At 31.0% G+C, this 54396-nt stretch overlaps 5 protein-coding genes and 1 long non-coding RNA gene across 8 annotated transcripts in view; 4 read left to right on the top strand and 2 right to left on the bottom strand.

Annotated features, from left to right (window-relative positions):
• Positions 1 to 3724, top strand: part of LOC114405747 — a 4762-nt gene extending 1038 nt beyond the window's left edge. The window contains exons 1-5 of the mRNA XM_028368229.1: positions 1 to 407; positions 1165 to 1223; positions 2109 to 2237; positions 2777 to 2912; positions 3346 to 3724. The exon at positions 1 to 407 is cut by the window's left edge and continues 1038 nt beyond it. Of these exons, the coding sequence (XP_028224030.1) occupies positions 1 to 407; positions 1165 to 1223; positions 2109 to 2237; positions 2777 to 2912; positions 3346 to 3666 (1052 nt within the window). The 3' untranslated portion in view covers positions 3667 to 3724. The remainder of the gene's footprint in view (positions 408 to 1164; positions 1224 to 2108; positions 2238 to 2776; positions 2913 to 3345) is intronic.
• A 4104-nt stretch (positions 3725 to 7828) lies between these two features.
• On the top strand, positions 7829 to 9466 carry LOC114405746 (gibberellin 20-oxidase-like protein). Its single transcript, XM_028368228.1, has 2 exons — positions 7829 to 8277; positions 8708 to 9466. The coding sequence occupies exons 1-2, from the start codon at positions 7922 to 7924 to the stop codon at positions 9309 to 9311; spliced, it is 960 nt and encodes a 319-aa protein (XP_028224029.1). The 5' UTR covers positions 7829 to 7921; the 3' UTR covers positions 9312 to 9466.
• A 3353-nt stretch (positions 9467 to 12819) lies between these two features.
• Positions 12820 to 18546, bottom strand: LOC114405745 (transcription factor EGL1-like). Its single transcript, XM_028368227.1, has 8 exons — positions 18249 to 18546; positions 17532 to 17795; positions 17232 to 17328; positions 16019 to 16033; positions 15456 to 15512; positions 14321 to 15187; positions 13566 to 14009; positions 12820 to 13115 (listed from the first exon to the last, which is right to left on the bottom strand). Exons 1-8 carry the CDS (start codon positions 18374 to 18376, stop codon positions 13044 to 13046), a joined length of 1944 nt encoding a protein of 647 aa, XP_028224028.1. The 5' UTR covers positions 18377 to 18546; the 3' UTR covers positions 12820 to 13043.
• A 12196-nt stretch (positions 18547 to 30742) lies between these two features.
• LOC114405608 (elicitor-responsive protein 3) lies at positions 30743 to 32312 on the top strand. Its single transcript, XM_028368064.1, has 5 exons — positions 30743 to 30809; positions 30941 to 31006; positions 31403 to 31541; positions 31940 to 32075; positions 32154 to 32312. The coding sequence occupies exons 1-5, from the start codon at positions 30743 to 30745 to the stop codon at positions 32310 to 32312; spliced, it is 567 nt and encodes a 188-aa protein (XP_028223865.1).
• Positions 32313 to 34489: 2177 nt separating this feature from the next.
• LOC114405354 lies at positions 34490 to 35981 on the top strand. Its single transcript, XR_003665183.1, has 2 exons — positions 34490 to 34644; positions 35539 to 35981. It is a non-coding gene; the product is annotated as an uncharacterized LOC114405354 (long non-coding RNA).
• An 811-nt stretch (positions 35982 to 36792) lies between these two features.
• Positions 36793 to 53971, bottom strand: LOC114405743 (mediator of RNA polymerase II transcription subunit 12-like). Of its 3 annotated transcripts, none has more exons than XM_028368225.1 (14): positions 53540 to 53971; positions 53167 to 53259; positions 52263 to 52451; positions 47840 to 47899; positions 47376 to 47481; positions 46756 to 46824; positions 46549 to 46602; positions 46284 to 46391; positions 45693 to 45842; positions 45256 to 45603; positions 42799 to 45128; positions 39659 to 42217; positions 38889 to 39219; positions 36793 to 37917 (listed from the first exon to the last, which is right to left on the bottom strand). In XM_028368225.1, exons 3-14 carry the CDS (start codon positions 52388 to 52390, stop codon positions 37477 to 37479), a joined length of 6684 nt encoding a protein of 2227 aa, XP_028224026.1. In that variant the 5' UTR covers positions 52391 to 52451; positions 53167 to 53259; positions 53540 to 53971; the 3' UTR covers positions 36793 to 37476. The 3 variants fall into 3 exon arrangements, with proteins under 3 accessions (XP_028224026.1, XP_028224027.1, XP_028224025.1); XM_028368226.1 differs by lacking the exon at positions 53540 to 53971 and adding an exon at positions 53368 to 53529; XM_028368224.1 differs by lacking the exon at positions 53167 to 53259.
• Positions 53972 to 54396: the final 425 nt, after the last annotated feature.

Below are 54396 nucleotides of genomic sequence, written 5' to 3'. Positions count from 1 at the left end.
TATACCTTGATCATGATCATGCTGAAATCATACTGGCTGTTAGTGGACTCAATTTGGGGAAGGAAAGTGATTATATAGTTTTGCTTGATAACAAGCTGGGACAGGCAGAATTTCACGGTGGTTATGTTCATAACGGGTTGTTGAAGGCAGCGGGATGGGTTTTTGATGCAGAATATGAGGTTCTCAGGGAGCTAGCTGCAGAAAATCCAACTTATATGTTAATATTTACTGGGCATTCTCTAGGGGCTGGGGTGGTGGCATTGTTGACAATGCTAGCAGTCCATAATCGAGACAAATTGGGGATATCGAGAAACAAGATAAGGTGCTTTGCGATAGCTTCTCCTCGGTGTGCGTCTCTCAACTTGGCTGTAAGATATGCAGATGTGATCAATTCTGTTGTACTACAGGTTGAATAATCTCCTTTTTCTATGAACTTAGTACTGTATTTTACTTGACTGATTTATTTATCATAATCATGTTTAAAAGACAAGATTGTTTGTCAAATTTTATCAAGATGTGCGCAAAATCTTTATTCTTCTATTGATCTATGCCTTCATTTAGGTGCTGAAAAATTCTTATTTGTACATAATATATAGAAGGTAGGACCCACTAGAAGAAAAAAAAAGGTGATTTGACAACTCTAATAGTGGTTGAAGCTAGAATGCTTCTCTTGGTGATGTAAGAACATGAAGGTCTATGTAAGAACTTGGATTGCTGGTTTGAAGTGTTGATGGATTTTATATTTGTATATCTAGCAAATGTCTTGTCTTGAATTGCCGTTGAGAATTTGTTTCACATTTGGAAGCTATATTTATGTAACTAGATCCTGGAACTTGTATTAAATGTCAGGATGAATATACTCTGTCAATTTGATATGCTGATTCTGAACGATCAAAGCAGTAATAACTTACACTGTTGAAAGGTTTGAGAATGAAGACTGATACAATGTGTTATGCAGAACTTGTTTGTGAGAAATGAAAAGAAAATTGACATGCATCCAGAATATATCAGAATATGACGAATGTTTGATGAAAGGAATGCTTTGAGAAATTTCAACAATAAGATGAATGCATTCTCTAGGGATATTTATTATTATTATTATTATTATTTATCAATTTACTAGTTTTGTGCACTGATTTTCTATACTTTATTCTGACAAAACAGGATGATTTTTTACCTCGAACAACTGCTGCTCTAGAAGACGTCTTCAAATCACTTTTATGGTAACAAAATTTGCCTATTTTCCTCATCCCCCTCCCCCTTGGGGTTCTTAGATTGTCATGATGTTTAAGTAATCAAAGACTAATTTTACAAAGCTGGTAGGGCTAACAGTGTGAAGAGATTCAAATGCTCTTGCATTGTTGTGTAATAATTAAAAGTTAAAACTATTAATTCAAATAAGAGAATTGAACACTTGATCACTTCTACACCTTTGGGTTTCCGTTATTTAAAAGTTTGATAGAGGAAAAATGTTTCCATAGGATGAGTTAGAGCAATGCCTTTTGTAAGAGATATGAAACCATTCATAGACCTACACCTAAAAGCTTAAACTCTTGGGAAAAGTTGAGGTGGTATCAAAGCCAAGAATGCATAATTAAACTGAATTTCAGCAGAAGATATAATGGCCCTATGCTTCGTCTCTGGTTCAAGCTGAAAGGGCATGTGTGTACTGTGTATAAGGGGGCATGTTAGAGATAGAGATAGAAGTCATTCTTGGGCTGCTTTAAGCTCTTCGGAAGCTAGTCCTTAACATGTCTCAACCTCTACTAGTTACCTGCTTTTTCAACATTTTCACTTGTTGACTATTTTTTTAGTTACCTACTAATCATCAGCTGAACACATCTCTTGCAGAAAAATCAGTTTTTTGTTCCTGATTTGTGTCTGATACCAACCAGTTAGGATATTTATCTTCTTGGTGAATTCTCTGCTCCTGTAAAGTATTTATTCGGAGCTTTTGAGACTTGTTGAGTGAAGCATGATTTAATAAATTCATAACTCTGACCACAGCAATATAAGTTTTTCAATTTTTCATGCATATGCATTGGATTAGTGCAATTCAGTTTTTGGCATTATAATGAGCTACACTGGATGTTATCCTTTCTTGGCAGTTGGCCCTGTTTATTGTGTATAATGTGCTTAAAGGATACTTGCACACTGGAGGAGAAGAAGCTTAGAGATCCAAGGCGACTGTATGCACCTGGTCGGCTCTATCACATTGTGGAACGAAAGCCCTTTAGGTAAAGTATGATAATTAAATTTCACTGAACATTTATTGATCTCATAGTTCATAGCTATGAATCTTATTGAACTTCCTCTAATTAAAGGAAGACTTCTCACTGTCCTTATTGTAGTAACTATGTAAAGCAAAATCATGCGTTTTAACAAAAATATATCACATACTCTCATTTAGAAATGGTCCAACATAGTAGTGAGTTAGCTAATTGTGGAAGACAACAACAGTTGCATAGTTTGCATCAAGAGATAGTTTTTCAATAGAATGTTGTAAATACCCTGTCAATAGTCAATACAGTTATTCTGTGTGCAAATGTGTACCCGTTGACACTAATATCTAACACGTTTCTGGAATATGAATTATTTAGAATTACTTTTAAGTCTTCCTTACTATAACTTATGGTTTGATTCATGCATTTATGTTGAAAAAGTGTTCCTTTAATCCACAATTATGTATGCTTAAATTATGAAGTTATCAAATTAGATGAGCGGAATATTATCTGTATGTAGCAATAATTTGGATTATAGTCTCTTCTGATTGTAGGATAGGAAGGCTTCCACCTGTCGTTAGAACAGCAGTACCTGTTGATGGGAGGTTTGAGCATTTAGTTCTTTCTTGCAATGCAACTTCTGACCATGCCATCATTTGGATAGAGAGAGAATCCCGACGGGCTCTCGATGTAAGCAATAAGATTTTTTTTCAGTATTAGCAGAGCTGTTTACCAAAACAGTATATATAAAGCGTTCAGCGTATAAATATTAAATTCTTTTTTTTATACATTTTCCTTTGTTAGTATTTATTAATTTTAATTTTTTTTTATGTATACATAAAGGGCCCTAAGGGCTGCTTGCCCCCTTGGATCCATCCCTGACTAAGTGTATGTTTAGTTCATCTTATTTAGGAGAAATAATCATTTATTTTGTCAGTTCTCTAAGAGGATTTTTGAAGAATTAGTGATTATGTTCCTAGAATTAATCCCAACCAAACATGAACCAAACCTTTTGTTGTTGTTATTTGATGCATGGTATTTTGTGTGTATTCCTGTGCATACTCATGTATCTACATTGACACAGTAACGCCTGTCATTTAAACCATTATATTTTTTGCATCAGATAATGCGAGATAACGATGAGCATATGGAGATTCCAGCAGAGCAAAGGATGGAGAGGCATGAATCTATCGCTCGAGAACACAGTGAAGAGTACCATGCAGCCCTTCAGAGAGCAGTTGCTTTGGATATTCCTCAAGCATACTCACCTTCATCATATGGAACATTTCATCAAATTGATGTTGGGGAGGATTCTGGAAGATCAAGTGCCCTTGGTTCCTCCTTGTTTCACAAGAAACGAACACAAAGTTGGAATGAATTTATTGGACGCCTGTTTGATGTGGATGACGCTGGTCATATGGTGTTCAAAAAGACATCTCCATGAAATATTTCTTTTTAGCAAAGCTTAGTAAAGCAATATTTGCTTGTTCTTCTTCTTCTTCTTTGCTCCTTACTAATTGCTTTATTCTTTCTCTCTTCCTTTTATGGTTCTATTTATTTGTGCCAAAACCCAAAAGCCTAAATCTAAGAATTTTTTGTCTAGGGAATTACTTTGCGCACCCATGTTTTTCTTGTACACCCAACAATTTTTCTTTTTTCCAAAATTATCCCTTTTTAAAAACATATAGATTACAAATCCATATGAAGGATTCACAAGAATTGGAAATCCGTAATGACGAATCCATAAGGCCATTACCTTTCCCACCTCCTCCTCACCAACTCCATTACACCACCTTTGCCACACCGCAACACTGTCACTTCCTTCATGGCTATCGCCCTCCTTTTGGTTTTGCCTAGCGGCATTGTCGTGTCGGAGTCGCGCGAGGTTGTTGAGATCAAAAGGAGGACGATAACCATGAAGGAGGTGGTAGTGCTACGATGCGATCCTCGTGACAGTGTTGGCCAAGGAGGGGGAGGGAGTGGATGTGGCATGTGTGAGGTCATCACTAGCTCCTCACCATCACCCTTCGCTCCAACCTCGCCGCAGAGCGCCTCCCTTCGCACCAACCTTACCACGGAGTGCCTCCCTCTGCTCCAACCTTGACGTGGAGCACCTCCCCCTCATGTTGCCCGCATACTTTGTCGTCGCCAACCTTGCTGCGGAGGTCGATGGCCTTACGATTTCGTAATAGTCTTACGGATTGCGAATCCATAATAGTCTTACAGATTGGCAATTCGTATAGGTTATACATAAGGGCGTTTTTGGTTTTTACCCTTAATGCTGGGTGTAGGAAGAAAAAGCCTTTTGTCTATAGTAATAGCCCATTTGATGATGATGATGCTCCCATCTTTCAAAAAAGAAGAGTGTTTCTTTTATTAGTTAATCTCTTATATGTCAAATGTAAGGTGTTAGTTTCAATGATTCTTTCTTATTTTTGGTAATAAGTTTCAATAAAAAATAAGTTAAAAAATAAATTATTTTTTAATAAAAACTGATGTAATTAAATGTGGTTAATTAATTTTCTTAGTTAATGTGTCATTTTTTTCCCTTTATATTTGAGACTACAAGGAGTAATATTCATTGAAAACTTAAAATCATGAGTGAGAAAAGAAGTGAGAGTGAGACTTGTAATTTTTTAGATTATTAATAAATGTAAATTAACAATAAAGACTGCATTACTAGCATTTCTCATAAAAGGAAGTTTATTATGATGTTCTGCTATGATTCTAACTTTTAATGTAGGTTCTGCTTAGTCACCATTTGATGTTGAGAACAACCGAACATTCTAATTTAATTTCTGTGGAGTGAGTGGGCTCTGGTGTTCCATCGTTTTAATGCTTTCTCACCATGACGTGTAATGGTATAACCTTCAGAAACTTTTCTTCCTTCCTACTCCATCCGGTCTAGTATACAAACAAAACAAAAATATCACACTTGTTAAAAAAACATTTTTTTTATTATTCAAAAATGTTATCTAAAATATTTTAAGAATAAAAAACAAATAAAAAATATTTTACAAGAATAAAAATAAAAAACAAATTAAATTTCAACAAACAAAAATATACTTAAACCTTGATTATATTTACGGTCAATAATACATAAACTCATGACATTTTATTTCTTATATTTGAAATTGGAGAAAACATTTAGGGTACGAAGATAAATACGAATAAAATTAAAACAAATTAAGGGTATAAAAGAAAATTAGTAATTAATAGTACACTGAAAGTGATATTATGTTTATTATAATTAAGAAGAAAAAAATCTTAATGACTAAAGATTTTTATTATTATTTTTTTAAGAAGAAATTGATAACATAGTAATATTTTATTGATGGTGTATGCTTCTTAACATTAACTGTGAACAAATTAAAATTAAATCTTCATTAAAAGTTTTGTGAACTTTTTTTCCACCGGAATGATTTCCCACTTTGTTGTTATAACATTAATTAATAGACACAATCCTTTGTCCCAATGGAAATTGTTTTAGCCACGAGCGGCTGCTGGAAGCATTTAATTGGAGCCAAAAGTGACTAATAGAAAGGAAACACGTTAGTGATAAGAACAAATCAAAAAGTACCTTTTTGGATATGAATGATGCGGTGAAATCAAAATAAATCCACTGCAATCTAATGCCAAGATTCTGTCTATCTTACACCTTGTTTGAATACCATAATAATTCAACGACCTATGTTTCTTCCTAAGTCAATCCTATCAAGTCCTATAAATCACTGTCTCATTCAGAATTTTTAACTTTTGATTGCTATTGCATTGCTGTGAGTCACAAAATTTTTATACTGTGAGTTGTTGCCAAGAGTTAAAATATTTTAAAGTTACAGTCACAATTATAATTACATATCACTATTTAAAATTAACTGCTATTCAAAATCATGGTCTCATTGTTTGCTGGTTTTAGAAGTCATACAATGTCTTTTTGCACCAATCTTGGGGTAACCAAAAGCTGGTTGTGATCATCTACATTTTGGAAGCACAAATTAATGTTGAAAGAAAAAAAAATCCATCTACAGACATTCAGACAAGCTATAAGTATAATATGATTCTTCAAAAAAAATGTATGAGCACTTCATACTTTATTATGTCACAACATATATGTAATTGTAAATATCGTGCATCATTTTGTTAGTGTCTATGCTTTCAATCGACAATTTTGGAAGCACAAGTATTAAAACAACAAAAAAGTCATCTCTGGACACATAAAACTATAGTTGATTCTTTAAAAAAAGTGAAAAAAACTTCAAAACTTATGCATCATTTTATTAGTGTCTATGCTTCCATGTATATAGAATATGGGCTTGGAATCAATGAATTAAACATTAATTAAAACCTCATGCAATGCATGAATATTTTGATACATTAATTCCCTCAGTACACACTTCACGGATGTTTTGGCACAAATATTTTTCATTTTGCACAATACCAAAATAATTGTTAATTAATAGTCCCTCAGGCCATGACATGTGCATGATGATCTTGTGAACACATTATTTTGTATTCATATATCTGAATTTGACAAATGGGGAGCCGCTAAAAGTGTCTATATGGTTTGTCCTTTGTTAATATGTTTTTCTTTTGCTCAAAGCATCTAGATGCATATTTTGACCAAGTATTAAGTCAAATCTTTTCACGGAAGAAAAAGAGTGTTCCATCCATGCATAACGGAATATACAAACTCATCGTGGTTCAGATGCTTGCTTACCAGCCTGTCTTTCTGACTCTGGAAGCATATTATAATTAGGAAGTGGGAACAAAAAAATATTGAAAAAGTATTTTCAACATCTTCATTTTATGTTAGTGTTTACTACCAACATTGGTTGACATAAATAATAATAGTTTGTATTTTTTGTCAAATGATTCAAGATTTAAATTTTGACCTAAAATACGAAATAAATCATATTAAAAAAATACTTATTTTTAGTGAGTATTTATAATTTGGATGTAGATTAATAATTGTTTTTTACAATGAATATTTCACACAAATATCTGATAAAAAAAAAACTCTCTCATCACTTTCTCCCTCTTATTTATATCAGAATTATACCCATCTTGTGTTAACTAATGAAGTAACTCTTTCATAAGAGGGTGAGAAAAAGTGTATCCACTTTTAGCGACAGAATTGGTAGCTTTGTACATAGCCTTTTATTGATAGCCTTTTCAATAAGTCATGGTCATAGACACATGTTAGCCGATTACAATTCAGTTTAGGCCAATCATTAATTTCCCACAATCATTTTTTTTTATAAGATTTAATTTCTATGTATTGTGGGTGTAAAAACTTTTACACAGTTGACTAATCAGAAATTATAATAAAATACAACTTTTAACGTGGTTATTAAAAAAAATTAATAAATTTAACATACGTCACAATTTGTAATTAAATAATAATATAAAAGCCTTGTACTATCACTCTGCATAAACTATTTACTATTTTCTATATCCTAATTCTTAATGACTCTACGCAAAGCACCAACAAGTTAGTTTTGCTTTAGCTTTATCCTCCATATCTTTGTTGGCACTTCTCCACTTGATTGATAAAAAATAATAGACTTGTCTTATCTATACTCTGTCTTATACCTGTCTTCTGATTTAAAGCTTCTTACCAAACTTTTTGTATATTAAATATCCCAAGACTTTGGTAGCAGCATACCATAACCATATCTCTTCTTCACATCTTAGACATAATGTCTATGTCTGAATATGTTGTTGAGCTTCCTATTTTGGACATTTCTCAGCCATTACAGCCATCTTCTCTAACCTCTCTCTCTAAAGCCTGCAAAGATTGGGGATTTTTCCACATAATCAATCATGGAATCTCCAAAGATCTTTGCAGCCAGATCCACTACTTATCCAAATACCTTTTCAGCCTCCCTTCTGAGGCTAAACTTAAACTTGGTCCTTTCTCCTCTATAAAGTCTTACACCCCTCACTTCATTGCTTCTCCATTCTTTGAGAGCCTCAGAATTAATGGACCAAACTTCTATGCTTCTGCTAAGAGTTCTGAAGACATCCTCTTTGACAAACAGACTTCCAAATTCAGGTAGTGTATAATAATCTATGGAGCACATACACCTCTCTTGTTCGAAGTGCCGCCGTGTTGGACACATTTCCAACACTTCTTATTAGGTATTTGATCCAAAAATTATTATTTTGTTGGCTTGAACACTTAAGCCGACACCTTTACACAATTAATACACTTAAAAACCATAGAAGGTTGGTTTAAAAAGATTAATATACCATCAATTTAGATATTTTGTTATATGTTATTTATATTTCATTTAATTAGGATCTCTCTATTTGTGTGTGTATGCAGTGTCTCTGTGTCCTATATTTTAGACATTAACTATATCGAAGTGTTCGTATTTCAGAGTCCGTGCTTCGTAGATAATGATCACATTGCTATGTTATTCTATGATGCCTATTATATCCTTCTGCAAGAATAATCTTAGTTCTTTCTATGTTTTGAATAGTGAGACACTGCAAGAATATTGTAGTAAGATGGTTGATTTGTCAGAGAGGATTCTAAAGCTTGTATTGATGAGCTTAGAGGATGGATTTGAGAAGCTGTTCTATGATTCTGAATTCAACAAGTGCCATGGTTACTTGAGGATAAACAACTATTCTGCTCCAGAAAGTTTTGAGGACCAAGTTGAGGGGCTTGGAATGCACACTGACATGAGTTGTATCACTATCTTATATCAAGATGAAATAGGAGGGCTTCAAGTGAGATCACATGAAGGAAAGTGGATAGACATAAGCCCTTCTGAGGGTACCCTAGTGGTGAACATAGGGGACATGATGCAAGCTTGGAGCAATGATAAATTAAGGTCTTCTGAACATAGAGTTGTTTTGAAGCAGTCTGTGAGCAGGTTCTCCTTGGCTTTCTTTTGGTGCTTTGAGGATGAGAAGGTGGTGTTGGCACCTGATGAAGTTGTTGGAGATGGAAACAAGAGGCTGTACAATCCATTTGTGTGCTCAGAATACTTGAAATTCAGAGAGAACAATCAAAGAGGAAGGTTTGAAAAAGTGGGGTACACAGTTAAGGATTTTGCTGGGATTAAGTCTAATCTGTAAATGGTTACAAAAGTGAAAAACTGAAAATAAAATCATTACATAATAATTTATGGTTCCTGTGACCTAACAATATTTATGGTGCTCTTGAAACTGGTATATAAAATAAACAGACAGAAAGACTTTGCTGGTTTTCAAATAATGTGTTCTGTTCTTAATTCTTATTGTTCTTTTGTTTGTTGTGCATAGCATTTATTGAGCAAACAATAAGAATGGTTGGTACTTGGTAGGATTTTAAAATCGCCTCGATTTTATAGAAAACTGGTACTAATTAGAAATAAGGGACCCTATTTACCTGTCTATCTAGATTTTAATTTTAAGTTAGTTTCCACTAGCAAATAGTACGTCTACTAGTGTTAGTTTTTAGACGCATGAAATGAACAAAATACCCTTCCTTTGCATGCATAGATAATTTTTCTTGAGTTTCACCAATGTCCAATGAAGCTCCAAGAATATTAGAAGAATCACACTATAAAAACTAATTAGTATTTGAAGAGTTCAAAATTTTATAAATCTCATTCAAATTTCATATTTTCAATATGAGACTCAAGTCTCTACCTTATAATTGAATCTTATCAGATAATTATAACGTCTCATATTGGACAAATAAAGACAAATCAAAGTGTACGTGAATATAGAGTGATTGAGTTTGATTCATTTGATTTTTTTTAGATAGTATAATTCTATTTTTTTAAATACAAATTTAGTTTAATCCATGCTAATTCCATATTGAAAACACTTATGATTTAATATAAATTTTAATGTATTTAATTTTTCATTTTACAATAGCCTTAAATATGCAATGAAAATATTTCAAAGTCTCCCTATTAGATCTTAATGGATTTTAGTATACAATGAAGTCACATAATCCCTTTTTATCCTTCACTTTATCTATTTAGTTCAGATAAATTGTACTTTTGTTTCTTTATCTTGTTTCTAAAATAAATTTTATCTTTTCTTCAAAAAAAAAATGACATTTATCTTTCAAAAAAATGCCTTATATCGTTTAAATTTGAATCAATTTGTTCCTTATGAAATTTTATTTTAATATTTTGAAACACGATTTGGAATCTTTTTTTTATTGATTCGAAATGTTGAAATTCATCTCATAGATTCACCTATATGAAAAGGATGGAACTCAAGATATGTTTGAACCAAAAAAGAAAATTAGTATGATAAAATTGCATGAAAGACAAATTTAATGAGCAACAAAAAAATTGAAAATTCAATATAAGATTTTTTAATTGTTCATTAGACCTTTTTTTCACCATATTTATGATCATTTTTTGTTCAAACATTAATGAATTTCATAGTTTTCATGTAATTATATTTAATGGGTCAAGTTTTATATATTAAATTAATAAAAATGATTCAAATTCATATCTCAAAAACAATAAAAAAAAATGATCACGGTTTTAAAAAGATCAAATTGAATCAAATTTAAAAAATAAATTAATAAATTAATTTTTTTAATGAAGGATAAATGACGAAAATAATCACTATTTTTAGATGTATTTTTTTATATTTATCTTTTTTGTTTTTTTATCAATATGGGTTGTTACCTTCTTTTGAATTTTAATATTATGTCGAAATTTCTACATAAAATCTTAATGTGGAATGAGTGTGTATATATACAAAATTAAATTAAACACATATTTTAATAATCTTAACATCAGAATGAATTTTTATATAAAATATTTAAATTTATGAGAGTATAAGACTCATAAAATTAAAATAAATAAATAATTTAACAAGTCATGCTTTATAGATCTTTTAAGACTAAGTTAAATGATAAGAAGAGACCTAATTTAAATGACCAAGTCAAACAAAATATCTGTTTTTAATAAACAGTAAACTAATTTCTTTTAACAAAATCTTAAATAAAAATATTAACTTTTGATATGCTTAGATAACTTGTCCTTTTCCTGATAATTTTTTTTTTCTCGTGATGGGATGCTTACAAGACTAGGATTACATTAATTTTGATTTGTATGGGCATTACCTGCTAGCTAGTCATATCACATGCTTCACCTCCCTGATTAATCATACATTTGATATAATTATCTCAGTCTCTTCCCTTGAGCATCACACAATATTATGATGGAACCTACAGTGTTTAATTTATTTGCTTCTTTTCAACAATTGTTCTTTTTAAAATTTTCTCCATTAGTTTGTGTCTTCACGGGAAGTGTCATCACAATGATTAATTCATTATTTTGGCAGTTGGTCACATTACGCTATTCTAAATAAATAATTTCAGATTTTTTTTAGGGAAAAAATACTTGTTTATTTATGATATAGTCAACTGTGCAAATAAAACAAATACATAATTGATAATCAATAATTTTATCATAAACAGAAATCTTAGTTGTGAATTTATGATTAGCCAATCCACTTCAATTCCCAAAAGGTTGGCCCTCGTTGAGATATGCCTTCGCTACCTACATTTTTTGTGGTTGAAAAAATAGAAAAATATATATATGGTTATAAAAGGATCCAGAAAGTATGCATAGGATGAGACCAAAGAGTAGACCAAAGTATAAGTATATAATCAATGGTTTAGATACAAACATTTTTTAAAAAAAAAAACTATAGCATTAAAAGTAGAGGTGGCACGCAAATTAAATTGGTTGAGCAAGGCTTTTATCTTCATTGATTAGGAAGTTTCAAAAAAAATATATAAACATAATTTGCACGTTAAATAATACTTAAAGATTGCATCCCAGGAATAGAGCAATATCTTATAAATAAACAAATTGGTGCCACTATAAAGAATTATTAAGTAATAATTCACAATGAGAAAGCAAACCCGCACCAAATGGATCAAATAAACGATAATTTTGTTTATCTTCTTTAAATTAATGTGCATCTCTCTACTAAGATGTTTGTATAGTATTTTTTTTATTAATATTATAAACAAATATTTATACGGTAGACAGACACATTCCTCGGGCAAACTAGGAAAGTGTTCCAAATTGGAAATCTAAACTTTCTTCTTTTTTTCCTAAAAACATCACAAGGATGTAATTAAAATCTATAGAAAGATTTTCAATCACCATCTTGATCACATGGAAACCTTACATTGACACTTCACTTTCTTAAATGCAACGTGTTAAGAGTAGTTTTTTTTATTTATTAATCTCAAATAAGTTGTTCAGAGAGAGCATTTACATGTTATTGTTTTCCCTCAAATAAGCTGTTGAGAGAGAGAATCTCAAATATAAGGAAAAAAAATATTCACGCTAATTAAAAATGTTAATTAATCATATTTAATTGTATCAATTTAAATTAAAAAATATTTTTGAGATAATAACATTAAATAAAATAAAAATAATTAAAAAAATTATATTTGAGATGGAAAAATTATCTTCCATCATTTTAATATGGAACATTTCCGTTGTAGTTCTCATTCTTTGAACTCTACCACATTTGACCTCATCAATTAGGTGTGATTTGCATCTATTTTCAAAATTCTGGTAGAAACAGGGTTCAATACCGCTGGCAGTAACAACAAACAGAATCATGCAAATGCATGCTAACATATTGATTGAAGTGATTTACAATAGCACGAAATTAAATTACAGAATGGAGCTCTGGTAACTCTAACAAGTCAATACTTAAGCACAATAGCCAAAATCTAGGTTCATACAATAAGACATACATATTTTGTTAAAGTTGTTTAATCATAAGTATTTACTATTACTACTACTATCCTGTGAAATCCATATAGCCATGTCAAATATTTCCAGATACTTTCCACAGCGCTTCTTTGATCATCCTCATTGGTGCTGTTGCTGCTCCTCGAAACTGAGAAAAAGAAAAAAGTTCTTTTAGAGTTCAAACTTTTCTAATGATTAAAAGAAATCGATTAGTATTATAAAAAGTGACTTCCAAGTAAGACTCTCTATAATTACTCCAAATAGCTCACTGCTATGGGCTAGAATATTTTAAAATTAAATAGTACATACATCGATAATGGAAAGAATTTTATTGATTTTTATTATAATTACTTCAAAAATCATCCCTAACATAATTCTTGATTGATTGAGAGTATAAATTTTTTTTATACTGTAGATGCCTAAGAAATAATCTAATATTTGAATAATGTTCTAGCCCAAAATTAACTTTCTCTTCTCATCAGCTAGGCTTATGTAACAAATGATTTCAATGCCCCCATCAAAACTGGTTTGTCTATGATATATAGAAGGTCATAAATCAAAAACATCATTACAATGATGAAAAATTAGAATGACAAACCTTAGATTTAAGTGTCAATGTGAGAACACCATCACTTGTTGAAGATTCAACTGTCTGAGCATCTAAATGTAGGTTGTTAATGGTATCCATGATATCATACAGTATGTATTTCCTGTAAGGACATTTCATCTCAATCAGAACCTCCTGATCCTTCACATTGACTTTCACATCCAAAGCTTTTGCTTCTTCAGAAGTAATTCTTTCTAGCTCTGTGTCTATCTCATCAATACCACAAGCCTTCCTCTTGTTCATCCAAGGCTTCATTCCCATGCAAATCTTTCTGGTGCCATAGTTATCTGACATCTGCTCTAGAACATCAGGGCATTTACTCCTCTTTCTTGCTTCAGGACCTGTAACTTCCATGTATGATTCTAGCTCTTCCACTCTTGTCTCAAGCTTTTTCAAGTACTTAATTGTGTCCCCAAGAATTGAAATCTTCTCCACCTGCATGGCAACATTTATAAAGTGTCAGTTTCTTTAAACTTAAAGTATGTAATTTTAAAGTAAACGTCTTTTAAAAAAACACTTATTTAATAAACAAATAGGATTTACTTTTTAAAATAATCAGAAAATCATTTTTTTAAGCAGAAGTAATTTAAATAAATACATCAGAAAAACATAAAACTGATTTTTTTATTAAAATAAATATTTTTTTTTGAAAAAATAAGTTTAAACCAACTCACCAAAGTGAACTCATTGAAATAATATTCACTATCTAATGATAACATCAGTTTTAGCACATGACAAGTAAATACCTCACTTATAGAAGATGGAACCATCGATTTGACAACTTGAAAGTTTTTAATTTCTCTTTTCTTATCAGAGAATGCTTTCCCTATTAAACCATGATCATCATTTTCCAATTTACTAGTCCACTCCATTCTGTCATTCCCTTTTTGTGACTTGAGAGAAGAGTAACTTCTGTGCATAAAGGGGACCTTAAACAAAGTCTTCTTTAACATGCTTTGGTGCAATTTTGGCCTCTTCCTTTCAGAAACTCTCCCTTTCTTCCATTTTGCAAAACTAGATTTGCAATTTGAGTTACCAGCATAAGGGTTTGGCTTAAAAGTTGATGAGTTCCCCAAAATAGCACAAAGTGTTCTTATGTAGCACAAGTCCTCATCAGCTCCCACATCCAAGGAGCTTCTCTTTGGTTTATGGCAATCTTGAAGTTCCATAAGTTGAGTTTGGCCTACATTCTTGGAATCCTTGCCTTGATTCTCAGAAGCTTCAGACATACAATCACAAGAACTAAGGGAATCAGGAGCACCAATGACCAAGGCATCATCATTCACAAAATGCACTTGAGATGGCACACCATTGATACCTTCAATCATGGATCCATCCATGGGGAAATGGTGCTCACAACCATTAGAACCTTCATTGTTATCATCTTGTAATTCATTGATGGGTTCATGATCAAATTTGATTTTTTCTTCAAGAGAACATGGGTTCTCTAAAGCCATTGTATCTAACACCCTTTGGTCACCCTTGGTGCATGTTGGATATTTGTCATCATGTGGCTTATCAAGGATAGAGGAAGATTTATCAGAGCATGTAGGCTTTGAGATTTCTAAGAAGCAAGCCTTGACATGTTGAATGAGACTAGGATCCTCAGCAACCTATGAATAACAATGAGTATTGATGTTTACTAATATTACAGTTTTTTTTAATGGTCAATCTTAGTTTATTAGTTTTGTTAAGAATATCACTGGGAGGAAACTTCATTCCATGACTTCTTTCCCTCCTTTCTCAATTCATGTTTTTTCAATCATTAAGTCAACCTTATATCTCCTATTATCACAAAGTAAGTGTTGCGTAGCTTCATATAGATTGAACATTGAAATGATAATGAAACTATAGCTTTTGGAAGAAGAACATAAATTTTACCAGTTCAGTTGTGCCTATCTCAATAACGCCTTTCTGATAGGGAAAACACACCACGGTCTGGAAAACAGGTTTGACACACAATATCAATGTTAATATCTATGTTGGAGTCACATGAGATTCTAACGAAGTAGCATTATAATTAATTTGGTGTTGACATTACATAGTCCTTGCATTCAAGAACTTAGTTTTGAGAATTTATTTTTACAAATAACTAATTTGAAATAAATAATATATTCATAAGCGTCTTTCACATTATTATTCAATCATAAGCAATTATATATAATAGGTTGATTGAGTTTTATAATAATTATGTTGCAAGACATATTAAAGATGATTTTAAATTAATTGATTATGTAAAAAATTTACACCGATAGTGATGGTCTATGTGTAACTCATTAGTTTATTATTTTAGCGTATTTTCATTTTAGAAAATAGTAATGTAAGGTTTCATTTTACAATTAAAACCATGGTTTGCATATTATATCTAGGGATCAATAAAGTATAGCCTTAACATACAAAAGGGTTGTACAACAAATTTTTAATCTCTACGGAGAATGCCATACCTGAATTGTCGCACTCTGGGTACAGCAATTGACGTCCATGTCCAGATGAAAAAGTTGTTAAAGTCAAAGATATATAAAAAAAAAAAAAAAATAGTTTTCCGTAAGTAGCTCTTAACAAAATCATGCAACTACATCATGTTATATATATGATGCATGGGTAATCGATATGGGCTGATTATTATTATCATACCAAGCATAGATAAAATATATTTTTTTCAAAAAAAAATAGCAAGGATGTAGTAATATAAATTAAATAAAACAAAAGAGTGAGATTTTACGAAAGTCATAAATGCCCGGTATGGTAATTAAGAGTGAGATTAAATCCACGTCGGAAAGTCATAAATGTGATTTTACAAAAGAAAGAAAAGAAAACATTTTTTATTGCAACAAATTAAAATTAATTTTGTTTTTAATGTACGTTTGGTTAATGGTCCATTTGATTAAGTTTTTTTTCATCAAAGAATAAATTCTTCTTAAAAAATAATAACTTTTTTTGGTTTGTTATGTGCTTGTCATCGCAGTTTTTTAAAATAAATAGAAGTTAAAAAGAATTATAAATCTAATTTAATAAGAATCTATTTAAAGTAATTTCTCATAAAATCAATTAATTATTTCTTAAAAAAAGTGGTTTTTCCAATTGTAAATAAACATGAATTAACTTATGCTGTTTTTAGAATCTCTAAAAACAACCACTAATTAAATTATTTTATACCAGAATCACTTCTTTTTTAATCTTAAGTAAAATGGTCCTAAATGTGAAAAAAAAAAATATGACTTTTAAATGGAGTTAGAAATTTAATAGTAAGTTTTATTAAATTTATTTCGAGTTAAAATAAACAAATAAAAATCATTTTACTTTAAATTCAATTTCAATTAAATTAATTTATAATATTAAATTTGCATGTTTATCCAAAAATAGTATGTTTTGAGTGAACTAATTAATTGATGAAAATCTGTCACCCCTAATTTTTAAACCAAATACTCTCTGCTCTTATGTATTTAATAAAGTGACACTTTTTTATATGATATAGAGGAGGTGAGTATTTTTTAAAAAACCTAGAGGAGCATGAGTGTCATCTAGAAAGACCTAAGGGAATATAAGTGAAATTTTGCCTAAAATAATTATACAGATACACCAAAAATACAGCTGTTGTGAGATCCATTTTCAGATACAGGTGGGACACATTACTAATGTTTATGGGTAAAATCTAACCTTTGCTAGCAAAGAACGAGAGAAAACTTTACTATCCGCATGTTGAGCATTGCATAACCAGACTGTGTCACCAATTTCTAGTGCTCTTCCAGGCAAACTACATAGAAAAATCTTCCATGGTGAAACAAACAAAACAAAATCTAAAAAGAAAAAAAAAAAAGCCACAAAAAGTATTAACTTTTTTTTTAAAAAAAAAAACTAACAATTATCATTTGCCTATAAAAAAACTTTAACAAAGAACTCCCTTAAAAGAAATTAACCAGATGAGACTTGAGAGTGTGGTATATAACTATATGGTACCTTTGGTTGTGATTGAAAACAAAGGACATGCAAACCAAGTAATACCACTCCAAATCTGAGAGGTCCTCTGGAGCTAATGCAACAGAAGGCCTTTTAGTTTGTGGATGATCAGCTTCACCTGCAAGAAGAAACTTGTACAGTTCCTTCAGTTGCTCACTCCTCTGCAGGCCTATTTTATCAGCCTTTATTTCCAATTCCGTGGCTTGCACTGTCTTTCTTGTTTTAATGTCTCCATTGTAGTAGCCTTCCCTCCATTCCAATACCCTGTCACACATAAACATAACATATGGTATCTTAAGTAGCAATGCCCTATGTTTTGGAGAGTATAGAATCTTTTAGAGACAATTTTGTTCGAGTCAGGTAGATAGATTCTACTTGAATCAGGTAGGATTATTACAGATGATAAAACTCCTTTCTTCAAGGACTTAATGTAGTTATATATACTCGACTCGTGTTTGAGACTACTAATTAAGCTGGAACAATGTGACATACATGTGCTTGACACTTGTTCCTCATCCACATATTGACATAAAACCTTCATACCATTCACATCTTTCTCTTGCTTAGCTCCATTTTAATTTTTCAATTATCCAAACTTGGCAGTCAAGAGTTAACCAAGAAGAAGTGAAGCTTAGAGAAAAGAGATATGTTGGTAGCAATTTCTTGGAAAACAAAACAAAACACCAAGATTTGTTAGTGTGTGTCTTTAATTTGTACCTTTCTTCAGTGGTTGAAGGTGACCAGAAAATACCATAGCTCCATTGAATGCTTCTCACTGCAACAGCTAGCTGTGTGCATAGGTTCTTTTGCATCTTCTCATGCTTTGGACTCCCGTTGTTAGCCATTTCTAGTAGCTTTGAAATGTCATATATCAAAAGTGCATAGGACTGTCACTCAGATAACTTTCATTTGGTCACAAAAGAAAAGAAGACACGTTTTGTTTGTTGTTTGATTTCAAACGTCCACACACAGTGAATGGCTCTTCACACAACAAAATCTAATTTACTTTGGTTAGATTCGGAGAGAGATGGGGTGTTCATCAGTTATCACCCATCCTCCCCATATATCAAAAAAATAAATTATATTTTTAAATTTAGATTTCATTGGTTTTAAAGTATATTTAAAGTGGTCAAAGTTACTTTCATTAATTGTCCTATATTAATAATAATAAAAATAATGTTAATGGATAACATTTTACATAACAAATTTTATGTTTATAAAATTTCATTAGAATATTTATATTATTATTTAATCAGAAATCATTATGATTATAATTATTATAAAAATTATATCTAAAATAATTTCTAATTAGTTGACAATTTAAAAGTTATTACATTGATAATGCATGAAAATCAAATCCTTATTTATATTAGGTTCTAAATATGTTTTTCCTCTTTAAAAGATGAGAGTTTTAATTTTGATTCTTATAAAAAATAATTATTGGATTCCATTCCCAAAATATAAGAAATCATTGTTTTTGTCCCTTATTATCATTTGTGTCACTTGTTAATTGCATGTGTTTACTAGAAGATCAGTCAAATGATCATCTCAAGCGGTATTAACCACCAGCGATCTGCATGTTAGCATGTAACACTTCTACAATTTGTTCTAGATTCTTAAAATTAATGTTATTTATCTATCGTAAAATGAAATTTTGGACAAAAATAGTGATTTCAGATTTTAGAAGGATGAAAATGACAGAATTTTTTTTACAGGAAACAAGTATAGGGAGTTAATATATATATATATATATATATATAAAAGCTTTTACAATATTATTTGTTTTACACGTAATTTTCAATTTTATGACTTAGTTTTCCTTATAAAGATCACTAAAAATAATTCTATTTAAGGTGAGTAGGATTACTATAAGTGCTAAATTCTCCCTTTAAAAAGTTATAAAATATATTTAGTAAAACTAGCTTATAAACTAGTTAAAAGTTAAAAGATATGAAAGGACATATTTAATTATTTGAAGTAAAAAAGGGTTTCAATAATTAATGGGGATAAAAAAAACTTAAGTTGTGTGATTCAGAAATATATTTCATTTCCTAGCTTTCAATTTCAACAGTTATAGATATGGTTACACAAAGTATATATAGGTTGTTGCATGAGTTTGGTTTGGTCCCCTCATGCCTTTTTATTGTTATTTTTTTCTGAATTTACTGATATTTCTTGACCTGCTATCTTTGTTGAGTAGCTCGTAAGGTATCAGCCCTAGCTGAGATTTTCTGCACTATTCTTATGCACTAGCTTGCCTTCTTTGCTTAAAAAAAATAAAAATAAAAAATCGCTAGCTTGGTCATTGATTTCTTACTAGACAAATAAATTATCAAAGTAGGTGCATTATCTTTCAACATAACATTTTTCATAGAATAATTTTAAATTGTCTTATGATGCCTTCGTATAAATATTTTTATTTATTACATATTTTATATTTTGAAATATTAAATATATTTATTTTTCATTTAATATACTTTACGAGATATTAAGAAGATATACTATTACTTCTTTCTTATACTAAGTTTTAATTTAATCTTAATAAACATTTTCTTAACTTTTTTTCGTGTGTTTCTGTACCAAAATAATATTATATTATTTTTCTTAGAATATCTCTTTCTTTTGTAAAAAATGAATATCATTCTATACTTTATAAAAATAGTCAAGATCATTTTTTAATAAGTAAAAAAGATTGATAAATTTGAATTACCTTTTAAGTTATATATAAATTAACGAGAGAAATGGTGTAAAAATAATATTCATATTTCATTTTTGTTTTTTACAGCTATCATCCTTAAAATATAATCATATATATTCAAAATTAAATACCATCAAATACTATATGTGATTACTCTCCTTAGAAGTTCATATCTTGATTCACCGTCTCATCAAAAACAATTTTCTTCATATAGACCCAATCTCATCAAACCCTAATAACATTCATATATATTTCGTTTGTCCATTTTCTGACTCAAATAACTGGAGATTTATCTCCTCAAAAAAAAAAACTGGAGAATTAAGATAGAACGCACGACTTGGGGACAAGTACACAGAGCAACATCAGCATGTAATATTCGTCATCATTGCCTTCAATTTACTTTCATCCCTTTCAATAAAGTAAAGAAATGAGAAGATATAAGGTACAAAATTACCATACTACTATATTTGTGCAATAGTTAAAATAAGGAGTCTAACAGGATAACAATGTGTATTATTTTTTATGTAAATTTTATTTTCAATCTCTCAATTAGTTTAATATCATCAATTTTTCTGAAAAAATAAGTGATTAAATACATATAATTTATAAAAAAAAATTACATATAATTATTCTTGTCAAACTCTTTGATAATAGCATGATAAGTCATTAAATTATCAATATCATTATTATATCATCAATTGTTGTTATTCAACAACAAAAATTAAAAATGATAACAAAAACAAAATTCAAAAACTTCAACAGGTAAAATTTTAGATTAGAGATTCAAAGTATAAATATGAAAATGTTTAGATACCAACAACATAATAAATCCAAAAATTAGTGACCGGGAGACTTTAAACTACATTTTTTATCTTTAACTTCAAATTAGGTTGACAATAAAATGAATGAATTTTTATTTTGATATTTGTAATTTTTTTAGAATTAAATCTTTGGTTTTCATCTCTCTAAAATATGAAATCATTATTTATTGTCCTTAATATGCGACACTTTATTGATTAATTATGTGTTTATAATTAATAGAAAGTTAAATGATGATGATGGTAAGTGACACCATTAGTGTTTGCAAAACCATGTCTTATCATACAAAAGTTTATCTTAAAAGATCGATTATAAGTTTTACTGAAATAATTAAAAACAATTTAACAAGTTTTATCAAAAGAACTTGTTGAAAAAAAAATTATAAAAAAAGTTCTTAAAAAAACACATTATCAACCAATTAAAAAGGATTGATATTTATTGATATAATTTTTAAGATAATTATTATAAAAATTAAAAAATTTATTATATATAATAATTTATAATTAAATGATAATATAAAATTATTTTATACTGAGCGTATAATTTTTTTTAAAATCAAATCCGTGTATAACTATTTACATACTGTTGAAAATATAAAAATTGTAAATTTTTTAAAAAAAACATTTGATTAAAAAATGAACTGTAGTTAATTTACACACTACTACTATGGGACGTATAAGATGGAAAAAAAGAGTTTATTGAATATTTTAAAACAATAATAAATTAATGATACTAAGGAAATGTAGCTGTTGGATTGAAGTAAAGCTGCAAGGCTGCAACAAGAAAAACAATGAAGACTGCAATAGACTATTCGCTGTGGGAATCATCACTGACAGGAATTCTTATTAGTTTCAATTCGGTTCGGAATTCTGGTTCAGTTGGGTCTACTAACAAAAAATGCTCAAGTGGAAGATTTTTGTTTTATATTTATGTAAGATTAATCTTCATAAAAAAAAACCCAATCAATTATTTTTAATAATATTTTTTCCTTTTCGATCATATTTGTTTCATGTGTAAGACTCAACACTATCAAACCAATAAAAAAATGAAAACTAACTAAACCAAGAATTACAAATATAAAAAATCGCATGTTTTTTATGATTTATTTTGATTTTGGTATCTTGTAAAAAAATGAACCAAATCCAACGAACCAGATGTTATAATTATATTATATTATATAATAAATTTTTAGCATTATGTAACTAGTGTTGTTTAAATTTTATAATGATTATTGTATATGATTTATAATGTACTTTTTTTTATAATAAGTTTTTTTATATGTGATCTTTGTTGTGATAATTAATAATAAATATTAAATAATATACGGCATTTCCTTTACTTTATAATTAAGATGGATATGTTAAAAAAATAAAAATAATTAAAATGCATATTTTATTTTTATATATTTAAAAATATATCAATATTGTTAAAAAAATAATGTTAAACAGTATAAATTATTATTATTATATTACAAAAAGAGTTAGTAATATTAATTTGAGTTTAACAATTTAACATTATTCTCTAATCATAAATTATCGTTTAAATTATTTTAAAAATTAATAAATTTATCATGTATAATAAATTATAATTAAATAAAAAATTTTACAATATCACTACATAACTGTTTTTCTCTATCAATTTTTAATAATAATAAATAAAAGTAAAACAAATAATTTTTAACTTAAATATATGTTAAATAACAAATAATGCTATGCTGTGTTTTCAACGAAATTATAAACTGAGGTTCTTTCTTTGATTCAGGTTAATGGAAAAGCAAAGAGATGTTTAATTTATTGTGAGATTATTATATTTATAAATACGACAACAACTTGAAATTTAGTATGGCAAGAATTATACAAGAATATTTATAACAATGTGGAGTTTTTATTTGGAAATTTTACATTATCAAATGTTTAACAATTTAATAGTGACATAAACTATAAAAACTGAATTTAACGGATCTACTGAATATTGGCTTGATTTGATTTAAATTTTATTTTAAATTAAAATTAAACTAAATGAAACTATATTTATTTTTTTATGTTTGGTTCAGAATTTTTTTTAATGAAAATTGAACTTTTAAAAAATTATGTTTTACAATTTATTTCTTTTTATTTTTGCATTTACAAATTATTTCTTCAACTAATATGTATTTTACAACAAATTTTAGTCTAAAAATAAATTCTAATGGACTATGCGAATGATTCAATTTGGGATCTTAACCATATTTATAAACTTGAGGTCTAAATCATTCTTCCTTCTTGATTATTACAAAATCTCATATCACTTAAAAATTAAAATCATGAATCATTTATAAATATTATCTCTCTCTTCTCAATCCATCAAACCCCAAACACTACCCACCGACCCAATGCTTTGCTTAACGAAACGAAATGCATGCTTTTGAGAACGTGGCTACAGCCTCTTTCTGTTTATAGCCATTTATGTCAGGATTCTGATTCTGATTCTGACATTAAATTATTTTGAACTGTACACTAGTTTCTTTATCTGTGCCATCACAGAACTTTGTGTTGAGTGTGGAATCTGTGGATTATAAAAGTTATTTAAATAATAATCTATATCTATATTTAATTTATATCTTTGGTAAATATTTAAAAATGATTTTTGTAATTGAATATACTTGATAAAGGTTAAAAAAATATCTTTAGATTACTTATATTGCTGTAAACATTTAATTATTTAATTTCACTAGAGAAAATTTTGTTTCCTTATTTTGTAGTTACAAATTATAATTTCTTAATTGAATTGTTTTTATCACATATAAAATATGATTTTTTATTTTCTGTTAACATCAATATGATAATACAATCATAATTGATTATATAAAAAAATATTTTCTAGCATATAATAAATAATAATATTAGACATGTTTGAAAAAAAAATAAGTTGAAAGCTAAAAATTTAACTTACTAAATTATAAATATTTGGTAAAATTAGTGTTTGAAGCAGTTAAGATGACAGACAAATAAATCATGATTTATTTAAAAAATATAATAGGAAAAATGAATAAATATATTAAGGATAAAAATAAAATAAAATATAAAAATTAGAAGTCAACATTTAAAAAAAAAATATTTTAACTAGTGTTTCAAGAAATGCTAAAAGTTATTAAAAAAAACTTATTTATCGAACAATCAAATAAATTTTTGAGCTAGTAAAAAAAATTAGAAGCCAACTAAAACGTCTTACCAAACATATCTTTCAAATAACATTTCAAAAAATCGTAAAAAACTACTAAAGTTATGTTCAGCAAAACTAGTTGGAAATTAAAAAGTTAGCTGAAAGTTGAAAAACTAGTTAAAATATAAAAAACTAACTTATTAAATTATAAACATTCGGTGAAAATAGCGGTTAAAGTAGTTCAAAAGTATACAATTATAAAAAACAATAAAACTATTATTTATTTAAAAAAAGAAAGTAGGAAATTTTATAAATATATTAAGGATAAAAGGGAAAAAATATAAAAATTTAGAAACTAACGTTTTAAAAAATATTACTTCAAGTAACGTTTCAAAAAATGTTAAAAACCACTTGAAAAACTATTATAAAAGGCTTGTTTACTAAACAATCATATGATTTTTTTCAGCTAGTAAAAAAGACTAAAAGTTAACTTAAATGTTTTTCTGAACATAGTCTACTAAAAAAACTTGTTTACCAAATAATTAAACAAATTTTTCAACTAATAAAAAAAAACTAAAAACTTGATGAAATGTCTCGTCCCACATAGCCTTAGTTTTTTTTTTTTTAATTACGTTTTACAGTTTCTTTCTTTTTTTGTGCATTTACAATTTATTTCTTCAATTAATATGTATTTTACAACAAATTTTAGTCTAAAAATAAATTCTAATGGGCTATGCCCAGTCCAAATTTGAAAAAAAAAAAGACAAATAAAATAAAGGAATAAATAAGTGGAAGGATAAATACTTATATTTGTCCTTGAAAGTTTGTAACCCTAGTAAATTGATTTTTTGAAAGATGAAAATTCAAATTTAGTACTCAAATGTAAAAAAAATATAATTAATTGATCTCATCGTTAACATTAATGTTTATGCTAAGGATTTGGACAATTGTCACATGTTATCTATTGTCACGTGGATAAAAATTATTTTTTTAATTTAATTTTTGAACTTAATAATTTATTATTTTAATTACTAAACTTAATTTACATGCAATGTGAGACTATGATAAGGTAAAAATATAATAGGAATATGAAATGGAAGTAAGAGAATATGATTATGTTAATAATTTATATACATTGTGAGACTTAATTTAAAATTTAAAAGTATTTAACATACCAAAATAATAGTACGGGGTCAAGTCCTGAGACTAAAAGTAAGTGATTAAGTTTAGGGATTAAATACGTGTTTAGATGAGTGTTGATAAAATTAATTTCGAATGTAATTGATTTTGTAAAACTAATTTTAAAGTGATGTAATTTATGTTTGAATGTTATTATTATAAAATAAAATTATGAGTAAAATTTAATACAAATTTTTGGATCTAATCAAATAAAAACTACTCAAAGAAGTATTAAGAGTATTAATAAGGAAAAAATAATTTATGTACTAAAAATATAAAAGTTGTTTACATTGCTATATAATTATAAATTATCGTATATTATAAATTTATTAATTTTTACAATAATTACATATAAATTTGTATTATTATAATTTCTAATTGATCAATTTCTTCTTTTGTGTTTTTATTTAAAAATTACAATTTTTTATTTGAATTGTTTTTATCACATATAAAATATGGTTTTTACTTTTTCTTAACAACAATAAGACATTACAATTTTAATTGATTATATAAACATATTATTTTATAACATATAAGAAATAATGTTATAATAGTAATAGTTTATTTTTAAATCAATAGTATTAGTTTTTTAAAATTATGTTTTACAATTTATTTCTTTAAGTAATATTTATTTTACAAGAAACTTTAGTCTATAAATAAATTCTAATGGCCTAGGCCCAGTCCAAATTTGAAAAAAAAAACAATAGTTAAATGTTGCCTTGAATTTAAAATGTACGGATAAATAAAATTCTGAAAGTGAAAAAGAAAAAAAATGTATTAAGAGTATTAGTAAGGAAAAAATAATCTATATACTAAAAATATAAAAGTTTCTTACATTATTATCTAATTAGAAATTTTCATGTATTATAAATTTATTAATTTTTGCAATAATTACATAAAAAATTGTATTATCATAGTTTCTAATTGATAAAAAAATGTTACGTTTTTACACTAACAACATATAGAAAGTGATAAGAAAATATAATTCGAGGAATACATTACAATATTCTTTTGAGTTTATTAGTAGTATGAAGTTATTAACACTTTAGTATGAATTGTCTACTGTCTTTTTTTTTAAATTTTTTTATTACCATTGAATTGTCTACTGTCTGTTATGGCCCACTGCAGTGTAAAAAGTATTAAATATACTTCATTTAATGTTTTAAGTTAATTAAAAAGGCTTGATGAAAAGAGTTTTTGTGTTCTCATTGTAATAAATAAATTTACTTTTAAGATAAAAATATATATTTTTTATTTTCTTATCATGCTTATGGAAACACAATGAAGAAATGTTTTATATAAATAAAATTATTTTGGTTTATTCTTATATCCGGTGTAATATTGGAAAATATAATAAAAATGATTTTTATTTATAAAAATATCTATAACTGTATTTATAAAATTGTATTAGTAATTTTATAATTATCTGTCAAATAAATAAATATGATGTTGAATAACTACATTACAAAAGTTAAATCAAGAAAAAATTACATTTCTTTCACAAAACATTAGATATAACTTTAGCAATAAAGCGAAAACAAAAAAAAAGACTAAAAATGAGAATGAAGTTAAGGAAAATAATTCATTTTTACTAGCATGGTTATAATGTTATTAATTAATAAAAATATAAAAAATTCACTTAAATAAATAGTCAAGTATAACATTTTTTTTAAAAAAAAAAATATTTGTATTTATGCTGGAGTCCAATTCTATCTTCTTTTCAACTACTGTCTCAACATATCCCTTTATCCCTAAACATTTCATGCTCTATCAAACACATTTCACAGCCATCTTTCCCAATTCATTTGCAATATTGTTTCTATTGAAAAAATCAAGCTATTTCTGTCACACATGTTTGTTCTCCCATTATTTTTTAACTTTATTATCAACTACGGATTGATATGCAGAACAATTAAACTTTGGCTTTTATATTTTTTTAAGGCTACTTGAATAAATATTATTAATGAAGATTGCTAAAGCCCAAGTAGTGCCCAAGCAACAAAAGGATAAGTGATAAAAAAAACATTATTCTTTTAAAAAGAGATTAGAAGAATAATATATGATATTACAAGAAATCGCTTCTAACCATAGCAAAAGCATGCTTATACTCTTTGGAACAGAATTTCTTGTTTCCATTGCAATATCATACGGGTCCTTGATAGAATGTATGCTTAAAGGTTGATTTTTCTATGATGATTTTTGTTATAATCGCTGATAATGATGTCAATTTTCAACGATGTTGACTATAAAAACGGTTCGTAATCGTCATTAAAAGTGACTTTTAACCGTCATATGTCTTTTTTGCCATATTATAAGATGGGAAGACCTTTTTTTTTCCTTCAACTCCTCCCTACCTACCAATCTACCATCATCGTTCTTCTGCGGCAAAATCCCGCATACTCTAATATGAATTTTCAGATTTTGTCAATTTCATCACAAATGCTAAATCTTAATTCTTAAATCATTCCAAATTCCAAATTTGAGTCCCAAATCAAATCAGATTTTTTTTTTCAGGTTAATCAAATCAGATCTTAACGTTGCCTGATGCATGCAATTCATGGATGGTAAATGAAGAGTTCAAGTTCTACAATCCAGTTCAAAGTCATTTTCTCAGCCAAATCTTGAACAATAAAAAACTATTCCAAACAAAAAAATACAAAAAAAAAAAAAATTATCAGATCAAGAGAGAAAGAAGACAAAAAAAAATGAAGAATCAAAGAAGAAATAAGTCTTTTTTGGCGAATTCTAATATGAAGTAGTTTGTTTTTGAGGTACACCAATGAAGTAATGGTTAAGACTGTATGATATATTATTAAAATAATAGACAATCAAGATTGATGACTTATTACCTGTTGAGTAATTATTTTGAAAATGTAATTTTGAATTAATTTGCATTTATTTTATATTACATCTACGGCCATATATCACATCTAGTGTCAGAAATTGCCTCTTGGGTGTTGGAAGAACACATCCCTAATTTCGCACGGTTTTCTCACTTAATGCCGAATGAAAACTCAAAATAAATAAGAACGTATCTAACTTGTTGTTAAAAAGAAATATAATTGTCTTTTCCTAAATTTATATTTATTAAAAAGTGTTGATATAATATAAATAGTGTTAATTTAATTTTTATTATTACATTTTTTTAAATTACTTTATTTAATTCAAAGTATTTTTTCTTTTTTAATTAATTTTGTTCCGGTTATCAACCTTTGGTGGGTAATTTTGCTGGAAAGAGTTTTAGACTACATATTAGAATTCACCTCTCTTTTTATACAAGTGTATAATCATTAGGTGTATCTTTGTTTTATTGGTGCGTTATCTTTTTTACCAACGTGTTGAGAAACAAACATAGTCTAAACTTTTCAACTTATAAATTTTAATTGACCCATTTATTGTTCTATTTTTTTTTATAAAAAAAATACGGCTGAATTATTTTTTAGGAAAAGAGTTAATTTTAGTTCAAAATAGAAAGTATTAATAAGCACTAAAAGCTATTTATTTACCAGAAGACAGTCTTTATATGGAGTAAAGCCAAAATGTCCATTCAAGTTAAAAGAGTGGGGCTTACTGATACACATTCTGCATAAACACGAGATAATGTGTAACTTCGTTTTCATTCTTCTAAGTGTGTTTGTTTTGAACATAATGCTTCCAAAAAAAATTCACACTCTTTAAGACATAAACGAACCAAAGACACCATACCCAGGGGCATAGGAAGGGGCATACCTAGCGGCTAGTGGTCATTTCAAAAAAATTTAAAATTCATTTAAATTATTATATAAAATTATATTGTGATTCTTTTTTGTTGTCTTAAAATATATAACAAAATTATTTATTCGTCTAATTATTCTTTCTTTCACACATTGTTTTTTATATTCAATAGTGATATACATTTTCTTACTCATAAGAAATATTATTTATATATTAATTTTTTTACATATATATTAGGTTAAAATACACTTTTAATCCTTTATGTTTTAGAATATATTCAGTTTAATCATTTGTGTTTTAAAATATTTAATTTAGTCTATTTTTAAAATAAGTCAAAATGATTTTTTAAAAATTGATTATTTTTTTCATGATTTTAAATTCTTTTTTACCAATTCAGTACGTGAAAATTATTTTATTAGATTTTCATATATAAAAAATATAGAATTCAATTGATGTTTGTATTTAAAAAAGTGATAAAAATAGTATAAATTGTGTAAAAAGGAAAAAAATAGAAGTATTTTTGCTTTTACTTAATTATTAAATATTAAACATCATTTTAGAAAGATCAACTTAGAGATCAAAAGGGGAAAATATTTGATGACATGATGGGTGATGCAATTTCATCCTTTCTTTGTACAAATATAAAAAAAAAAAAAAACATTCATGTCATAATTTACACATATTCTATCTTCTATACTCGATTGAGATATTTTATAGAAATATTCACCTACATTTATACAAAGAGTAATATTACACAAACTACTTAATTATGTGAGAGTTTAATTTTGTTATGTGTGGTGTAGATTTTATTATACATTGGATATAAGAGAGTAACAGAATTTTAAAAATTCTGTTATAAGTGCCTAGTCAAAGTGTGAAGGATTGTTGCTCTGTTTTGTTTGTATAAAAGGATATACATACATCTTCCAAAGTGTGTTGTTTTTATTCTATCATCTTTCCGTTGCTAGTGTGTAGGTGTGCAATTCTGTATTTAAAAACACTGAGTGATACAGGAGTGAATGTGTGAGGAAGTGAATTACATCTCTTACAATTGAGTAAAGAATAATATGTAAAAGCTCACTTATATGTAATTGTACTCTTCCATAAAATATTATTTAGATAGTTTATAGATATCATTCAATGCCTTGTTTGTTTCGTTTCCAACGCCAATGAACGTATGAGAAAATGAAAAAAATATTAATGTTGCTTCAAACGCTGCATTGAAAATACAAAATATGGCCTGGAAAGGGGCACAAAAAAAAGAGCAACCAAATTTCCTTTGGACACATCAAAATTTCACTTAATCTCAATAAAAGAAAACCGGCACCAATAACTCAAAACCACAACATTATTAAATGAATAATCAATCTCACATAAAGTGTAACTCTTTCTGAATAAATTATTAGTCACTAAAACTAAAAAGGATACCATTAATAACATGCATACTTCGTGTAGAAACAGCTATCACATGTATACTTACTAACTCTATGGTAACCTCAATTAATACGTACGTTAAGTGAACTTGTGAAACTGTCACCTTCCTCTTAATTACCCACTTAATATATTATCTGAAATATTTTCTGTGAAATTTCATCTTTAGAACCCACAATCAAACACAAAGATTCATTGAAAAAAAAAACACAATTAAAGATATTGACAAATGAAGACGGGAATTCTCGAAATACTTCTTGTTAATGCTAAAGGCATTGCACACACAAACCTTGTTGGTATCTTTCCTTTATTTTCACTTTAGCATGTGGATTTCAATATAATGTTTCAATGAATCTAAAACGTTAATTTTTATTTTTTAGAAAACTATTTCTTTTTTGTTAATTTCTTTGAACCAAAACCATTACAGGAACACCTTCCTACTATGTGGTTATTGAGTGCGGGACTCAGACTCAAAGAAGCAAAGTTTCGTCAGGTTATAATTAATACATGCTCATGCTTGTATATGAGAGAAATTATTACATAGTTCAAAAGCATCGTGTAATTATAGTTTCAATAGCATATAATTAAATTTTTGTAAATGAGAAAAAATTAATGCAACTTAGTTATATGTTAGTCTATGGAATATAACTAGTTGAGTTGTGTGTATGAATTATTATAAATTTTTTATACATCTTTTTAATGCTTATAAATAAAAAATAAAACTTAATTATATGTCACCTAAAAATCGATAAAACCATAATGATCTGAGTGTAATAATTTATTTGTATGGCTTGAACTCACACATTCCCTCTCTCTGTTTATTTTTTCTCACATTGATTCTACATTTCTACCAGTATAGTGACCGAGTTTATATATGTGATTGATGCAGGAAAACATGAGCAACCTTGCTGGAATGAAAAATTCATATTTGATTTCTCACCATTTGATTGCAAGAATTCAACCCATCTTAAGTGTAGAATCATGGCCACAGAACTCTTCACAAGTGGTGGATTTGTTGGTGAAGCCAAGTAATTCCTTTCTACACAAATTTTCTCCCTCCTAGTTATTTTGATGTCTACGTACAGAAAGGGACCTTTAGAAGTGCCACTGTACCCCTTTAGAAAATTTTAATAATTTAAAGAGTTTAATTTTTATATTTCATCAATATTTTTTATGTTATTAATCAATTTAAAAGTATTTATGTATAATTTTAAAATTAAGTATTTTATCATAATTTATGATTTGATAATAGTATACTAAACTTTAAAGTTTATATTAAATAAAATAAAAAAATCGTTAGTATTATCCATATAATATGATATTTAAATTGGTTGATTGGGACTATATATAACCCTTCTCAAGATACACTTTTCCTTCAAAGGGGCTGATTTGTATATTTTGCATAATTTCTTTTCTCATAAAGCAGGATTTACATAGGTGGAATAATCTCTGAAGGAAATGATCAGGGATATATAGAAATAAAACCAGCTGCATATAATGTGGTCCTTGAAGATGACACTTACAAAGGACAGATAAAGATTGGATTTAAATTCATTGCAAATGTAAGGTTGATTATCTTTTCTTGCGGGTGGAAATTGATTATCTAATAAATGCTAATCACAATTAGTGTTTGTTAACAGAAAGAACAGTACATGATGGGGAGACGGGATCAATGCATCGCATATGAGAAGAAAGAATCATGCAATTCTATTTGTGGATGCATTTGGAGAATATCATGGTGGAAAATCTTGTTTTTCTATCATAGGAAAAGTTCCAAAGACATACAGAAGATGAATTAGGGTTATCATTTTGATGGATAATTAATTTAAAAAAATCAAAACCATGATTACTGTTGTTTTATCTTTCTTTTTTATAAAATGTGTGTATTTTATGATTTTCCTACAATCACAGCTCCAAGCTAAATTATTCTATAAATTTGTGAAGGTTTACTTATATTTTTCATACATATAATATAACTCATCTTGATTTTGCTATCTAAATTTTATTTTTTTATCGTTTAATTTTTTATGTTTAATTATAGTATGTGTCATTTGTCAAAATCTATTCAATAATAATGTAAACAAACTAACAAAATATCATATCATTAATTAGATTAAGTGATGATATGATAAATTAATAGAATGTCCCATCATTATTTAACATATTTTTTTTATTCACAATAAGTATTAAAATTAAACATAAAAATTCTAGGTAGTAAAATTAAAAAATAAAATTTATGTAGTAAAATCAAAATGGATGTAAATTCTTTGTAGTAATATTTTAATAGTGTAAATAAAATTTACACCATCAACTAAAAGAATTTATAATTAATAGGATTTTTAAGATAATTATTATACTACTAAGAATTATCTAGATTAGATGATTATTATTGGAGGACAATGATGCATTAATTATTTTTCCTTTCATATCCTTCCCCTCCTTTTCTTTCTCTTTTTTCGAAAAAAAATAATTTGTTCGCCTTGAATCCTTTGAAGTTTGAAAACTAAACAGGGTTTTGTTTTGTGGTACAAACTATTGTGGTCTAGTATGATAATTTGTGTATGATACACATTTTTTTAGTCTTTCGATTTATCAAGGTGCATAATGTTATCATGAATCTTGTCTCATTAGAATATTTCTTTCACAGTGTCCCCTTCTCCATATCTTTCGTTATGTCTCCAACAATAGTGTCTGATGACTGACATAGCTCCACTGTTGTCATAGATCCATCTTCATCACGACTCCATTGTCATCGCAGATTTGTCTTCATCGCGATAAGAAAACAGAAACAAACTATAAAGACAAATATCACAAGAGGAGTGATTGAATTGTGATTTAGAAAATTTTAAAGTCTTTTCATAATCAACAAAGCTTTTCGTCTGAACTCACAGTCAAATGATGAAAAAAATCCGCAAAGCATAAGATATTTTCAAACATCTAAAAGCAAATTCAAACCTTAGGTCAAATAAAGCATAAAGAAATCAAGTAAAGATCGTAATCATGAAATTATACTGATTTATCTCAATTAGTGAGACTACATCCAATTCCTAGCAAACCACTAAGTTTCAATAGTTTCTCACAAATTACAAATATTATGTCACAACTACTTTTGGCTCTACAAATCAAGCTCTACCTCAACTTTGATTAAAACCTATTATTTTTTTATAATACTAAGTCATTCTTGATTCTAAACAAATAAAAAAAAACATTTGTTGTTTGAGTTTTCATACTAATTAATTATGTGATCATCTTACAGACAGATCTACAATCAACACTTAGTCTTTTTTTTTCAATATATTTAAAGTGTTTTGAGAGCTTTTGAACTTTATAAAAATATGCAAAAAAAAAAAACTTTTTACATAAAGAATAAAAAATATTTCTATACAAGATTCGTAATCTTATTCTTCAAAGATTTTTGTATTTATAATTTTTATCTTAAAGTATTTGCTATCTCACAATGAGTAGATTTTTCACTTAGAATTTATTATGGTTGACTTTCTTCACTTCAATAGAAAATCACTTTTTCATAAGTGAAAACAAATCTATTTACAACAAAACACTCTTTTAATGGAACTTATCACATTAGATCTTAAATCTTCATAAGATTTAAACATATCCTACCGAGAATGTCTATGCAAGATGAATACCATTGCTATTGTGTGATTCTTAATATACAAACTAGCACAACATAATATGATAATGTACCAAGTATAACTTTTAACATTATTTATTTATATCAAATCATAATAATTAGAAAATCTAAATCGTATTAGGATATAAACATTTTCTTACTTAATAATTTTTTTATGATGCCATAGGATTGAAAAGTTGAATATTCATCAGATAGATAGATATATAAGTTGAGCATGAGTACAATCTTATCATATACTAAGATAATACAACCTTGAATCATAAAATTTACAAAATAATAATAATAATAATTAAGTTGATAAAATCCTAATTGGAGATGCTCTTTTTTTCTTTCTTTCTTCCTCGCGTCTCAATTTGCTACTGCAAAGCAAATACTCATTCCTTCCTTCAAATCCCCATTCTTCTCTCTTCCTTCAACCATTGTTCGTTCTGATTGAACTTTGCTAGGGTTTCAACCTCTCTCACTCTCAGTAAGCAAAGGTACCGATTTTTTTATTTTTTATTACAAGTTAGGATCTGAATTCGTGATTCTGTAATAGGAATCAGGAAAAAGATTCCCTCCCCGCCTCTCAGGTAGGTTTCATTCGTTCTCTTGAGATTTGAATGGAATTGCATTGTTTGTGTGCATAGCTCAGTGCTGGGTTTCACTCTTTTCACAGTTTGAATGTCTCTCTTTTTTTAATGACTTATTTCCATATTGACTGAATTGTTGTTTATATGTCTTTTCCCCCATACTTTGTTGAATCATGAAATAATCATCTGTCTTGTACGTCAATATTCAGCTTGTTTGTTGAAACATGTAACAGTTAGATTCATTCTTGTTGAAAACTTTTTATTAGAATAAATACTCAAATTTGTCTCCAAAAGTGTGATGGGGTGACAAATTGGTTGGGGTGACAAATTGGTCTATGAAAGATGTAAAATATAAATTTAATTTTCGAATGTACAAAAAGTGTAACAAATTAATCATGTTGTTAAATTTGTAAGATTATTTTATTATTAAAGTTGTAATGTTCAATGACCTATTAGTTAATAAGTTATATTTTTCGACAACCAATTTGACATTAAGTTGTAAAGTTTAGGGACCAATTTATCATTAAATTGTTTGCATGACTTGTTGTACTTTTTTACATTCATGGACTAAATTTGAATTTTTCATCTTTTATAGACTAATTTGGCTATTTATCCTTTTTATTATTAAAAAGTTTCCTTAGATTTTTTTTTAATCATAAGCTTTTTGGAACACAAACTATAAGCTAATCTGAAAACGCTGGCATGTTTTATTGTGCTAATTTATTTATGAATTGGTATATTTGGAACTCAATGCTCCTTCTGGTGTCCATGATGTTGTCTTGCATTAATATATAATTGCAGGTTGTATCCTTAATGAGAGACCATCATCACCAGACTCTAAAACAAATTTTTCTTTCCAAATGGCATTGGTTGTAATGTGTGGGCAGCCATGCAGTGGGAAGTCCAAAGCTGCACGCTGTCTTGCCGAAGCTCTCAAAGAATCAGAACCAAAACATCAAGTGAGAATCATAGGATGCGAGGAACCTTCCTAAAATTGACAGGGCAAACAAGTTTAAGTGGTCCACCACCTCCTTCTGATGCAGATAGTGCAAAAAGAATGTTCATTGACTACTTGAACAGGGAACTGGGAACATCCTGAAGATATGATGATAGTCTTGCAATTCAGCTTAAAAGATGCCATATTTGTGTGATTAGATCCTGAGTTGTTTTATATTTTACCTAGAGCATTATTATTGAATAAACTGGTTTTTGAATTCCCTCTTTATTCTACTATCATTTAATTTTCTTCTTTTCCCAACCCAAGTAATGAAGTAAAAGGTATATTTTTTTTTATTGACAAATGTTAATCGAAAAATGTATATTTGGTTTAAGAAAACATTTTTTTCATTACAAATAATTATAAAAATGTCATTTTATTCACTTATTTTTTTATTTTAAATACTTCCATTGGTTTTTATCATTTTCTGTCCAATCATTTATAAGAATAAAATAAAATAATTATATATTTTAATTATTTGTGAGGATAGAAAATAAAAACTGAATGTTAAGTTAAATTGCCCCTTTTTCCTTCTTTCTTTGTTTAATAAAACATCCCATTTCCTCTCCATAAGGGTATACTTGTTTGCAAGATATCTTGTGTTTGGATGGAGTATTTTAAGAAAATAATTTAATTTTTAAGTGAATTTAAAATATCATATTCAAACTGATTTGTTTGGATCACATCAAAAAAAACTTCTAAGCCTTGAAAAGATTACCAAAAGGAAGATTGTCAAGACAACCTACATAAATTTGTATGCTTATTTGAGTTATTCCATGCAATTTGTTTTCCATGGTTATATTCACGTTTTACAATTTGATTTAAAACTCATTGAATGGCGTCTATATACTCTTGCCTAGGTACCCAACGTAGGCAACCAATCGAAATATTACCGGCATTAGTCTATCTCACGTCCTACATTTCCAATACTAATTATCACATTCGATAACACAACTCACATCATGTTAATAAATCATATTTTTCTTGCTGCTCCTAAAAAGGTACATTCTAAAACACTGCAAATTTTGCAATGTATGCCATACGAAACAAACGTTCAATTCCATTTAGGGGCATTCTGGTTTTGCTTTGATAACATTTACCTAATATACAAGTGTGCATTTATCACAAAGCTAACATAATGTAGTTTTTCCTATCAAGATAGGAAAACAATATTTAGGGAGAAATGAAACTATCTAGAATTGCCAACAAATAATTGAATGCTGCAGCTCATGGTGATGCTCCAGATCAACCACATAACTTTTGATAATATGAATATGAGAAAAAGAAACAATGGTTGATTGCGCCTGAGTGGGCTTGTGCCCCTAAAAGCTATAGACAGTGCTCACACAAGCGTTCACTAGACAGAAAAATGAGCATGAAACAGCTACGAATATCACTTTAGACTATATTACTCAGATCAATTGGTAAAGTAAAACAATCATATCCCCATATATACAACAAACCTCTGAACTGAGCAAGTGCACACAATCCAGATGGGGGTGATCAAACAGGCCAGAACCATTGGATGAGCTGTCTTGAACCCTCCCTTCACCCATTTTTTTTCAAAACAATGCCCCTTCAGCTTCGTTTAAACTTCAACACAAGAAGGGCAAGCACAAAATGACATCTTCATGCCATTCATGCATCAAATATCAAATATAAATAACAAAACTGCAATCGCCGGCTGTCAGCTGAGGGGTTTGTATACTCCAAAAGTCCAAACCAACAAAAAATATTGTTAATCAACTATCGTCATCCACAGCACCAACATATGTGAGGTCCGTCCGTCTCACCCTTACAGCCCCTTTAAGCCAGCTGGTGGCACGAATATTAGCGTGGTCACCACTTACTATACTTGCAGTATTACCTGCTGAAGGGTAAGATCCAGCGCCATCTTCTAAGAGCGTCCAAGGATCTATTTCCAAATCATTGTCCTGTAATTTTGACTTCCCTGATGCATTAGATGCAACCCTTGATAGAACTGAATTCCTCTGAGGGATAGTTGAACTACTGGAGTTAGACCCAGGATTTGTAATGCTGGGTTGAAGGCAAACAAGAGCAGAATTTGAAACAGATGGTGGCTGGCAGGATAAAGAGCACCGCATAGAGGGAATGAGCATGGGCATTGCAGCTTGGATACGCCACCGAATAGTGTCTGGCAGTTGCATACGATCCAAGTCATTCTGCATCGGATAACAGATCATTAGACAAGCGTGACTAGGAAGATTGAATTAACATTTCTAGATTGCCAAATATGTAACATAAACATTGCCAAATTGTAGAGCTTCAGTAGAGATTTATGAAGCACGGATATGGCTAGCAATATCTGATATGACACCAGTACAGCATGTGATACATAATTTCTTGAAAAATAAAGGTATGGGCATGGCATGATGCACCATATAACATATACATACATATTATAGAGATCATTTATGAAAAACCTTGGGAAACACATAAAGCCATCATAAGAAAATAATGGTCAGGTCATTCCATGATTGAAGGGTGAAAGTAAACAAAAATAAAGAGTTTTTAGTTCCAATATTATTCATTGCAGACAACCGAAGTCTAGAATTTATCAAATTCTGATTATATCCCACATTTGATGACAAAAAACCTCAATGGAAAACGAAAAAGAAAAAAATTACAATAGATAACAATTTCCAATGATGTTGAAATAGCATACGTACCATATGGCGGTTTATATCTCACACCGGAAAGGTATAAAAAATTTCAAGTATCAGTCCTTCCTAGTAAGTAGCAAAACAGAAAATCTAATAATACAAGATGTCTTGAAGAAATGTCTGGTATTACCATGATGCCATCATATCCAATTAACAAAAAAAAAAAAAAAAACTTGCATACAGCATCTATAAATCCTTAAAAAGAAAAACTAATTGAATTAAGACTCCAATCAGCTACAGAACTTCTAAGCATGCAGATCATACATGCACAAACAAATAATTGTTAAGACATTGTATTTTAAATTAACACCTTCCCAATACTTCAAAGAATATTATGTTTGTTGGCTATTTCATCTTTGACAACCAGTTTCACAAGGAAAATTACATTAGTGTTAAATATGCTGAAAAGCCACCTAAGGGCTAAGTGACTAGAACCAAAAATTATACACATACGGGCTAAAAGAACAAACCTGCAAAGCCTCCAACAATTCTCGGTCAATTCCAGAAAATTCCCTCGTAGGTTCACTGATTGTCTTTGAAACAGGCTTTGCCCTAAGCCAACTTGGTGGATAACTACTTAATAATCCATGCAAAACCAACAACAAACGATCAAACAAACTCCCAGAAGAAGAATCCACAAAAGCAGCAGAAGCAACTTCAGAAGATGACTCTGCCTCCCTTATAGGCAGAAATGGCACAGCATTCACCGAAATGTCTGCATCCACATGCACAACCCGGCTACCAAGGAGACGAAAAATTACAGTGGCAAGAAATTGTCTCATGCTCCGCACAGATGGCTCCCTGCAAAATTGAAATAAATGGAACTCAAGAATAGTTTCTAACATTCTAGGATGTAATAGTTCCATCACAAGCACACACAAAAAATAAAAAAAGGGCAATGCCTTCATGGAAAAAATATCCATATTTCCACTACTAAAAGAGAGGCCCTAACTGATTTAATTGATTTCCAACTCTCAAAATTTAAAGCTCAAATCCATTTTGTTACAAGGAAAAACTATCACTTTCAGTAGCAGCAGCTGGGACCCAGATAATTCATACATAATAGAGAATTGTATTTCCGAAACTGAAAATAATCATATAGCAGTTAGCTCCAATCTTTTCTACATTTCAAGAAAGGAGAAAAGGACCGCAGATTTTTATTTTTTTTTCACTTGACCAGTGCATCAAGAATCCTATAATGAGAAAGCTAATTACACATTACAATATCCAGTCTTATTACCTGTCAGTGCAAAGAATAGGAAGAAATCTCAGGAGCAACTGCAACCGTAATGACATAGAAGCTCGTAGAGCTGCAGGAGATGGTGGAGAAGAATCTGCTGCAACTGTTTGTCGTCTAGCTAATGCAGGGCCTCCACCTCTCATATTTTTGCGGTTATTTACTTTATTCGGCTGACCTTCAACTCCAGGAGGAGCACTTCCTACTGGTTTACTTCCACCTGTAACAGCAGTTATTTGTTGCTCAATATAACTTAACTGTTTCATCATATCACTTGCAAAGGAATTGCGGGATTCATCAGAACTTTGATCTATGCAAGGAAGAAGCAACTCAATAAGAGCCCTCTCAGTCACTTGCTGCTGGCACCTTTTCAAATCCATTCCCTCTTCAACAACTTCTCCTTCTTCAAGGGATGTGCTATCAAACTTCTTGTTATCCCCTTTGATAGTTAATGGATCAGTAGACGGGCTACACCAACCCCATGGCTCCCAAAATTGGGTCTTAACAGAAAGATTTTTTTTCATAGCAATGTTATGTAGCCTTTGCCTAATGGTCTTCCGACCAAAGAGGACATCCTGGCCTGCAAGGAACCATTTACCTTGCAACAACATTGAATCCTCTAGTGACCTGCCAAAGAGATGAATCAACTCCGAAAAAAGGGGTGCAGCATCAGGTCTAACCAGTAACCTTGTGAGAAGTATTTGAATAAAATTGTTCTCATTCTCAGAAGCAGCAGAAGCCTTCTCTGTACTAGGTGAGGACAACTTTATAGCATCAACCAAGGACACATCACGATTCTCTAGTCTTTCAACGAGGGCTTGTTCATTTAAGAGCAACCTGAGTACAACCCACTGCCAGTGAAATTTGGCAGGTTGCAAGGTATCCAAAACATGCACAAGCAAATCCTGAAGCTTAGACTCACTATCTGTGAATTTAATTTTAGACTCACCAAGTCCAGACATTCGGCTCCCATCATCCTTTGTATAAATAGATGGTGGCATCTTACAATCAATCATGGCGTTCAGGAAAAGCCTAGAGCGTAGGGGAACAAATGCTGTGGATTTTAAATGCATATCAGACCCATTAAACTCTAGCAAGGTTGCAAGTTCAGAATCACTTGCATCTGCAGCCATAAGATCATAAAGACCCTGACAGTCTCTAAAACATACATCTCGAAATGGCAAATGTTTTATTGCATCAGTTATGGCCATTGAAAGAGACTGATAAATTTGATTCATGTCTTCCCGAACTGTAGCATTCAGCATGAAAGGTCGCCACCTAACAAAGGCAAATATTGAATAGGCAGGTGGAAAGACCAAATTTAGAGGAAGCATAAGTTGCATCCTTGAAAGAGCCATAATAGATGGTTCACCCAAGAGTTCCACCACTAACCCTTCACAGATTGTTCTGCAGTTTCCAACAAGCAATCTAAACCAATGGACATGACCTTCAATTGAACTATCCACCTTAAAAGCCATAACTGAACGAGCATTTCCATTTGAATTGGATCTAGCGTTTCTTACAAATTGTGCCACATCCAGCCCCTCCTTTAATCTGAGAACTGCCACCATCCTTTCCAGGCTGGTAACACCATATACAATTGCACCAACAAGAAGTGCAGAAACAGCAGCAGCAATTTTTGTTGTTTTTGCCACAACCTTAATAGAGTTGCTTCCCATATCATTTGAAATAGTGTTACTAGAATCATGGGCTTCAGGAGACATTTGAAACTGAGAACGAGATGCTTTACTAGGAGTAAAAACACCTGCAAGAGCATTAGAAGCTTCAGTAGCTAGAGCAATATCAAATACACGGCTTTGGCGTTCTCCCAGAGCTTCCTTAAGCAGGCATAGACAGGTTATATGCATTCGCAGAATGCATCTGGCATAGTTCAATGAATTTGTAGCTGACATTATATTTGAATGATTATTGCCAGATGAAAAATCAGGCATTTTTGCTAAAGTTGGACCAACACTGCCAACAATCGCAGAAACAGCAGAAGAGACCAAAGAGGGATCTCCTTCTTGAGCAGCACCACCAGTCTGCCTTATGCAATCAATCAAACCCATAACTATTTGGTGAGCAATTTGATATCCATTATCCCATTTTTCTAAAGCAGGACCTTTTGGTGTACCAGCAGCAAATAGCTTTCTATCTTTTCCAAAAAGATAGTGGAACGCTTCTTCAACATTACGCTGCACTATATCCCTCATGCCTGCACCTACTCTGGACGGTAACCGACCACCACTTATCTTCTGACGGAAAAAATCATCATGGTCCTTGACTCCAGCTGGAACTCCTAGGGGTAAACCTAACTCTCCATCCACTGACCCACCAGACTCAAGTTCAGAGGAAAGTCTAGCATCAGATGTAGTCTTAAAAGTTTTCTCCCACTCGATGACACTAGCCACATTGCTGTATTTTCTCAACAAATACCGAGCAAAAGCTAGGGCCCCTGACCCTGAAACCCTTCCAATAGATGCAATAACAGTGGCAGCACGATGCATTGCAGATGACAAAGCTTCGGGAATAAGGTCTGCTGCAACAAGAATGTTCTCATACCTACATCAAATACATTGCAGAAGTCAAGTTTGACAAAATCTCATAACATCCATAAAGAAACTGTCCAACACAAGGAAAACACCACTCGTAAAGCACTGGTTGAATAACAAAAATGATAAATACTTCAGGGGGAGGATGGCCCATAATAGATGTAGAAACCTCACTGAAGGTTCAGCAAACTTGTACTATAATTATGTTAAAACTTGAAACTGGAACAAGTATTTATGTTGTTAATTTGTAAGTATAGGATTTTATTTAGGCAATCCGGATCCTGAGTAGACAAGCAATGCAGATTTAATCAATACTGACCTGATTAAAGATGACAAGAAATGGAGCATAAGAAGAAACAGATATAACAGCTTACTACCAGGTACTCTATAAAGCATAGTATTTATATCACATATGTAAAAGGTGCTAAGCCATTGAAAAGTATTAGAGTAGTAGACTACTCTAATAAAAAAGAAGCAAACATCACAATAATTAGAAGGAAATGCTGGATGGGGGAAAGTCAAAATAAAAATATTTTCCAAGAGACAGCAAACAAAAACTATATATATATATAAGATTGCAGAGCTGCAAACCTTCTGAGTGATGATAGCAGAAAAGCCTCTCCCACATCACAAACTTGGTTTTCCACATTCCTTGGTAGCATCAGCACATTCCTCCCAGAATGAATTGTAGAATTGGGGCTATTAAGAACCTTTGGCAGCAACCAAAGGAGGAACTTGACAGCTGATACCAAATCATCAGAGATATCCATCAAATAAAGAATCACAGAAAGTTCGTCTTCACCAAGTTTCCACCGTATTGAGCCTCTATCATCCGCAACAGGAAAAGGCCTGCCGAACTGACCAACTTTACCAATATTTTTCTCCACCTCTTCAATTACCTGCCTAACAACAGTCAACAGCCAAACTGCTAGTGCCCTTTTCTCAACAAAACGTAGCTGCTTTAATGCTTTTCCAATGGAAACTATATCCCCAAAATGACTTGTTTGGATGCAATCGACAGACCTCTGCCCCTCTCCATCCATAGCAGTTTTATGGTGAGGGCAGCTTACCTTGTTACCACACACATGACTAGTTGATGCCCCTTGGCTACTCTCAATTCTAGAAGCTGCCAGTTGAGCTAGACTCTGAGTTTTACGCACATTCTTTTGCCGAATCTTGGTGACCTGCTTGGTTGACTTCTGAGATTGATCAACTTTGAGAGGCTCTGGGGATTTCATTCCCTTTTTCACCCACCATGCATCGTCATCATCAGATTGAACTGGAGAATGCCCTTGAACAAATGAGCTTCTTTCCTCACTTAACTTTTGTCTCTTTGCTCTGCTACATTCTTCACACCCAGGTGTACCCTCCACTGGATCAATCTTGCTGTAGGGAGACCCAATAGGTCTTCTAACACTGCCCTCAGATTCATCACCTGTAGTGCTCAAATTAGATGAACAATTAGGTAGCTGTAACAGTACCGAGATTGCTGTTCTTAGTTCTTCAATGTTAGCATTATCCTTTGCACTTTTAGAAGATATTGTGGTAGAAATAACATTTCTCTGATCAATTGGCACTGCAGAAACTTCATCCTTTGTAGAAGCTGGATATTTTTTTTTCTTCAGAGCAGATAAATTGGAACCATTGGCATCATCATGGGACATGCTCAGAGGACCCCGAAGTATGAGGCGGCGTTCATTCAAGTAAATTTGCAAGGCTTCTTTGAGCTGCGGCCCTTCAACAATCCCTGATTCTTCCAGAACATCATGGATAAAGCATCCAGGTAGCTGCTTTAAGATTCGATAGTGTCTCCTCCATCGCTCCAGGTCAACCACATTTACATACACATCCATGATCCCGCTCACTATTAGCTGGCGTACATATGCCAAGGGGTAAAAGATGCCTGCACGTATGAGTTCAACCATAAATAGATGTAGGCGCTTGGGACCTTCCCCTTTATGCACCACATGCTGATCAATCCAACAAACTATAATATCATGTAGAGGACCTGGGCTTTCAAATACAGAAGAACCCATACTCTTTGAACTAGATTTCGATCTGGATACATTACCCACATAATTCCAATTCTGGCACTGACTCGAATTCTTTGCAAGATGACTGGCTCTGTGATTTTCATTTGTTTGTTTTTGTGAAATCTTCACATCCCTAATCTTCATCAGTAAAAGTCTAACTGCTATATGCACTTGGGAAAGATCTTTCCTACCTGTAAACTTTATGTCACGAGGAGGAGTACTGCGAAAATCCCTAAAATCACAAGTTGCCCACTCACAGAGGAAAAACACAGAATATATAAGGGCTGTATTTACAGTCCCAAACCATTTCAGAGATAACCTTAAGCAAGGGCTGACTTTGGAAACCCAGCCTTCAGATACAGTTCCACCACAAAGTTCTTCAAAAAGAAATTTATATGCTACACGCAAATCACCCAGCACAAGAGATTTATCCAAAGCTTTTGCAACTTTAGCTAGACAATGACCTGGATAGCCTGGGCTTGCAGACTTCGCCAAATCTTCTGTATGTTTCTGAATACATGAAATAATGTGACCAAAATCATCTGAACTATTTTTTATCTTCCCTGCAGCTTCAGTTGATTTTAGTACAAAACTCCCATCATTCATTGTATGTGAAATTACAGAGGATGGTAAAGGAAAGCAATCCAGAGCAGCAAAAGTATCTGGCACCACAAGTATTAAATACCGGAGCATCTCAACCACAGCATAAGCTGTATATGCCCTCCTGGAATTATCTACTAAGTCAGAACCACCTGGAGCAGGATCACGAATGACACGAAGAGCTAATCCAGCAAGAGTGCGTACATAAGATTGAGACAGGACAATAGTTTCTAAAAAACCGTATATAATAGGCAATAACAGCTGCCAAACCTCAAGCAGTTCTTTTTCCTGAAAATTACAGAAGTGAGAAATCAAAACATGAAGGTTGAAATCAGTGAAAGATATATACATCACACTTTTAGTTTCATGAGCACGTTGTACTTGTTAAATGCAAATTGATGTAGAAGGTAAAGACCTGTAGTTGATTAAACACCCAATCAATGACAAGAGAAGAATGAAGCAACCCTTCAGCATGATGCCATTGCAGAAGCCTCACAATATACCACCATCTAAAATGTAAGGATGGTCCTTCACCATCAGAAACAGATAATAATGGATCATTTTTATTCTGCAGTGAGCCAGTATAAGGGATTTGTGGTGATCGCTCTCGACCATGAGAAGCAGAATGCAAAGCATTCTTTGACAAAAATTCATCCACAAGTGTTTGTAAGTAATTGATAACATCTTTGGTCCAAACATCAGAGCGAGACAGCTGAATCTTGTCAGCTGCCCCAGAAGAAATACCAACAGAACCAGGTCGAACCTGAAAAGGTCAATCATAATCTACAATATTAAAAGATATTAAGCAATTCATCATATTAGGTAAATATAGCAACGCTGAAGCATCCCTACCTGATTGAGGTAAGTAACCTTGATAAACCAGGTGGCCCTAAGCAATGGAACATTATTCTTGATAAGAACCTCTAAAAGTGATGCCCTTTTATAACCATGAGGAACATGATCAGCCAAAGAGCGTAATCGCTTGTGCTGCTGAGATAAACCCTATAATATAATTTTAACCAAGTTACTAAAGATACATTGAACCACCAAGTAATATCCAAAAAAGTAGTATTTAAGGATTTTACGGCCATAACAACCTGTCAGCATCAAGTCATCAACAACTAAAAACCTAAGGAATTAGTCATAGTAACTTATATAAGTATATAACAGTTCTCCTAATTGAGTAAATCCGTGAATAGCTAAGCCTGTCCAGAACAATTCAGCATAAAAACATTCCAGATCCTTCCAATATTCAGATCCTGCAGCCAGTCACATCAAGACTACAACCATCTACTACTAAGTTAGTGACCATTTAAAACCTTGTGCTTTCTACATATAAATTTACCAAAAATGTATTAGAAACAAAAGTGAGGGGTCAAAGCTGGTATACAGGAAGTTGCACAAAGAAAAAAACAGTAGGAGCAAGGCTATCACCAAGTATACCTCAATCCATTTCTTCTGGAAGTCCTCACCACAGGGTCTTAGTTCAGGGAAAATGCCAGACCTGCCAAGTTGTGATCCTGAAAGAGCCACACCATATACTTGACCAGCCTGTCAAATCAAACGCTCATATAGATCAAACACCTTCTGAGATAGGTAGACTGCACTAAATCCAAAATAAACTGGAAGAAAGCACACAAATATGGATACACTATAGAAGTAGAATGTTCAGCAAGGATAAATAGATCACAAGATTAAAGATCATCACCTTCCTCTTCTGAGCACGAGATTCATTGATGGCCCTCAGACGTTTTCTAATAGCCTGGAAATTAGATGAAAAACTACAAGTTATATATCCACATAGGCTTCCAATGAATACCCAAAAAAAATGTGCAGTAAATTCAGAGCTCAGACATATAAACAAAAATAAAGAGGACATAAATATCTCCAAAGAGACAAGAGACAAGAGAGTCACCTCTTTGCATTTAAGAACAATGTTCTTGTTAAAATGCGGAACCTGAGTTAGTGAAATTTCTCTTGCTTCCTAACAGACACAGGATGCAAGACAAGGTCAAAAAATAGCAGATACCAGACAAAAGAGCAGGTTTGAACAGTTGAAAATAATCTATTCTAATAAGAGCACAATTTGATTTCTATAATTCAGTGAGTCATCAAGGAGATCTATGATTCTAAAGAATATATGCATGTCCATATCACTATTTCCATTTTGAAAGAATGAAAGAATTTGATTATAAAAAAAACACCAAGTTCAAGAAAATGCCAGATTACAGTTCCAAAACTTTCAATTACCCTGGACATATTCCATCAAAAATATTTACAAAAGAAATATGAGAGTTCAGCATAAAATATTCAAACCTTGAAAAAACAACAAATGGATAACTGGAGAAGTATAACCCAATCAATCATAAGCAAAGTTGCTACTCTAAAATATCTGATTTGGTATAAATACAAAAGTAAAATTAGAGCATCTTTTTCTTAGCTTTGGCTTTTTGGTCAGCTTCCTGAGAGATTTAAAAAAAAAAACATTTGCTTCTCAAAATTTGAGCTTTCCCAAAAAAGTACTCAACAGCATACCTCGAGCCCCTCAACTGTATCCCTGTATCCAGATTGCAAATATTCTCTGGTCAGAGTCTCTTCAGGACAATTTGGCGTTTGGGGATGAAAGTCTGGTGCCCCAAGCCTGAGAAAAAATAATTTCATTTTACATGTTAATATACAAGATAATAAAACCTTGAAGCTTAACGCCTTAGAGTAGAATTACAAACCCACAACCACAAGAGTGCTGAGAAATCTGGAGAGAAAGAGAACAATTCTATAAAGGTTTATTGAATCTCAGAAAAAAGGAGAATTCTCCTCCAAGAAAAAACATAAGCTGATAACAAGGTGGGGAAGGGGAAAACATCATAAATGCATTTTTTTTGTATTTTAACAGCGCAATATGAAAATATTCCCCCCAATAGAGCCTGGTACTAGTAAGTTAATCATGAAGTAAAAGTAGGCAACAATTTTAAAAAAATGCTATAATGAACAGGAACTACCTAGAGTTCAAGGGTTCTTTATCACACTTCAACTTGTATGGGTTTAATGGTAGTTGTCGCCTGCAAACACAAAACCATTGTATTCAACTTGATTAACAGCATCAGATTAAGCATAGTAAGAAAATAAGATGCCACTTTATTATTGAATATGAACTTTATAAGAAAAGAAACTTTAGCAATACTAGGTCAAACAAATATAAACAATATTCCAGAAGCAAGAAAATATGAATTTAAAATGTCATTATTAACCAAATGAATGGAACAAAAACAGAACTCCCAACCCATGCTTTCCAATTTAGTTCTTCATTTAAAATATACACAACCCTAGTTACACTGCATCCATCTTTTCAGAAAAATAAAAAATAAAAATGCAATCCATCATATGGTACTCTGTGCATTCAAATGATTAAGAATATTTTGAAACTAGCTATGGTATGGTAGAATCACTCCCACTAAAAAAAAAAAATTAAAATGATAAGAAAAAGAGAAATCTTATCTTGATAAACATAAAAACAGAAAGGGGAAGTAGTGAAAGATTATACCAATTTCTGCCGAACTAGTGCCGCCATTCTCTAATTTTATATGAAAATTATGTTTACTACTTTATATGGTTTTAGTGGACAAGGGAAGGTCAGGTTTTATATTTGGATTGTGGTACTTAATTAATAGAATTAATACTAATGACATGTTGCACTACATAAGGTTCTTTCCCCTAGGGTGTGTTTGGTAGGAGAGAAATTTTTTCATGCCCAAGAATCATGAATCCTGGTTTCCTAGGAATCAAAGAGTTACATAATATTTTTACCAATAACTTTAATTATTTACCACATTAAATAATTTAATAAGAGTAACATGATATTTCTACCGTAATAAAAAAAATTAAACTTGGGAAAGTAGGATTCCCACCCGCCTCCACAGGAATGTTTTTGTGGGAATGTTAGTTAAAAACGATTCCCAGGAATTCCTGGGAATAAGTTTCTTAAAAATGCGTACCAAAGAGGGAAACTAAAGTTTCCCAAGGATTCCTAGGAAAGTGAAAATTTCTCCCCTACCAAACACCCCCTTTATGACATGTGATGCCATCTCAGAATCTGTTCCTCACTCGTTCTTCCATTGTTAAGCTGCAATCCTGGTGAGGCACTCCTTTATTTGGCACTTTTAGTGAATGCTGGGTGTGTGCTAGGTCCATGGAACAATTCTTGACGATTAACTTTCATGGTTTTGGTAGAAAGAGACAGGCTAAATTTTGTGCCAATGTGAAATTTCTGCTATCATTTGGTGCATTTGGCAGGAGAAAAACTCTCAAATGTTTAAAGAGGTTTATTTGGTTCATCACATTAAAACGTTTGGCATTTATTTGGCATAGAGCACATGGCCTTTTTAATGGGGTTTTGCTAACAGATATGTTAATTATTGATCAAGGAAGCTTTGTTACATCAATTTTCTCTTTTTTCTTGAATGTTTTCTGTATTTTTTGTCCTTTAGGAGAATTCTTTATCTCCTTTCACTTTGTAATTATTTTGTCCAACTCAATATATTCCTAATTTTATATAACCAATCCAACAATAAATACTTGCTAACTTTGCAGAATATAAACAGAATTCAAATTAAAAAGGACAAAAAAAAAAACTTGAATTAACACTTTTAACATTTTCTACATTTATTAAGTCAACACATCCAGGCAAATAGTTATGTAAATTGCTACCATAAATTTTACTTAACAATATCATGAAAACGAGAAGATATTACTAGAAGAATAAAAAAATCAAAATAGGATGCAAAATTGCAAACATATCCACTATACAGAAAGAAAATAATTAAATCAGTGAAAACTTTTCAACCCTGTATTTACCAATTTACTAATTTTCTTACAACTAACATTTTTGGTCCTTGCTATTTATGAGCAGACCAATTAATGACATGCTCAAGGTTGTGAAAATCTCGGGTAAGATTGCAACATTACACGCTTTAACAATTTTCGGCCCAAATCCCACGCAAGATCGACATAAGGATCAGGTTTCGTGAAGATTGCAGAGGATTGCGATCTTCCTCATCCAAGATCGCATGATCCACTCCATGCCAATCTCCCGCAGGTCAGGTTTTGATACAAAACCCCTTTGCTGTCCCAGCCGATTTGTTTGCAAGTGCCCTAAAATTCTTGATTTCACCCATTTTGCAAAACCATCTATCGCGACGATGACTTCAATCCTCACTACTCCTCCCTCTGCTCTCCGTTTCACTGCAACCACATTTTCTGCTCTGTCTCTGCCTTGCGTCCACTGGGTTGTTGCATATTGTTCATAACATGTGTCTCTGTCAGGGTTCTGTTCTGTTCTTGCTCTGTTTTGTTGGTGTGATGTGGTGCCTCTCTTGTTCTATGTAAGAAATTTCTTTTTTTATTGGACTGTTTTTGTGGTTGAGTCAAAATTTCTTACTTATTTATTACTTTGATTTAGGCTAACTGATTATGAATTTCTTATGTTTACTATTTTGACTTATTATGAGTTTTTTCGGACCTATTAGCTATGACTTATAAATCTATAAATATTAATTTCCAGTTTAGGTTTAGCTCAATGTTATCATTTACAAGATATTTTCCTTATCTATGTCATTTTTATCACATGTATATTTACTATATATAATTTTGCATCTTTTGGGAGGATCTTACAATCCATGAGATCCTTCAATTTACAATCTTTCATCCCCTTTCCTGTCCCGTGAAATCTCAATTTTCACAACATTGGATGTGCTATAGAAGTGGAGCATTGCAGTGCGGACCTGGGAAGCTACAGAAGCAGGCTCACATCACAGTTTCTGGTTCACAGTCACACTTGCAGCAGAAGTCATAAATTTGAGCACAACAGCAGCACAACTCCAACAGGATTCAAGAACATTTAAGGCTGATGTTTTCCTGGAAGTGTTAGTTCAAAAACTCATTTTAACCCCTGTAACAAAGGCGATCAGGGGGTTTTGTGGAGGGTAATCTTCAATTTCAACTTTTTCAGTGGTTAATCTGTTAATAAAAAAAAATCCTAGTTTTAGTATGCAAGGTTGTTGTTGGTTTAGCATCATAATGGGACAGTCACCCTGAATCTGGATGAACCACGACCACCTCCCTTCTCCAGCAGTATCTCCGGCTTTTTCTGGCCAGGTTGTGACAGTTTCCAGAAAGCCTGTAGACCTCGATGGCCCTTGCCTGGTGTTTTATCCTCTGTTCTCTGTTCTGTCTCAGCACCGCTGCTTTGTTCCTTCCTTTCTTTTGGTTTGATAGCAGACTCCACTGTCAAACAGGTGTTTCATCTTTATATGTAGAGTGTTTAGCTTCAAATTTTAACAGGATTCAAGAACATTTAAGGCTGATGTTTTCCTGGAAGTGTTAGTTCAAAAACTCATTTTAACCCCTGTAACAAAGGCGATCAGGGGGTTTTGTGGAGGGTAATCTTCAATTTCAACTTTTTCAGTGGTTAATCTGTTAATAAAAAAAAATCCTAGTTTTAGTATGCAAGGTTGTTGTTGGTTTAGCATCATAATGGGACAGTCACCCTGAATCTGGATGAACCACGACCACCTCCCTTCTCCAGCAGTATCTCCGGCTTTTTCTGGCCAGGTTGTGACAGTTTCCAGAAAGCCTGTAGACCTCGATGGCCCTTGCCTGGTGTTTTATCCTCTGTTCTCTGTTCTGTCTCAGCACCGCTGCTTTGTTCCTTCCTTTCTTTTGGTTTGATAGCAGACTCCACTGTCAAACAGGTGTTTCATCTTTATATGTAGAGTGTTTAGCTTCAAATTCTGACTTTTGATTGTTTACTATGAATATTAATGTCTTTAATTTTGGGTCATTTTTATTTTTCAGTATTTATACATGTGTATTGTAAATTAACTAATGTGCATCTCAAAGCATGATATTAGCAGTCATCCCACTACCCACTATCCTACTAAAGTAGTTTTGGAGTCAGCTATTTCACACCACTATGGTTATGAGCATGAATATCTAACCTAATATTGCTTGCCGTTTTACCATCAAAGCAGATTATCAAAAGTAGACAGATTAATAGTAAAGAAAATAAACGGAAAAAGAATATTTAATTGGTTGTAATCAGAGGACACTCTAAGCAATTAAATGCATAAGAAATGAAAAATGAAAAGATATAATAAATGCTTGAATATCCGGATCACTCAAGAAATAAATGAACCCCACTCCGGTGTAGTTTCACAATTTTCAAAATGATGTTCATCAAGTGAAAAAAGAAAAAATCATTAACCCAAATTATTAGATAACAGAAAAAGAAAATATATTAAAGCAGACCACTGTCTCTCTCAACCACAAATATTTGGAATTTGCAGTTCCTTTATCACATATGCTATAGTCACAATCATTGAAAAGAAGAAAGTGGCAAAAGTGGAAAGTGACAGGAAGCTCCCTTACCTTGAACTTACAGCAAAGTTAGCTGGCAAAGAAGGTGAATCAGATCTTCCTGGGTCCCTAGCAGATGGTCCACCTATTGTACTGTTGTTAACTGCACTAGTGCAGCTGCCAGCATGATACCTTTGCATTTCCCCCAACTATAACCAGCATACTGCCCTCGGCATCATACCACAAGTAGTATTAGCTAAACTGCATGATCAACAATGCCACCCAATTAATTTCCAATCATTGCCAATTAAGCAAACAAGAAGTACATTAAAATAAAACAGAAAAAAGGATGCATACGGCTAAGCATTATTGGACTTCCTTCAGCTGCTAAAGGATATGTACTGAAATCCCTAATGCACTATTATATATCCCAATTTTAATCACCATCAAGCAGAGTGTTATTATTCTTATTTGTAAGCATACAAACACAAAATGGATAACAACTGAAAAAAACAACAATGCCACAAATAAATCATAATATCAAACTCCATTCTGCAGACTGCTTTTAAAATGCTAAACATAAAACACAATCTGGAAAACGACAAAATACAAAACACTAAAGTCTAGTTCACACTGAGTCTGGTATTCACAAGATATAACCCAACCCAGCTGCTAAAGATTTTGAGGAACTTGACCGTTATATTCTGAAACTGAAGTGAACATTGATACCCCCATATAAAACCACAGCTCCTTCTAAAACGCAAACAGAAGAACATGGCCAAGCAGTTGGAAAATTAGAAAATTTTAAACATACACCCTCAACAGCATCTTCTCATCTATACTACCGCTAAAACCAAAGTCATAAATAAGCAGATAAAATATTAGTTATCAATGTAGAGCACAACTTTCAAATTGGAATCTCCATTAAAGGCTTCCTAGAGACAAATTCCAATGAAAATACATATGGAAATTGTACCTATATATGATTAAGTGCCAACTCTTCGAACTAGAATATATATTTGTTGTGATCAATCATTATGGTAGCTATAATTGTAGCCCCAGCCCATATCTGAAGCAATAAATTACAAGAGAACACAGAAAGTAGCAACCTTGATCAAATCATTCCCGATCCTTAAGTATAGTTCAAAACCCCATAGGCAATAAAAAAAATAAATACCCTTTCACTTGTAAATTTTTTTCCTCCCAACTCAAAACACCTACTGAACTAACTAGAGCACCAAATGAAACCTTCTTCGGATGCAAAACACAACCTTGAAGACAACCCAATTGCTTAATCGTCTAAAAAACGTGGGATTGAAAGCGAAATTGCAAAAACCTAAAATTCGAACCTAATGCAAGAAAAAGCGCCAAAATTTGAACTCCGAAGCAAGATCCAAAACTAGGGTTTGTGGGGGCGAAATCCCCAATTTTTAATTTTTTTTGCCTTTCCCTCAACTTCAGAAGCCAATTGCGGAGGAAAAAATTGGGGTCATGGGAGCTAGGGTTTCAGATTCGTAATTAAGAAAAAGAGGGGTTTCTTTTATAATAATAAAAAAATAAGGTGAAACGGGGTTGAAGATTGTTAAAAGGGAAAACTGGGGGCGTGCCTGGGAAGACAAATTTTGGAACTTTGAGCAGAAGGGTCGAAGAGAGAGAGAGAGAGATTGCAGAGATGAAGAAGAAAAAGGGTGTGAAACTTTGACTGAGTTTTTGGGTGGTGATGACGACGACGATGCTTCTGTTGGTTGCTTCCTCTGATAGGAATAAAGGGTGAAGAGGAAGGGATCTCCTAATTATTATTATTAAATTATGTTTGTTCTTAATTAATAATAATTATTATTATTTGTTCTTAATTAGTTAACAATAATAATATTAATATTATTCTTTATTATATTTAATCATTTATTATGATTTTGTGTGTGCTTTGTATTCCTTTCATGTCCTTCTGTTTTGATCTTATATACATGGTATTGTAGGAGTGGTTGGATGTATTAGAGACAACCTACTAGGGCAAAATGTTCATTAAATTTGTAGGAGGTATTAATTAAGTGTTCAATAATGTAGATTTTGTGTTTATTTGTGTAGTTGGATTGTTTTTTATATACTAAAATTGTATGTCATATCTTATTAGTCAATTTTTTAATAACTTAAATATATTTTTAATTCTTAATAAATATTCTATTATTATGTTTATTGATAAATTTTA

This window comes from Glycine soja, chromosome 3 (assembly GCF_004193775.1).
Source record: "Glycine soja cultivar W05 chromosome 3, ASM419377v2, whole genome shotgun sequence".
NCBI classification, from domain to species: domain Eukaryota; kingdom Viridiplantae; phylum Streptophyta; class Magnoliopsida; order Fabales; family Fabaceae; genus Glycine; species Glycine soja.
This window is presented reverse-complemented; position numbering and strand designations above follow the sequence as displayed.

Coding starts and splice junctions, on each gene's coding strand:
- LOC114405743 (XM_028368225.1), bottom strand. CDS start 52,390: ATGCAAAGGTATCATGCTGGCAGCTGCACTAGTGCAGTTAACAACAGT. Junction 45,604..45,692: donor AGGTTACTTACCTCAATCAG/GTAGGGATGCTT, acceptor TGACCTTTTCAG/GTTCGACCTGGTTCTGTTGG. Junction 39,220..39,658: donor CCTATTCTTTGCACTGACAG/GTAATAAGACTG, acceptor TCAATTTTGCAG/GGAGCCATCTGTGCGGAGCA.
- LOC114405746 (XM_028368228.1), top strand. CDS start 7,922: ATGTCTATGTCTGAATATGTTGTTGAGCTTCCTATTTTGGACATTTCT. Junction 8,278..8,707: donor AAACAGACTTCCAAATTCAG/GTAGTGTATAAT, acceptor TGTTTTGAATAG/TGAGACACTGCAAGAATATT.
- LOC114405608 (XM_028368064.1), top strand. CDS start 30,743: ATGAAGACGGGAATTCTCGAAATACTTCTTGTTAATGCTAAAGGCATT. Junction 30,810..30,940: donor TGCACACACAAACCTTGTTG/GTATCTTTCCTT, acceptor AAACCATTACAG/GAACACCTTCCTACTATGTG. Junction 32,076..32,153: donor GATTTAAATTCATTGCAAAT/GTAAGGTTGATT, acceptor GTTTGTTAACAG/AAAGAACAGTACATGATGGG.
- LOC114405745 (XM_028368227.1), bottom strand. CDS start 18,376: ATGGCTAACAACGGGAGTCCAAAGCATGAGAAGATGCAAAAGAACCTA. Junction 17,329..17,531: donor GTTTTCAATCACAACCAAAG/GTACCATATAGT, acceptor TTTTCTATGTAG/TTTGCCTGGAAGAGCACTAG. Junction 13,116..13,565: donor CATTGACACTTAAATCTAAG/GTTTGTCATTCT, acceptor TCTTTTTCTCAG/TTTCGAGGAGCAGCAACAGC.